Source organism: Talpa occidentalis, unplaced genomic scaffold (assembly GCF_014898055.3).
Source record: "Talpa occidentalis isolate TD23 unplaced genomic scaffold, MPIMG_talOcc4v2.1 talOcc4.10, whole genome shotgun sequence".
In the NCBI taxonomy this organism is placed as follows: domain Eukaryota; kingdom Metazoa; phylum Chordata; class Mammalia; order Eulipotyphla; family Talpidae; genus Talpa; species Talpa occidentalis.
This window is the reverse complement of record NW_023600993.1, coordinates 36,415,766-36,484,470: the sequence shown is the minus strand read 5'-3', so window position 1 is coordinate 36,484,470 and position 68,705 is coordinate 36,415,766. Positions and strand designations below refer to the sequence as shown.

At 49.1% G+C, this 68,705-nt stretch overlaps 4 protein-coding genes across 10 annotated transcripts in view; 2 read left to right on the top strand and 2 right to left on the bottom strand.

Moving 5' to 3' along the window:
• Positions 1-16,555, top strand: part of WDR82 (WD repeat domain 82) — a 19,904-nt gene extending 3,349 nt beyond the window's left edge. Inside the window, exons 2-9 of the mRNA XM_037530263.2 lie at positions 1,767-1,864; positions 4,986-5,052; positions 10,399-10,498; positions 10,970-11,086; positions 11,329-11,484; positions 12,006-12,075; positions 12,620-12,762; positions 13,746-16,555. Coding sequence (XP_037386160.1) covers positions 1,767-1,864; positions 4,986-5,052; positions 10,399-10,498; positions 10,970-11,086; positions 11,329-11,484; positions 12,006-12,075; positions 12,620-12,762; positions 13,746-13,775 — 781 coding nt within the window. The 3' untranslated portion in view covers positions 13,776-16,555. The remainder of the gene's footprint in view (positions 1-1,766; positions 1,865-4,985; positions 5,053-10,398; positions 10,499-10,969; positions 11,087-11,328; positions 11,485-12,005; positions 12,076-12,619; positions 12,763-13,745) is intronic.
• On the bottom strand, positions 14,850-22,882 carry PPM1M (protein phosphatase, Mg2+/Mn2+ dependent 1M). Its single transcript, XM_037530248.2, has 10 exons — positions 22,659-22,882; positions 21,895-22,018; positions 21,466-21,720; positions 20,908-21,020; positions 20,480-20,564; positions 20,265-20,383; positions 20,062-20,125; positions 19,754-19,861; positions 19,497-19,645; positions 14,850-19,166 (listed from the first exon to the last, which is right to left on the bottom strand). The coding sequence occupies exons 1-10, from the start codon at positions 22,880-22,882 to the stop codon at positions 19,022-19,024; spliced, it is 1,386 nt and encodes a 461-aa protein (XP_037386145.1). The 3' UTR covers positions 14,850-19,021.
• Positions 22,883-30,617: 7,735 nt separating this feature from the next.
• LOC119261003 (twinfilin-2) lies at positions 30,618-51,512 on the top strand. 6 transcript variants are annotated; one of them, XM_037530213.2, is made up of 11 exons: positions 30,618-30,767; positions 34,281-34,358; positions 36,685-36,863; positions 37,201-37,296; positions 37,489-37,593; positions 37,723-37,848; positions 38,538-38,688; positions 38,830-38,951; positions 39,356-39,500; positions 43,390-43,480; positions 44,330-44,527. In XM_037530213.2, exons 1-11 carry the CDS (start codon positions 30,743-30,745, stop codon positions 44,475-44,477), a joined length of 1,266 nt encoding a protein of 421 aa, XP_037386110.1. In that variant the 5' UTR covers positions 30,618-30,742; the 3' UTR covers positions 44,478-44,527. The 6 variants fall into 6 exon arrangements, with proteins under 6 accessions (XP_037386110.1, XP_037386127.1, XP_037386119.1 ...); XM_037530230.2 differs by lacking the exon at positions 44,330-44,527 and having other exon boundaries at positions 43,390-44,208; XM_037530222.2 differs by lacking the exons at positions 43,390-43,480; positions 44,330-44,527 and adding an exon at positions 40,564-42,520.
• A 2,620-nt stretch (positions 51,513-54,132) lies between these two features.
• Positions 54,133-67,609, bottom strand: ALAS1 (5'-aminolevulinate synthase 1). 2 transcript variants are annotated; one of them, XM_037530179.2, is made up of 11 exons: positions 67,465-67,609; positions 66,277-66,495; positions 63,070-63,297; positions 62,137-62,286; positions 60,966-61,188; positions 59,406-59,590; positions 58,644-58,823; positions 58,137-58,301; positions 55,727-55,995; positions 54,854-55,016; positions 54,133-54,438 (listed from the first exon to the last, which is right to left on the bottom strand). In XM_037530179.2, the coding sequence occupies exons 2-11, from the start codon at positions 66,473-66,475 to the stop codon at positions 54,278-54,280; spliced, it is 1,923 nt and encodes a 640-aa protein (XP_037386076.1). In that variant the 5' UTR covers positions 66,476-66,495; positions 67,465-67,609; the 3' UTR covers positions 54,133-54,277. The 2 variants fall into 2 exon arrangements, with proteins under 2 accessions (XP_037386076.1, XP_037386086.1); XM_037530189.2 differs by lacking the exon at positions 67,465-67,609 and adding an exon at positions 66,686-67,391.
• Positions 67,610-68,705: the final 1,096 nt, after the last annotated feature.

The following is a 68,705-nucleotide window of genomic DNA, read 5'->3' as shown; positions in this document are numbered from 1 at the left end:
AGCTACCCACATAGCGCAGCAGACCTCTCCTGATTTGCCCTCTGTTCCCCTCAGCAGTGTACTTCGGTCAATCCACGTGTTCTATTCCTCATTCTGTCTCTGGTGAATCCTCTAACTCCCTGCACCTCTTGCCTGGACCCCAGTTCTTGTATGCATAAATAAATAAACCTTAAAAAGAAAACCAAGCTAGGAAATGATATAAGGAATAGATTTAAGTGGAACTAAATTTTCCTTTTATCACACCCTTTAACATGGGCTCTTCGGGCTCTATCTTTAGTAATATAGTTAGCCTAAAATACTGGGATAAGTAAACCTTTTTCCACTGGTAGGTGCGTATCAGCTATCAATTTAGAGCAGTCACAATGTACATGCTCTCTCTCACTCATTGACTCATTGGTGTACCACACGATAAACCCATGACAGAACTGAGGTGGTGACTTGACAAGATAGCCTTTGAGCCCATCTTTTTAGCTTATCTTTTAGCAAAGGTAAGACTGGAAAATTCACTACATTTGGAATGAGACGTCTTGTTTGGAAATAGAATTTATATAGGGAGACCCTTGACCTCACTGACAATAACAAAAATTGAAATTGCAAGTGATTGACTTCTTAAAGCTGCCTGAGTTATCTGATTATTTAGCATCCAGCGTCCAAGAGGATTTTACATTGAGAGAGTGAACTTTTTTTTTTTTTTTTAAAGAAAGATTTATTTATTTATTTATACAAGCACTGGGTACAGTCAGAAGCGCGGGAGGGTGAGAGAATTCACCAGAGCCAGAGCGGGGAGCAGAGCAGGCAGAAGGACCGAAGTACACTGCTGAGGGGAGCAGCAGGCGGCAGGAGAGGTCTGCGTGCCATGTGGGACCCTCCTCCGGTGGCCGGGGAGCAGCTGGGGATTGAACCGGCGCTGCAGAGGCTGCGGGCAGCTTCGCAACCCAGCACTCAACCGCTGTGCTACCGGGGAGACCCGAACTTTTTTTTTTTAATCAGAACAACAGTTGAAGGAAATCTTCCTACACTAAATGTAGGACATTATAAAGTTTTTGGTTAAAGATTTTGCTGAGATCAGTTTCAGCCTGATTTTCAAGGTTCTGTAGAGGAAAACATCAAGAACAAATGGAATAGTAACCTCCACTTGGAAATAATTGATTTTACATAAAAATAGAAAGAAAGAGCTAGTGACTAGTTTTGCTAGGGAGGGTTAGATTTGCCTTCTGAAATGGTCAGCAATTACTTTGCACCTGTAGGATAAAGGGGATGTATTTCTTCAAGAGCAGGTTATATTTAAAAAGTAAAGCAGTTTTACATCTTGTTTTATTTTTGATAAATCATTTCTTGAAGAATGAGCTGCTTTTAAAGTGAATGGCTAAAGTTCTGGCCTTGCTGGTACAGGTTTTCCTATATCCTGTAATTCATGATTTGTGTTGCTTTGTGTGCCTTTCTTTCCAAATAAATATTTTTCTCAAAGCTTATTTTTGGACATTATTTAGTAAAGACTGAATTGAAACCCCAGATTTACTTCTACTTCCTAACCTTGGCATTTGGTGTTCAGAGGCAAAAAGTCTTCTTAGGCAGCAGTTTGCACTGTATTGATTCCATTTGTTAACTCCCTTTTGGAAGAAATTCTAATTCCTTCCAGTGTTAGAGCTTACCAAGAATCCTCAGCCTTGCCACATTATTCAGGTACTTCTCTTTTTTATGTAGATTGCAGATTTTGGTTATGGAGGATTTTGATGGTTCTCTTTCTCTGTTCATTTCCTCGTCAGACCAAAGAGAACCCTGTACAGTAAGAAATATGGCGTGGACCTCATCAGATACACTCATGCAGCAAACACAGTTGTTTACAGCTCTAACAAAATAGATGGTAAGCAAACCTTCTTTTTGGGAAGTTATGGTCATTATTTCTGTCACTACTTCTGTTTTGGTTATACTTACTTTAATTTAAATATTTTCTTATGATGTTAGCATGCTAATTATATTGTTATGACTTAAAGTAGTGCTGGACAAAAGCCATAGTATTTTTGAGGGACTTGAAACCGAAGTGAAAAGACTCTAGTTTAGGGTGGAGAGTGGGATAGGGAGCAATGAATTTACTCATGGTTTATACTTATTGAAACTTGAAAGAATATTTTTAGAACAAATGAAAGGAAACAATACCCGAACCGGTAGTAAACAACAGTACCTTTCTGTTCAAAATATATAGGTTTGAAAAAAGTTTTCACAAATGTTCAAGTTATGGTAGTAGTGCAGAGGAACTGAGAAGAATTTTTGGTGGATGTACAACGTTTCATGGTCTTTCATAAAGGATAGTGTACTGACCTTAGGTTAATCTTTGATTCCAGGGATTTTTTTAAAAATCTGAATTATATGCCTTTTAAATGAAACTAATATCTTTGAAAAAGTTATTTTTTGAAATTGAAGTTATGAATTTCCTTTTCTAATAAAAATCTGTTTTTACCTCCATTTCCCCTGGGATAAATTATTTTTAGTTGGCAGATAATTTTGGTAATTGAGCTATAACATTTCATGTTAAGGTTTTGTTTTTTTTTTAACGTCACAGTTATTGATTTGTTTTCCTTTTTGTGGTAGATTTTTCTAATGTCATTCAACTAGGATTGCTTAGACTACTATTTTGACTAAGCCTATGATAGAACGGATGGGCAGAATCCATCTTTTTTAGATGAATAAGACATTCTGCCTGTGCTTGATTTTTAGTAAGTTTATCATTGTTATTTTTCATGCCTTTATTTCAGAAGTGGTTTTCAGTAAGCAGTACAGTTGATGCTTTTGGACAAGGATATAAAATAATACTAGAATTCTGAGGAAACATATCTATGTACTTATCTGAATGACTGGTATATTTCTTCTGTTGGGCTGTTTTTCTGGTTGATTAAATGAGGATTCTCCTAGTATGGTACAAGATGAGGCAAATGTGTGGCACTTGCAGCTTTGCTGCCAGGCCTCTGCTGTGAGGATGTTGGCTTTCCTGTCTCGAGTGCATCCTGAAGAGTCCCTCCAACGCTCCGTTTCCTTTTGCCTGATTCCAGGCTGAGGTAGTAGTTTGTACAGTTTGAGGGTCTATGATACCACCCGGTACAGGAGATAACTGTACAGGCCACTGCCTTGCCAGGAACAGCGCACCAGCTACTGAGTGGGGCGGAGAGGATGGTGAAGCCCTGCTCATCTCTGAGAAAACAGGTAATGGGAAGGAAGTCTTTTTTTCTGCATAGGGCAGGTGAGTAGTTCCTAGCACTAGAACAACTGGAAAGACTTTGTAGTTTTCATTCAAAAAGTTTGACAATATTTTCATGGAAAACCATGTAGAGCTCATTTATGGAACATAACAAAGGGTGCCCTTTTTCTTCTCCTAAGTAAATGCCTTCTTACTAGTACCCCTGTGAACCACTAGAATCATTTTGTGTTTTTCAATCTCTTTATTCCTGTGTTCTGTGTTCTGTTTCTGTTCTTTTTCCCAGCATTTTTTTTTTTTTAAGATTTATTTATTTATGCATACAAGAGCTGGGGTACAGGCCAGAGATGCGGGGGTGAGAGGATTCACCAGAGACAGAGTGAGGAACAGAATAGGCAGATTGACTAAAATATACTGCTGAGGGAAGCAGTGGGCAAGACAGGAAGGTCTGCTGCGCCATGTGGGTTTATCTCTGGCCAGCCGGGGATCGAACTCGTGCTGCAGAGGCTGCGGATTGCTTCATGGTGTGGTGCTTAACCCCTTGCGCTACCAGGGAGGCCCTGGATTTTTTTTTTTTTTTTTTTAAGATTTATTTTATTCATACAAGAGCTGGGGTACAGGCCAGAGGTACGGGAGGGTGAGAGAATTCACCAGAGACAGAGTGGGGAGCAGAACAGGCAGATGGACTGAACGCCCTTGCTGAGGAGAGCAGCGGGCGAGACAGAAGAGGTTTGCTGCGCCATGTGGGAATCTCCCTGGCTGGCTGGGAATTGAACCCTCGCTGCAGAGGCCACGGGCAGTTCCACATACTGCGCTCAACCTGCTGCTCTACTGGGGAGACCGTCCCCTGAATTTTGGCACCATTTCCAACAATTATTCTTGTTCCTAGTTTCCTTAGGGCAAAGTATTTCTTAGTTCTGTTATTTTGTTTCCCACTCCCCAGTTACCTTTTTTAACAGCATTTCAGTCCCTTGGCACCACCATCTTTTTTGTTTGTTTATCTGAAAAAGTTCAGAATCAAATATTTGGTATTTAAATGTTTGTCTTATTTTCACCAAGCACAAACCTCTCTGATTATTCCTTTCTTTGATATTGTTAACATCTACTGCTATGAATTGTTATAGTTTTTAGTTTCACTTTTAAATGTCTTAAGATCTTTTAACTCAATTTCCTTAATTCTTCTTTTGGCCAGTTTTTTAACTCAATTCTCTGATGCACAGGACAGGGTTAATTAGAAGACAAGCAGTTAAGACATTGCTTCTTTTCCCATTTTGTTTAGTTTTAATGCAAATTGTATATCCAGTTAACTTTCAGATGTGGGCAGGTTGGGTTGACATACTGTTGAATCACAAACAAAAATTTATGCCAATCCTGATCCTTAGCTTAGCATGGCTGCTTGCTTCTTTGAGTCATTTTCCTCAGCAGTGAGATGTTTTTCTTTAAGGCTTGCCATTCTGTGAGCACTTAAACTATTGTGGGTTTTGTTTGCGTTTTGTTTTCTTTTTTTGGCCAGGGTATATTTGTAAAACAAGTTGCATTATCACTGTGCAGCAACCAAAGATTAGTAGTGAAACAATGACTTTAAACATTGTTCTGTACACCGTCAACATCTCTGCTTTTGAATTATATCCACTGTTTAGCTGTGGAGACAAATTATTCACCATTACTTAATCACACCTTTCGTGGGTTATGGAAAACAATGAATTCTTTGACCTTTTCTTTTGTAGATGAAAATGCAAAGTAAATTTCTTTTTAAATGATAGGGTATGGTCATGCCTTATTTCTCTTCTTGCAGATACTATTCGTTACCTGTCCTTGCATGACAACAAATACATCAGATACTTTCCTGGACATAGCAAAAGGTAAGACCCAAGTGTTGAAGAAATTAATAAGTCGTTTTGATAGGGTTTTTTGGGTTTTTTTAAATCCCTGGTTATTCAGAAAATTGAAAAGTGGAGAGATTTTATTAGTGGACTGAAGCTATTTCCTTACTGCTATTAACATTCTTAAGTCACTTGTGAACCTTCCCTTAGCTGAGGCTGAGGCTCTGGAAACAGAGGTAGGATTTCATAGATAAACCAGACCAAAATCTCAGTTAAAACGTAATAGAACAAGGGGCCTGGTGGTGCAAGGGGTTAAGTCTCAGCACTATGAAATTATCGCCAGCCACTGCTGCCAGGGAGCTGACCCACATGGCACAGCAGACCTCTCCTGTCCCGCTTGCTGTTCCCTTCAGCAGTGTACTTCAGTAGATCCACCTGTTCTGCTCCCCATTCTGTCTCTAGTGAATCCTCTCTCACCATCCCCCCACCCCGCACCTCTGGCCTGGATCCCAGCTCTTGTATGCATGAATAAGTAAATCTTTTAAAAAAATTAGAACAAAATGTAGATTAAAGGGCCTCCCCGGTGGCGCAGCGGTTGAGCGCTGGGTTGTGTAGCTGCCCGCAGCCTCTGCAGTGCCAGTTCGATCCCCAGGTGCTCCCCGGCCACCGGAGAAGGGTCCCGCATGGCGTGCAGACCTCTCCTGCTGCCCTCTGCTCCCCTCAGCAGTGTACTTCGGTCCTTCTGCCTGCTCTGCTCCCCGCTCTGGTGAATTCTCTCACCCTCCCGCGCTTCTGACTGTACCCAATGCTTATATAAATAAATAAATAAATCTTTAAAAAAAAAATGTAGATTAAAGATACTCAGTAAAACCTGTGTAGTAAAAATTACATTGGACATTTAGAAATCCCAAATATCAGCTGTCCCTTAATGAAAGGACCATTTATTTGTATGAGGCCTAGGCCTTTCGGTATAGGTTATCTCTATTTCATTAGCCCTTGCTCTGCATAACATGTTCCACGTGAACATCTTGAGGATATAAAAAATAAATAAATAAAATTGTCCTATGTTACATTTGAAAGTAAAGAAGCTTGTTTCCTTGTTCCATTTTGTAATGCCGGTTGCTTCTCTCCTACTCCAATTCTCCCAGTACTTTTTCCCCAGTATTTTTTTCAAATTTGGTTAAAGTCATCTCCTACTTTACCCTCCTCTCCCCCTTAAACCTTGGGTGATAATTTAGTCACTTGGAGCATTTCTTCCTTTCCTTTGCAAATGTACGGTAACCCATTGCAGCCTGGAATGGTACAGAGTCATGACAGATGGGTTGAGAGTACCCTGTTTTTGTCTGTTCTTCTGATTGGGCAGGGCATTTCTGTGTTGCTAAAGATAAAAGCTGGCAGCTGATGGTTACTCTGTAGTTCCAGACAAAGAATGGCTTATGACAGGTAGATGTTTTTGCTTATTTGTGGTCAAATTAATATTCACAAATGTGCTATCTGTAATTCAGAATTGATTGCAGTTTGAATTCTTTCCAATTTTTCCAATTATCCAACCTCTTGACTTCCTAATACTTAGTAGATGATTTTGTCCTCCTTTTTGGAGAAAAGTCACTCAAAATGAGTACTTCTCAACTTTTTCCTTCCACCTAAATACCTCTCTTTCTTAGGACTTTTTGTTGGCTGCCTGCAAATTTACTTGGTTTTCTCTATTTTAAGTCTATTTCTTAAGTCGATCACCCACCCATTTTTATTGTCAAACGTGTAGGAACAGTCTGCACAATTCCATCTCTTAATTCCTCATATTCATTCATTGTTTAAATCACTCTTGGTCTAGTCCCAAAATCATCTATAGAACGTTTTCCAAACCCTTTTACTTCCCTTTCCCTGTTGCCTCGAGTTCATATTACTGCCTTGGACTTTTTTGGGGTATTCAACTTCAGTAAAATTTATTTTTTCCTTTGGTAGCTGACTTCACATCTTGGTTGTTCTTGCTATTCTTGGCCTTTCTTTCTCCTCTTGGTTCTAAAATGAACAAAGTTCTACCCTAGCTATTTTCCCTATCTTGGCATTTTCTCAAATATCTCCATCACTGATTTCATTCAGTTCTACTTAGATGGCTTCCCAAATCAATATTTTTAGCCCATGTCTGTCATGTTTCCAGACTTACCTTCTACTTACACATTTACACAGATGTCTCTTCTGTGCCCCCATTGGACAAATTCAGCACCCCATCATTATTAGATCTCTTTTTTTTTTTTTTTTTTTTAAGATTTTATTTATTTATTTATGCAAGCACTGGGTACAGTCAGAAGCGCCAGAGGGTGAGAAAATTCATCAGAGCCAGAACAGGGAGCAGAACAGGCAGAAGGACTGAAGTACACTGCTGAGGGGAGCAGCAGGCGGCAGGAGAGGTCTGCCCGCCAGGTGGGACCCTCCTCCGGTGGCCGGGGAGCAGCTGGGAATCGAACCAGCGCTGCAGAGGCTGCGGGCAGCTTCGCAACCCAGCGCTCAACCGCTGGGAGGCCCCATTAGATTTCTTAAGCCAGTTACTTAGCCTGCCTCATGTTTCTCATCTGTGTTGCTTCCACTTTCCTGGACTCAAAGCCTCTTGTCAAATTCCCCTTACCTTTCACAATCCAGTGAATTGTTAAATCATATTAATTCTACCTAGGTTTAACTTCGTGTGTCACTGTCTTCCATATTCACTACTTTGATTCTCCCCTGGCTCATGCTCTGTTAGGTGAGTTATTGTCAAATCCTAATTCATCTCATTGTCCTAGTTCAGTACCCTGTAATGGAGTTCTGACCACTCAAACCCCTCCCTCAGAAAGCTGTAATGTTTTTCCTGAGCTGCCTGTTCCTTCCCCTTGGAATCAGGTTCTGCCCCCTCTGGCTCTGACCCATTATCCCAATGTTAATCTCCCACCACTCCAATTGAAGTGAACTCTATGATGCTTCCTGAACATAGGCCTCATACCTTCCTGTCTGGCACCTTCTAAGAGGCATCTTCCATTGACACCCTGCACCACAGGTGCAGCTCCCAGGAAAATTTTGATACTCTTTTGGAATTGTCTGGACTAGACCATTAACCTTACAAGCACAGAGGTGCTTTTCTTCTTATTCCCTGTACTTCTCAGTATAGAGTCTTGTGCCAAGGTAGACTTCTGAGCTCTTGGCCTGAATAACATCGCATAAAATTACCTATCCATGTGCATTCTGTATACTTTATGTTAGCTCATCATTACTAGGACAATTTGACTTATAGTATCTCAAAGTTTTTTTTGTTTTGTTTTGTTTTAAAGATTTATTTATTTATTTATACAAGCACTGGGTACAGTCAGAAGCGCGGGAGGGTGAGAGAATTCACCAGAGCCAGAGCGGGGAGCAGAGCAGGCAGACTGACGAAGTATACTGCTGAGGGGAGCAGCGGGCGGCAAGAGAGGTCTGCGCACCATGTGGGACCCTCACCCGGTAGCCAGGGACTGAACCAGCACTGCAGAGGCTGTGGGCAGCTTCGCAACCCAGCACTCAACTGCTGGCCACCGGGGAGGCCCGTATCTCAAAATTTTAAGTTGAGGAACTAGTGCAAATGTAAGTTACATATATTGGAGAAATATATTTTTAGGCAGAACCTTTATTTTTAAGAGAAAAGATAAATTTTTTCATTTTCTGTTCTCAGCATAAATTTCAATTCTTCAGAGTGGAACCAAGCTCTAAATCCCTTTTCCTGTCATTCCAAACTTGAACTTCCTCTATTTCTAGATTTAGAAATAGATTTAAAAGAAAAAAAATTCATTCACATTTGAACTGTGCAATTTGATCAGCTTTTTGACTTCAAAGTCTTTTCTATGTTGAAATGAAACAGTACAGCACCAACATTTCCTCTATAATCTTCATCTGTGATATCAGCTACTACATCTTTGAAGTGTTTTGCAGCCAAGCCAGAATGTGGAACTATTCTTCCATAACACTAAGAAGGAAGAGTTCTTGGATCATAATTCTGGGAATAGATCCCAGCAATCTGTGCTTTAACCCATTCTCTAGGTGCTACTGATTGTCTGTCAGGTTTGAGAACATTGGTTATAGCCCACAAACCTCAAGTTAAGGAATCATGCTATTTTGGGAGATTATTTCTCATTTTTGGCTGTTGTGAATAATGCTGCCATGAACTTAGGCAAGCATTTTTGTGTGGACATTTTTCTTGTATGCATATGCATGTATATAGCCCAGAACTTAGCCAGTACATTGGGAGTGAGGCCTGAGCATCTGTATTTCTAACACACTCCTAGGTGAGTGTTAGACTGCTGGGAACCACATCAAGAACCATGGGCTTGTGCTAATAGAACTGTATTTCTGATAGGGGTCTCCTTTTATGGTTGTATCATCAAGAGTAGCTCACTTAAAAGCATTTCTTCCAAGAGCTCTCTTGTCCCCTCTACTCCTGTTCTTGCTCTGCCATGGCCTGTACTGAAGACACTGCCATCTCCCCAGCAAATGGACCTGGCCTACTGAGAAGGTCAGATGGCTCCCCTTTGCCTGTATGGGAGCATGCAGTATGCATTTGCATACATACATATATGTGTATGTATACATATACATATACCTGGGAGTGGAATTTATGGGTTATATGGAAACTTTAACTTTGAGGAACTGTAAAACTCTTCCATAGCAACCATACCATTTTCCATTCCTACCCAACAGTGTGTGAAGGTTCCAGTTTTTCCATATCTTCATCAATACTTTTTACCTCTCATTTTGATTACAGTGTTGCTAGTTGGCATGAAGTGGTATCTCAAGATGGCTTGATTTTTATTAGAGTTGTACATTTTTATGCTTTAGTTTTTTTGTTTTTAAGATTTATTTATTTATTTATACAAGCACTGGGTATAGTCAGAAGTGCGGGAGGGCGAGAGAACTGACCAGAGCGGGGATCAGAACATGCAGACTGACGAGGTACACTGCTGAGGGGAGCAGTGGGTGCGGCAGGGGAGGTCTGCGCGCCATGTGGGACCCTCACCGGTGGCCGGGGATAGAACTGGCGCTGCAGAGGCTGCAGGCAGCTTCGCAGCTCAGCGCTTAACCGCTGTGCCACTGGGGAGGCCCTATGTTTTAATTTTAAGTTAAATTTTTTTCATTATAATAGTTGTCTTTGATTATTCCAGATTGTTTGTGTATGTGTATTTCTTAAAATGACAGTTTGGGGGAGAATAGGGTGTGTGTGTTTGTGTATGTGTGCGTGTGTGTGTGACAGTTTGGGGGAGAATAGAGTGTGTGTGTGGAGAATTGTGTGTGTGTGTGTATGCGCGCGCGCAGGAAGAAGGATTTAGTATTCCTTCTCAGTTTTTACAAATATTTTGCTTCAACTCCTATTTTCTGGCATCATTGCAGGGTGGTGGCCTTGTCCATGTCACCTGTGGATGACACTTTCATTTCTGGGTCTCTTGATAAGACCATTCGACTCTGGGATCTCCGGTCTCCTAATTGCCAGGTAAAGTACCTCACAATTACACTTCCAGTGTTTTCTATAGTAATCACTATCATCAACTCTCACTCTCAGGAAGGGGAAAACAGTGGTTCCATTCTGAGATCCCCGAGTCTTTTTAAACTTCAAGAGGAAATCTTTTTCCTGGTAGGTAGCTGGTAATTAAGCAAATAACTTTAACCAGTGCATACTGCCTTATGCTGCTCTGTGGCTTGTTTTAAAAACCATTCTCTTAAAATTCAGTGTCTATAAAATTGTAGAGTTAGAGATGATCTGAAATCAGTTTTATGGGGACCTATGTTTTTTCAACCTTAGTTTTATGGTCACTTTTTCCATTCTGTAGGTAGGTTTGTATCTGTGTCTTTTCTGGTTGTATCATCAAGAGTAGCATTGTATCATCAAGAGTATAACATTGGGAGAAGTGTGTTATATACTGGTAGGGATCATTAACTTTGTGTCTTTTTTCTTTTCTCTTAGGGCCTCATGCATCTACAAGGCAAGCCAGTTTGTTCTTTTGATCCAGAAGGGTTAATTTTTGCTGCAGGTGTTAATTCAGAAATGGTCAAACTTTATGATCTTCGCTCTTTTGATAAGGTAAATCTTTGAATATTTGTGCTATCTTGATGTTATGGAAGTTTTGAAGGGTGAGTTGGACATGTAAGAGTCTTTTCTATAGTGGAGGGGCAGTCTCTGTAGATACTAGAGCATGCCAGAGCAATTCATCCCCATTATCCTTACTCAAAAAAAGGACTCTAAAGGTATAATGAGAGTTGGCTCTGGCAGAAGGAATTGCTGGTTTACCTTGGGCCTGAGGCTGCTATTTTTATCTTTTGTAGGGGCCATTTGCGACCTTTAAGATGCAGTACGATAGGACTTGTGAGTGGACAGGACTTAAGTTCAGCAATGATGGCAAACTCATCCTCATTTCTACCAATGGCAGCTTCATCCGTCTCATCGATGCTTTCAAGGGAGTGGTGATGCACACATTTGGGGTGAGCCGATAACCTTTTTTTTTGTTTTTTGTGGGACCCTAGCTGACGGCCAGGGAATGAACTGGTGCTGCAGAGGCTGCTGGCAGCCTCACAGCCCAGCGCTCAACCGCTGCGCCACCAGGGGAGGCCCTGAGCTGATAACCTTTGAGGATAGTTATTTCCATGCTTATACCTCCTGGCCTGGGGATTGTGTTAGCATACTGATGGAAACTATAGTAGTTTATCCTCAACTCACTTGGATTTTGTTCCTGCACATGAACTTACCTCCTTTGGATTCTGGCTTTTACTCAGTGACCCAAATCTGGTGTTTCGACATAAAACATTTTCTTTGCCCTATGAATATGCAGTTGGATAAAGGAATGAATTGTAAAGGGTAGTTGCAGAAGTTGGAACTTTGGTGGCGCTATGCATGAGGGAAGGATTTCATGGAAAGGAAGGTGATACACATGCTGGGACAGTGTTTCTAGGCAGTTCTTTTTTGTTAATGGCCCTGTAACAAGAGAACTGTTGTCGTCTTTTAGGGTTATGCGAACAGCAAAGCTGTCACACTGGAAGCCTCTTTTACTCCAGACTCCCAGTTTATTATGATTGGTAAGCTTCTCTTTATTCCCCTTAAGGGTTATTTCCCTCGTACTGTGCATTTTTTGTATTGATTTTGTTAGCTTTAACTGTTACTACTCTTTTGATAGATACTCTCAGATCTCTGGGTAGCATATTATGCTGATTTTGCATTTCTTTACTGGGCCTGGACCTTTAATGTTGGTCTTCCCCTAGACCAGCAATAGAGTCAAACTCTGTAAGCACTCTTAGTAGTAATACTAACTCTCTGGTATAATCCTGCATTCAGTTGTCTTAGTGGTAGTGGCTAGTGGAAGGATAGTGGTACTCAGCTCCCATTTTAAATGAAAAGAAAAAAAAAAAAATGAAGTTAGAGAGGAAGTGATTTGCCCAGGAACAAATAGCAAATAAAATCAATTTGCTACGTCTCTTTTCTTCACTACCATCTCCTCCTATCAATTTCTACTGAGGGCTAGGTCCTGAAGCTTGGTCTTACTCCAGATGTCAATCCATGTCTCTTTTCTACTTGTATTTGTATTGTGCTTTGAGTTGTATTTTCTTTGAATATTTTCTTTAGGTTCAGAGGATGGCAAGATCCATGTCTGGAATGGAGAAAGTGGTATAAAAGTAGCTGTGTTAGATGGCAAACACACAGGCCCTATTACCTGTTTGCAGTTTAACCCCAAGTTCATGACATTTGCCAGCGCTTGTTCCAACATGGTATGTGAACAGTGGGAGATGTCCTCCACCTAGGGACCCTTTCCATTTGAGGTGGTGGTATCTTAAGGAGCACAGCAAGCTGTGTTTTAACCAGGTTCACCCAAGTTCATGCTTTTTAATGGGTGACTTCCCTGTTAATCTTCTAATATCTGACCTATAATTGGACTAGTCTTTCACTTTTATTCTTCTTTCCATGATCTGGGATACTTCTGATATCCCTGGGAATATCTGGAATACTTCTGATATTCCCTGGTGAATACAAACCAAGTTTTTGCTCTGGCCTTTGGTTTTATATCCAAACTACCTGGGGCCATGCTTGAAAATGCTTTGAATCAACTTTTTGAGTTGTATCCTTTTAATTTTCTATTCTTCTAACTTTATGCCAAATTCCTTAGAAATTCTTCGGATGGTTATTAAAAAGAACTTACTAAGAATTTCCACCAGGCCCTTTGTCTCTTCCTAGACAACCCAGCAGAACACAGCATCAGGGAGCCTCAGACTCCAGTTTCCTCATGGGTATTCAGGGATGAGAGATTTCACTACTAGCCTAACCAGAACATGTTGTGCTCTCCCACCCCACCTCATTTTTTAAACTAAGAAAATACTGTCAGAGCAAAAATGAAACAAAACCATCTAATCCAATCCCTCATTTTTTACAGCTGATGGATAAAAGGGATTGTCTGAGATTACCTAGTAGATGAGCACTGAGGTTACCCAGATACCTACCTACTGGACAGCACCACTTTTTTCTTTACTCCAGGGTCACTGTGGTAGAAAGAAAACAGAACCAGCTTCATGCAGAGATGGGGATGTTTCTGCTACCACAGATTGCCAGAGAGGGTTGGAGGAGGGAGAACCACCAGTCATCACTCTTCTGCCTTTGGCGTTAGATACCTTGATGCTATGGGGGGAGGGGAGGGGGCTAAGAAGAACCCTCAACAGTGAGTAAGAGGCTTTTTAACGTTGACTTATGTTCTTTCCAGGCCTTCTGGTTGCCTACCATTGATGACTGACCCTGATGTTGCTCGGCTGTTTCAGTACAGTGAGGGTGGCCAGCAGGAAAAAACTCAGAGGGAACTGAGATAATCGTGGGATTGGATCACTTGACTGAGCATCCTTCTACATGGCCTTCCCATGGATATGCTGTACATCTGCTAAAAGAAAAAAATAACTTTGCCGAGCTGCTACAAAAGGACTCTAGGTGCGACGGTTTCGTTTGGGACTCAGATTTTCCAGCTCTCATTGCACCAAGCTCCTCCAGAGGAGTGACCAGACTCATGATTAGGGTATAGTGGGGCCCTCAAGACGCCTTCAATTTTGAATGTATTTGCTGCTGAGGAGCTGGTGAAGTTGTTAATTCTGCACATCCCTCCCCCACCCCATAAATGCATGGGAAGCCACAGTTCTGGTTTTGAGATGCTAAGGCAGCTCAGAGCCCCTTGCCCTCACCCTGCATGTCTTGTTACTGGGTCTCCCTGTGTCATTGTGGCATTACTCCACAACCATCATGTTACTTAGGTGCCAAACATTTACAGAAGTAAGTCTTCATATATCTTGGGGTTATAAAGGAACAGGTACAGAAAGACCTTGCTCGCCAGAAAACCTTGCAAGTTAGTCTGTGAGGGTGGATAATCTGGGCATGCCTCAGGCTCTAGGTATGGAAGGGGAAAAAGCCTAAGAGCCTGAAGGGAGGGAGGGGTAGCAAATGAGTTCCTAGGACTGGGAGGCTTAGCAGCAACCTAGAGTGGTCCCTTACCATCAAGATAGACCCTTGGTCCTCCTAGGTGCCTATGGAGCTTGGTTTTGTACAAAAGTGCGGTGGGAGTCTATTTTGTACATGAGATACATCACGCTTTCCTGTGGGCCAGTATTGTAAAGTAAGTCTGAGTTGTTTACACTGATGCCTTCCCTGCCCACCACAAATTGTGTACATAAGCTCCAAATAATACCACCCCTTCCCTAGCTCTCAACTAAGAGCTGACTCTAGGCCTGTGTTATATGTTATATTTAGCCTTTTTATATATGACCTGGAATTCTGTTGTTTGTATTTTAGCACAGTGTGTACACCTTCGTTCAAATATATCTATGTGTGCATACATATGTGTATATGCATGTATGCATATATAAATATATATATTTAAAAAGATCTCACTTCTCAGAGTTCAGCTGAAGGAGATGGAGTCCTGCAGCCCAGGAGAAAGACTGCATCCTTGCCAGTAGTATTTGCCACAAGTGTTAGTTTGTCTTCCCTATAACCTTTTTCCCCTTTGGGAGACTAAACGAAGCAAAGCTTCAAGTGTTTTCTATTCTCATGGCAGCTAAGGGTCCTGGAATAACTCTGTTGTGTTCCACAAGCCACACTTTGGGGCCCTCTCTGCAGTATTAGCCCCTTTCTTGCCCAGTGATGCTCTGTCTGCGCCTATACGTACATGTGTCAGTCACTTTGCATGCCTTTTGTGTCTGGTTTACGGCATTTGGGGGACAGGATGCTGGGACCCAGAGCATTTTCAGTTTGTGTAAGGCTTCTGTGCCACCCTGTTTACCCAGGATGTCTGCTTTCTTTTCCTTGGCTTTTCCAGGGAGAAAAAGTGGTTTTGATCAGGGTTGAGATGAGCAACAGTCTTCTCTTCCCCTGTGAGGCCTTCTTAGAGCAGAATAAGTGGCATGCTATTTCTGTAAGTTTCCAAACGTTTAAGCAGATCCAGAAACAGGCTCAGCAAAGTTAGGGCCTTCCCGGGAGTATGTATGTGTTAGTGAAAAAGGAAACTTACTGCCTCTGTTGAGAAGGAATAGGCTATGAATTGCTAACAGTTTTTTGTCTCATTTTGGACTTTAGCAATTTTTTTATTTGTTCCTCAAACTTAAAGGGCAAGAGGCATATACCTTTCTCAAATGTAGATTGGCAGCTGCAGCTTCTGTGGTGCCACCCATGATACAGTGGGCTCTAAAAGTTGGAGGGACTTTCAGAAACCAAATGATCTGAGCTGTTACTGCTCACTCCTGGCTTCCTGATACAGAAAATTCATAGTAGGAGTAACTTCAGAGAGAGTGCTTATAAAACTGGGCTAACAAGGAAGGCTGCATAATTAAACATATCTGCAACCAGAGTGGCCACCAAGCATGACTTGCCTGTCAGCAGGAAAACTACTAGTATTGAGTCCCTATGTGTTGAAAGCTGAGGCACCACATCCTTTGGAAATATGCACTGTGTGACCTCTTTATGGGACCTGTGGCTGCAAAACTGACTCCTGAGTTGGGAAGGAAAGGGAAAAGATACAGCTAGAAGTGACCAGAGATGATGTGGTGGGAATAAAGTAGAATAAAGGGAGAAAAGAGGTTGTGGCTAGAGAAGCTGAGGGCCAGGGCTGCAGGGATACCCTCAGTGGGAGCCAGAGGTGCTCAAGCACTCTAAAGGGGTAGGGGAGGGCTGCTCTCCACACTCAAGCATCAGGGCCAAAGCTACAGATTTTTATGTGACACTGCACTGCTCAACCACCAGCCAGTGAGGAATTTCTTGTTTTTAAACCCATTGTAATCATAATTCTCAGTGAAAAAAGTTTAGGAGTTGTAAGAGGAATCAGTTTGCCACCCAAATGCTACCACTATAATCTTTTTTGGTGTTAAATGTTCTTCTAGGTCTGTGTATAGACTTTCAGTGTGTTTACATAGTTGTTATTCTATTGTATATACAATTTTATGTCTCTTTTGTACTTAACATATAAACATTTTTTCCATGTTATCGGTCTTAAACAGAATTGTCCAGCTATAACCTCTTCCATTGAACTTACAGAGCATCGTTTGGTTTCTAGAGTTGGTGGGAGGGATGGGTAAATCCTCCTGGCTCACAGTGGGATTCCCTGTAATGCCAAATGGGTGAATTTTTGGACTTCTGATGCTGCTCCCACCTGTCCTTGTGACTAAGGCTGGTGCACGATGAGGAGAAACCCTAGACCCAGTCCTCAACACGTAGCAGCCTGGACCTCCTCAACCCATGCTCTAATAAGCTGTCATAGGCCAGAAAAAATTGACTAGGACAGGCCAACCCAAGCCAACCTTGATCTTCAAAGACTGCATCTGGCATATATTTCAGGCTGCCTTTCATGTCCCACTGTTCTCAACCCTTGATCAGATTGGTAGCCTCTGGCTAAGATAAGGTTGGTTCTGCTAGGCCCTGGCTTCTTGGGAACAAGGGTAGTTGAGCCTCTGAGGCTTCTGCACAATTTTGGCAGAAGTCCTGGTCCGTTGGTTGATAACCCACTGTCCAGCCATGAGTTGTTACTTTCCTGCCTCTTGCTTGGCCCTCCCTGAACCAGAGATGAAGACAATCTTGGGCTGGCTACTTTGCACCATGGTCATTGGAGGTTGGCCAAAAGTTCTGAAGGGTGGTAGAGGGAATATCTCAGCTTGTGAATTGCAGGCCACGTGTAGACTCCTGTCACACTGCTCCAGGAAAGAGTCCTTACTACACCAGCCCCCTTACTGCCTGAGGGCTGGTGTAGGGTTTGGCTCTGCTGAAAGTAACACATAGGTCAGTATGGCTGCCCTGCAGTGGCCACTCCCTATCGGCCTGCTCACATTTGAGACCCACCGCACCCTTTCCCAGGCATCTGCCTTCTGTGAGGAGCAAAAGCAAGCAGGTGGGCTGTGGGCGCAAGCTGGCTCAGCAGTTGGTGTGGGGGAGAGCCAGGCACAGGATGCTGCCCACATTTTGCTGGGGTGTGGGGCGGAAGGGAGGAGATTGCTGAGGAAGAAGGAAGTAAAACATCTAGGCTGCCTAACTAGCCCAGTAAAACTCTTGCATTTCCTAGCTGCCTAAGTAGAGTTCTGGAGGGGCTGCCCAAGGTTTCTGAGGCCAGCCAGTTGTCAGGACCTAGTATGGACACATCTATAAAAGCCCAGAAATGCGGGGCTTTGGAAAATGAGAATTTTTGTAGTTTTTTCTCTCCTCCCTAGAGAACACATAAGAAAGGGGTCCAAAGTCTACCCAGTGGGTGAGAGATGTTTTACTCTGGATTCTGGGACCCATGGTGCTCTCCTTCCTGGCTGCAGTACAGGGCATTGAGTTGCCTGGAAAACCATTCATTTCAGTTGTAAACTAGAAGTGGGTCAGGGAAGTCAGGTAAGGCTGAAGTCAAAGAGATGGTTGCCTTCTAATTCAAATACTTGAGCATCTGAGCCTTGGCAAGTGCTAGATTCTAAGTCTTGTGGGGAAGATGAAGAACTAAGCTCTTCAAACAGCAAGCTTCAGAGGCTCAACTGATTGGTCTCCAGCTGAGACTAGCTTCATAGAAATTTGCACCCAAAAACAAGTTAAAAGACAGCCCTTCTGGTACTTCCAGACCAGAGCTCACAGGTGGTGGAGGAGACCCCTGTTCTGTTCTCAGGGCAGCAGTTCTCTCACTGGGGCTCACCATCAAGCTGGGAACTAGAGAGGTCGCAGAGAAAACAGTCCTGGCTATGCAATCTTGCAAGGCAGAGCTTAGCCCAAGTCTTTGGAAGGTAACAAGAAAGCAAAAGGTGTACTGTAATGCCAAACTACAAAAATTCACAGTTCACAAAGGCTCTTCTGCACTCAAGGATTTAATAGCAGAGGTGATGAGCAACAAAGCCATTGCTGGGACATCAGCCTAGGGCGGGACTGGGTACGATCTGAGCGCATTCCCCACTCAAGCCATCCCCTCTTGCCCCGAGTTTAGCCTTACAACCTGTGCTTCTCTGAGGCAAGTGGACCAGGGCAAGACCTGAGCTGTTCTCTCCTCAGGGGCTGCTTCAAGATGGCTGTTCAGATGTGAGGCTACCCACACCTTTCCATAAAGCACCCTGCGTGGGCTTTGGCGGGTGTTGAGTAGGTTCTCTGACACTCACGGACTGGGGGCCTGGATCCAAACACAGGCTCTCTGTCCCTCCTGACCTCCTTGGCTAATATTCTTAGCCTGCGTGAACCTGTCTGGGAATAATATATTGGGCTATTAAGGATTCTGTCTGAGGAGTCTCGGTGGGTTTCCAAAGTTGTAAAAATGCCCATGCCAGAGGGATGTTACCAATAACATCCTTCTTTTCCCACCTGCCAAAGGAGACCTAGCGAGCTAAGCTCTCCACCCTTCCAGTTCTGACTTCCTGGTATAAATGCTCCCCTTAAAATGGGGTTGGGGTGGAGGAGGAGAACCTTGTGTGTCTGGGGGCAGAGTGCTGTTGCCCAGGATGGAGAGGTGCCCAGGCAGGACCAGGAGTGGTTCTTGGATGCAGTGTCGGAATCCTCTCAGTGGCCAAGGCTCTGTTGGCCTTGGCTGTGCAAGGGAATCACGAACACAGAGATGTCGTCGTAGGATACCTGCCCTTCCCTTGTGGGACTGTCGTCCTTCCCCTGTGTGCTGTGTATCAGCATTTGGGCCAGCTCCGAGAACCTGTGGGAACCATCCTGCAGATGCCTTCAGGGGCAGTGCAAAAGGCAAGGCCATCCATCCCTCGGGGAGAAGCTGCTGGTCGGGGCTGGACTTTTGAAGACCCCGGCAAAGTAGTCTGATAGGGGCCAGGCAAGCTCGAAGACTGAGAGGGCTACAGGAGTCAACCCAAAGATTTTAGGACCCAGTCACCCCCAGAAGCTTGAGACAGCCCAGATTCTGGCCAGCTGCCCTGAGCCAGACTCCTCATCAGTACTATCTTCTCAGCCATAACAACTTGGTGTTACGGTGGCACCAACCCAGACATTGGCATATTCCTAGCAGCTATAGTACCTGTGAGGGTCCTCACGGTTGCCAGGGAGGAAGCTCTGTACCAGCCGTGCCACTTGCTCATTGGATAGGACGTCCCAGAGCCCGTCAGTTGCCATAACAACCACATCCTCCTCCTGTAGCTCCAGCTGGCCCACATCCAACACTGTTACCTGCAAAGTCAAGCCTGAGGACCCTCAGGACTCCCTTCCCAGACCCCACCAGCCTCCTCATCTGCCTTTCTGGGTAGATGAAAGCTGGGTGGGCTGTTACACCCTCACCTGTGGGACAGAGAGCAAGAAGGGCTTGAGCTGGATGTTTGTGTCCAGGACTGTGAGCTGATGGTCTCCTAGGCCCCGGGAAACGGCCAGTGTTCCCAGTAACCGAGCCTGGGGACAAGGGAGGTGTGAGGTGACAGCAAACAGCCCCAGCAAATGCGTAAGCAGAGGACAAAGAGGGAGGCCGCTACGCCCTTGGGAACCCCAGGCTAAGGAAGAAACACCCTGTGGGCTTGGAGCAGATACTAGGACACCAGCCATGGTCCAGCCCAAGGCACAAAGGGGAAAAGAAGAGGGGATTGTTCACTGACCTGCCTACCCTGTCCCTGGATCAGGGGGTACTTGAGATCCGACTTGTCCACGCACTTGTAGCTCCTATCAGGGGCAGACCCAGCATCGACCGGGGCCCTTCTCACCTCATCCCTCCCAACACAGTGCCCACCCCGCCGAGGTGAGAGGAGACTGCCCCAAGGCTGGCCCTCCCCACTGTGTCCCCACATTCCACTTTGCTCACCAGCCACTCATGTGGTGATCCCGGAACAAAACTTTCTGCCCCAAGTCATCCACCTTCAGCCTTCGAGGAAACTCCAACCGGGTGAACTCACCAGCCAGAAGCTCAGGGTAGACAAAAGCCTGGGGTAGGGAGGACATGCTCAGGTCATGCTCCCTCTGGTGGCCCTGGACCTGTGAATTGGAGCTCCACAGCTTCCAGCTACCTAAGGTACCTACCAGCTGCTGAATTCGCTGTCGCTCAGTCTCTGGGGTGAACTCAGAGCTCAGGGGCCGTACCTCATCTCTCCGCACCAAGATGGCCCTGGATGGGGTTGGAGAGACGAAGAGGTCTGTGGGACAGTCTCCACCCTCAGCAATGACCTTCCTCCTGCAAGCCCCTCATTCAACCAGGAGCCATCTCTGCCCATGCCAATCTCTTGTTTAAAGCCCTTCATGGCTGCTTTAGGCTGCAGTCATGGGCCTTTCAGGCTCAACCCTTCAACCTGGTATTTGTGGTCCCTGGCATCCACTGTCCACCCTTACACTCGACACGCTCCAGGCACACAACTCAGCCAGTCAATCCTACCCATTTTCTTCACTTTGGCCCTTTTCGCTGTTCCCACTGCTTCTGGTGCCTGCCTGCCCACCCTACAGGGCTCACTCACCTGCTGTCTCCGGCATTGGCCACGTAGAGCTTTCCCTGCAGGGACACAGCCACCAGAGCCGTGCAGCCGCCCACCTGGCCTGAGGCCTCCAGCTCCCGCCCGATCACCTCATCCTGGGGCAAATCAAGGCCATATTAGCTGCTGCTTGTACTGCTACCACACCACCCAATTCCCACCTCCCCATCAGCAAACCTGGCAGTCCCAACCCACAAACTAGCCATAATGCCAGGGTCCTTATGGTCAGGAGATCTAGACGTACGCCATGGGAAGGGAGGAAGTCAGCACAACTACTCAAAACCAAGGAAGAGAAACCAGTCCCTGTACCAAGGACCGACAGGGTGTGCAATGAGATGATGCAGGTAAAGGTATCTAGCACGCAGTAGATGCTGGATCAACGGGGGTTTACAATGATAACCATTAATAATAAACAAACCCAATCTTATCTTCCCAATCCAAACATCCAGGTGACCACCATCATGCACTGGGATGCCCCACACCCTGAGCTCCCTCCCTGGGAGCAAAACCTCCCCTCCTTCCCCAGCCAAAGGACACACTCACACATTCCTGGAAGGCGCTCTCCAGAGCCCCAATTACCAAGTCTTCTGCCCTAATGCCTTTTTCCTCCACAAACTCGGGGTCACTGGGGCAGACACAATGGCCACTGAGGTGCATGGGGGGCTGAGTGGCCGCCATGCCCTCTACCACAGCTTCCAGCTGCCGACGCAGGCAGGAGTGCAGGGTGTTGGCAGCCAGGATGGCTGCAGCTGGACCGCCATGCCCATCAAACAGGGCCCAGTAATGACCCATCAGGAACTGTACGGAAAGGATTAGGTATCAGGCTCTGTTTGATAGGACTAGGTATCAGGCTCTGTTCCCTGGTTGTCCCCTATCGAGCATGGGGCAGCAGGGCAAGAACCTCAACCTGCAATCCTGGCCCCAGTCCTGACCCCAGCCTTCAAAGAGGGGCTCAAGCCTGGCTGTGCTCACCTCCTCTGGGCACAAGGTCAACCACTCCTGATCCTCTTCAGCCTCCAATGCACATCTCCGGATGCACAGCTTCCCACAGGCAGCCTGATCTTCATTGAACTCAGATTTCTCTGCATTGATGATCCTGAGGCCAAGAAGTGATCAATGACCCTTCAGGGTCACACCCATGTCCCGATGAGCACAGACCTGAGCTAAATTCCCCATGCTGTCCCTGACACACCAAGACAAACATGGTGTAAACTTTCTGTTTGGGCAAAATTCAGGGCCCAGTCCCTCTGGAGCCTACTTGCTGAATGGGACTGGGAGGTAAAGGTAGGAGAGCCTGGGGAGATCTGGGCTCCTGTGCCTGTTCCCCACCCCATTTTAACCAGAATCCCTGTCCCATACAGCACAGACCACAACCTTGGGTGAGATGTGTGTGTGGTTGTGGGAGCAGCTCCAAAGCCCAGAGTTCTGGAATTGCACCGTGTTCCTGCCTCATCTTTGGAAACCCACGGGGTGCAGCTCCTTCCTGACCCACAACCTCTCTGAAGTAGGCTGGAGTCCAAAGGAAAAGGCCGAGGTGGGAAAGAGGAGGTTAAGAGTCCTAAGGTGCAGACAAGAGAGTGTTACCCACAATTGGGGGCTGGGGGAGTCTCACTCATTCAACTCAGCCACCTTTCTGGGTCAGCGCGGGCCCCGGGCCGGCTCGGCTGGGGTCGGGGATCGCGGTGCGGGAGGGAGGGGTGCCTGGGACAGGCAGCTCGCGGGGTGGGTTGACTCACTCGGCGTAGCCGGCGTTCCAGGGCAGCGCGCGGCCTCGCGCGGGGCTGCGCACCGGGCGGGCGTCCGGGCGGCGCGAGGCGTCGGCGGTGCCGGGGCCCGAGCCCAAGCCGCGCAGGAAGCGGGGCCGCCCGTAGGGCACCGGGCTGGCGCGCGGCCTGGGCGCGCGCTGGGCTGGAAGCGGAACCGCCGGCAGGAAGCGGCGCCGGAACCAACCGGCCGACATGGCGCGGCGGCAGCGGGCTGCCCGCGAAGGCCCCGCGCATCGCCCGCGCGCCGGCCCCGCTGGGAGGAAGCGGCCGGGGGCGGGGGCGGGGGCGGGGGCGGGGGCGGGCCCGGGCGGGCGGGGGCGGTGTGGGCGAGGCCACCCAAGCCCAACCTCCCGCCCCCAGAGCGTGCGGCCCGCCTCCCTCGGGCCCGTGGGCGTCCACGACTCTGACAAACAGGGCTGTGATCAGCCCCACTTTCCAGGCAAGAAAATTGAGGCCCAGAGAGGCGAAGTCACTTCCCCGTGTGACACAGAAACCTGGGCGGATGGAGGCGCACCACACGGCGGGGCACTAGCCTTTGGGAGGGAAAAGTTCTCCCTCCGCACCCAAAGAGGTTGAGGGGTCGGTTCAGAGCAGACTCGGAGCCTCCCGTGCCGGCCGCCATGACACAGCCTCAGACTCCTCCCGCTGGGGCCGGACATTAGAAAAGAGGAAGAAGGGAACAGGATGTCCCTGCGGGTGTCAGGTTGATGGAGTGAGTAAGCGTGTCAGACCAGTGTTCCTTCAGGTGGCTTCTGTTCCTGCACCCGCCACCCCCAGGGGGAACTTGGTGGCCACCTGACCTTCCCCATTCTGCTCCCATTCGTGGGCCAGTTATACAAACTGCTGCCCCTTCCATCAAGATGGCCTCTCTGAGAATTAAGTGTAGTAAAGCAAGTCAGAAGGGAAAAACAAATACTGGACGTTCAGATAGCAAACAATTCGATAAAGTAAAATGCTCGCAAAAACTAGTGGACATCAGTAAACACCGTGGGGGCTGAGGTTGAGGTGGGTCAGGGATTGAGACAAGGATAAAAGGGATGGGGGGAGGGGGATAAAATACGAAAAAATAAGATATGAAGTGTAATAAAATGAAATTGATTGCTGTAACATTAAAAACAAACAGGGTCCCCTTGGTGGCACAAGGGGTTAAGCATCGCAGCACTGTGAAGCTAGGTGCAGCTTCTGCAGCATGAGATCGACCCCTAGCCAGCCAGGGAGCCAACCCACTGGCGCAGCAGACCTCTCCTGTCTCTCTCGCTGCCCCCTTCAGCAGTGTATTTCAGTAGATCTGCCTGTTCTGCTCCCCACTCTGTCTCTGGTGAATCCTCTCACCTCCCCTCCCCCCCACCTCTGGCCTACACCCCAGTTCTTGTATGCATAAATATTTCAAACAAACAAGCAAACAAAGATATCCTCTCTGGGCAGACAGCAGGATCCTCACTAGGCTGATGGACAAGAAGAATCCATGGTCTCCAAAAGACTCCAATTCTGGCTTGCACCTGGGACTAGGAGAAATGAAAGCTCATCTGGCCTGGAAACAAAATGTTATAGTCTCTCAACTCCTGGGTGTCACCTGGGGTTCTGTGACAGTGTCCTCTACCCATCTGAGTGTAAATCTCTGTCACTGAAGCCAACTCCTTGTGCAGGACTGTTACTTTCAACTCATAATGGAGGACTGGGGCCCTCGGAAGGGAAGTATCTGGAAGCCCAGGGCTGTGTTGTTTCCATTATGACGGTTCAGATGACTAAAACCACCCCCACAGGGGATTTCTCTTCCCCTTTCCTGCCCCAAGAAGGCAGCCTACCTAACTCAAAGCTCCTGAGGTACCACAACCCAGAGTCCCCAGAGAGAGCTAAAGTAGGAGTTCCTACTTCCCTGCACTCGCAAGCCCAGCATGCAGTTGGCTACACTTCCTCCAGGTGGCCAGGCCTGCCCCTCTGGGAATTCCTCCTGCTCAGGAAAGAAGGTTCTCAGGACTGTGAGTGCAGGATTTGCACCCACAGCTCCCTCCTTCAGATGACTCATTCCTGGAGCAGTTGGGGGTCAACTTACTGACCCCGTGTTGAGTACCAGTCCCAGGCACCATGCAGTGCAAAGGAATATGGCACTCAGGCACACACATGCTCCTGCAGTGATGGTGGAAATCTTGGTAAATAGAGCTTGGTCTGGCTGGCAAAGGGGTAGGAGAAAGTCTCCCAAAAGACACCTGAGCTATGCCCTGTCACTGGAACAGAAATGAACAAGGGACCCAGGGTGGGGCAGCCCAGGTCAGTAGATGGGATCACCTCATCTCCACCAGTCAGTGGCTCAAAGGCTTTTAAATTTAGAAGAAACAATGCAAACACAGTCTATTTCCCTAACCCAGCCTTGTACTCACCTGGGCAGGACGAAGGTCCTGTCTTCTAAAGTGTGGTCAGAGAATCACTTGGCAAGCTGTAGCCTTGCTTAATTGTTTAAAGTTTTCAGAGCCTGTGGCTGCCAGCAGCTTCAAAGCATGAGATTTAACAACTAAGCCACCAGGGTGGCTCTTTTAATATTTATTTTTCATCTAATTTTTAAAATTCCATACTTTCACAACTCAAAATTCAAAAGTTGTGAAAGTGTACTTAACAACAACTCTACTCCACAGATGTCGTCCAGAGATGTCAAATCTGTGAAAAACAAGCAAAAATATATATTTATACCACTAAGACAACAAGGGTTGGTACAGATGTAGAAAAAAGGGAACACTTGTGCACTGTTGGTAAGAATGTAAATTGCAACCATTATGGAAGATGGTTTGGAGTTTCCTCAAAAAATTAAAACTAGAACTCCATATCTAACAGTCCCACTTCTGGGTATTTAGCTGAAGAAAAAAAAATACTATCTAAAAAGATAACTGGGGGGCCTCCCCGGTGGCGCAGCAGGTTGAGTGCTGGGTTGCGAAGCTGCCCGCGGCCTCTGCGGTGCTGGTTTGATCCCCGGCTGCTCCCCGGCCACCAGAGGAGGGTCCCACATGGCGCGCAGACCTCTCCTGCCGCCCGCTGCTCCCCTCAGCAGTGTACTTCGGTCCTTCTGCCTGCTCTGCTCCCCGCTCTGGCTCTGGTGGATTCTCTCACCCTCCCGCGCTTCTGACTGTACCCAGTGCTTGTATAAACGAAACAAACAAACAAACAAATAAATAAATAAATAAATAACATGCCTCTATAAAAAAAATAAATAAAAATAAAAAGATAACTGGGGCCTCCCCGTTGGCGCAGTGGGTTGAGCAATGCGCTGTGGAGCTGTCCGCGGCTTCTGCAGTGCTGGTTCTATCCTCGTGGGCTAGCGCGGATTCCACATGGTGTGGCAGACCTCTCCTGTTGCACCTGCCGCTCCTCTCGGCAGTGTATTTCTGTCGTCTGCCTATTCTGCTCCCTGCTCTGTCTCTGGTGAATCCTCTCACCCTCCCGCGCCTCTGGCCTCTACCCCAGCTCTTGTATAAAAATAAAAAAAAATCTTAAAAAAAATAAAAAGATAAAAAGATAACTGTACCACCATGTTCATTGCAAAATAATTTTTTTAAGATTTATTTTTATACAAGAACTGGGGTACAGGCTAGAGGCACTGGAGGGTGAGAGGATTCACCAGAGACAGAGCGGGGAGCAGAACAGGCAGACGAACCAAAATACACTGCTGAGGGGAGCAGCGGGCGTGACAGGGGAGGTCTGCCATGCTATGTGGGAATCTTCCCTGGCCGGCCGGGAATTGAACCTGTGCTACAGAGACTGTGGACAGCTTCACAGCACTGTGCTCAACCGGGGAGGCCCAAAATAATTTTTTTAAAGAATTGTTTATTTATACAAGAACTGGGGTACAGGCCAGAGGCACAAGAGGGTGAGAGAATTCACCAGAAACAGAGTGGGGAGCAGAACAGGCAGACAGACCAAAGACACTACTGAGAGGAGCAGCAGGCGAGGCAGGAGAGGTCCACTGCAGAATAATTTTTAATAGCTAAGACATGGAAACAACCTAAGTGACTACTGATGGATGAATGGATAAAGAAGTTGTAAGATATATGTATGTATATGTATACACACACCCACAAGCACATACAAAATGGAAGTATTATTCAGCCATATAAAAGGAAATTCTGCCATTTGTGACAATATGGATGGACCTTGAGGGCATCATGATAAAGGAAATAAGTTAGGCAGGGAAAGATAACCACTGTATGATGCGTAATCTTAAAAAAACAACACTCAACTCAAAGAGGGAGAATAGATACAGCACGAGGAGGTGGGTAAAATGGGTGAAGGTGGCCAAAAGATATAAACTTCCAGGTGTAAGATAAATAAGTCATGGGATATAATATACAGCATGAGGACTATAGTTAGCAATACTCTCATATATGCGATATTTGAAAGTTACTGGGAGTAAATCTTAATAGTTCTTTGCAACCGAGTATAGTGATGATTGTTAACTTATGATGAACATTTCATAATATATACATTAAATCATTATGTTGTACACCTAAACTAATGTTATATCAATTATATCTCAATATAAATATGTGAATTGGTAAAAATTCTATATATGTAAAATCTTTCCTCCTCTACTCCTTCTCTTTACAAATGATAGCATACACTACGCCATATCCTATATCTGAAATTTTCATGTAAGGTGGCTCCATCTTTTTGTAGTCCTTGAAGAACTGCCTTGTTCTTTAAGACTGCAGAACAATTGCCACAAATGTGCAAACTTTATGGACCTGGCCCCCCAGTGATGGGCATTTAGATTGTTCTTAATTTTTTGCTTTATTTTTTGGGGGGTGGGCATATTGGTTGGATCAGTTCCTAGTAATAGTATTTCTGGGTCAAAGGCATTCATTATTCACAGCAGCACTATTCAAAATAGCCAAAAAGTGGAAACCACCCATGTCCATCAAACGGATGATCCATCAGTGGACAAACAAGAGGTGGTGAATATGCACAAAGGAATATTATTCAGCCATAAAAAGGAATGAAGTACTGACACATGCTATAATATGTAGGGGCTCCAAAACATTATGCTAAGTCAGAGAAGCCAGGCACATATTTTATGTTTTCATTCACATGAAATATCCAGAATAGGTAAATCCACAGAAACAGAAAATAGGTTGACAGTTGCCAGAGGCTGGGGGTAGGGAAGAATGGAAAGTAATTGCTTAACAAGTATAGAGTTTTATTTTGGCCCGATGAAAATGTTTTCCTGGGTTTGGTGACATACTCACAGGGCCTCCTCTACTCCAAGAGTCTACAAACGTCTCCCTTTGTTTCTTCAATATTTTTTATAACTCACATGAACATTTAAATCTCTGACCCCTGGGGGGAAAACGTTTTCTAATAATTTTAATGGCTCACTCTGATGAGAAAGGAGCAACCAGGATGTCCTGGCCACCCTGCACATCCCTGGACCTGTCTGAGGGCTGAGTGCAGCTTTCTCATCTTTCTGCCTGAAACCAGATCTCAGGCAGAGCAAGAGTCTAGGTACTTTGCTGGCCCTGGGGGTGCTTGTCCACATCCCAGGATCTGAAGTAGGGCCAGTGTGAGTTCAAAACCATCTCCCACGAAATTCCCTTCTCTGGTCAACCCTTCATCACTGAGGTGTGAGATACTGATGCAAGGGATGAGGGTCAGTACCCAACTGTGAATTCTATGAATTCCAACCTCTTGAGCAAAGGAAACTGAGGTTCTTAGGGACACTCACATGTGTGACCTTGATCAAATCATTTCATCTTTATGAACCTCAGATTCTATACCTGTAAAATGGAGACAATAACACCTACCTCAATGGTTTGTCATACAGTGTGTGACACAAAACCTCTAGTGGTTCATTCATACAATTGTTTATCTTGTAAATATTACTGAACAATGCTGGGCGCCTCTCTAAGCACTGGGGCTATAGCAGGGGCTAAAACTTCACTAATGGTGAAGAGAATATAATAAACACCTAAGCAGGCAAATATATGTATCAGAGAGAGATAAAGAGAGTGAGTAGGGGAGTAGCCAGCCAGGCAGACCCTGAAGTTAAAATAATCACAGTTCAGGGCCTCCCTGGTGGCCCAAGGGGTTAAGCACTGCACTATAAAGCAATCCGCAGCCGCTGCAGCACCGACTAGGGAGCATCCCACCAGGTGCAGCAGACGTCTCCTGACTCGCCTGCTGCTCCCCTCAGCAGTGTGTTTTGGTCGATCTGCCTATTCTGTTTCCCACTCTGTCTCTGGTGAATCCTCTCTCCCCCTGAATCTTTAGCCTGTACCCCAGCTCTTGTATAAATAAATCCTTAAAAAAAAAAAGATAGTCACAGTTCATCCAGTGATGGACATTTTTACAGGAAATGTAACATTTTTTTTTTTTTTTATAGAGGCATGTTTTCTTTCTTTCTTTCTTTGTTTTGTTTATACAAGCACTGGGTACAGTCAGAAGTGTGGGAGGGTGAGAGAACTCACCAGAGCCAGAGCGGGGAGCAGAGCAGGCAGAAGGACCGAAGTACACTGCTGAGGGGAGCAGCAGGCGGCAGGAGAGGTCTGCGCGCCATGTGGGACCCTCCTCCAGTGGCTGGGGAGCAGCCGGGGATCGAACCGGGGCCGCAGAGGCCGCAGGCAGCTTCGCAACCCAGCGCTCAACCGCTGCGCCACCGGGTAGGCCCAGGAAATGTAACATTTTTTATCAATCTGTTTTCTTGGTTAATTCTTAGTTCCAAGAGGTTGAGGTTCTTTTTTTTTGGTTTTATGGAATTGCCAAGTTCTTCAGTGGAGGTGGCCAGGTCTGACAGCAGATATAACCAATATTGTATGTTGCTGTCCCTATCTGACTTGTGGCAGTGGGGGGCCTCTGACCTGGCCTTCCCAGGCTGGGCTTCAGGGTGTGTTGCACCCTGAGTACTGGGTGGAGGGATTAGTACTCTGCATGGGCCCAGCCCTCAGAATGTACACAGGAAGTTAACCAAAAAATCCCTTCAATTCTGTGCCTGACTCTCAGGAGAGAAACCCAGGCTCTGGGGCCCACAGACAGGGACTCAGTGCTACCCAGTCAAGGTGAGGTAGCAGGATAGTGAGGAGTGAACTCAAGCTGGGACCAAATACCAGTAGGCTGTAGACCCCATGATCACCTCTCAGCACCGTATCCCAAAAAGGCTCCCCAAACAAAGTGGGTAATGTGCTCAACCTTGATTCAATCAGTGATTTGGAAGACACATCATGTTGACTGGCTGGCATAAAGTAAGGCTGCAGAATATGAATCCAGACGTTCTAAGATTCACCAAGCCCTGGCTCTCACCTCCGCCCCTCCTTCAACCGCGGGACCTCGGCGTATGCAGTTCCCTCGTCTTGCAACGTTTTCCCTTTACTATCCCGGCAGACTTCCAGGTCGCCACTCAAATTTCGCTTCTTCTTAGGGGTCTTCACCCCCACAGACACGTCCATTTGTCAGCCATCCGGTGGACCAGTCGGAACTCCCACCCTTAGGGCAAGGCCAGGGGGCAGGGCCGCCTCGAGGTGCCCAGTTACCGGAGGTGCTCAGGATGCTGCGCGCACACACACGCGAGCGGCCGCCCACACGCAGACCCCATTCCCAGACGCCAAGGGGACAGACGTAGGTTCCACTCCGCGTGCAAACCCACCTGACCCGGGGGGCACGGACTGGAGCCTGCGGTGCGCGCGCTCGGATCCGCCCCGCCCCCGCAGGCCCCTTGGAGGAGGGCGCCCTGACACACCCGGGCTTGCGCCCACGCTGCCGGCCACACGCGGGCTCGGCGCTCTACTCCAAGCAGAGGCGCGCGCAGGCGCCCAGACGCCCAGACCAATTTCCAGCCACGGACCCCCGGGGCCGAAGCACCCCCGCGCGCAAGCGCGGCCCCGAGTCCCCGCCCCTCCCGGCCTTGCCCGTCGGGGGCGGGGCGCGCTGGGGGCGGGTCCTGCGGCACCGCCCGGGAAGCTGCGCGAGGCTGGGAGGTCGCGGCCACATCCTCCCCTTCCTCCGGGTCCCAGAGAGGCGAGCTGGGCCAGGATCGAGCTGAGGGCTCCGAGGGCGTGGGCGGAGCGGGGTACAGAGCCATGGCGCACCAGACCGGCATCCACGGTGAGGGCGGATGGAGGGAGGGCTGGGAGTCGAGGGTCTTGGATTGCGACTGCGCCCCCTCCCCGGCTGTGGGTTCCTGTCTCCTCCCAGTTACTAGCCGGGGGAAGCTTCCTGTTCTCTTTTGCAGCCACTGGTCTCCTGGGGTGGGCACCTAAGAGGTGGCACATATGACTGTGCATAGCTGGGAGTGGGTGGACATGTACATGCCCAGCTGGAGTGGAAGTATCTGTGTGCCCGTCTGGGGGTGGATGTGCAGTGTGTGCCCATCTCTATATTTTTGTTCCTTTCTGGGGGTGGGTGTACCGGATGTACATATCTGAGCGTGTACACGCATGTGCACTTGTCTTTTGTGTACAGTGCCTGTGTGTGCACATCTGGATGTGACTGCCTGTGCATCTCTAGGGTCATTTATGCACTTGTACTAGTGGCTGATTGAATGAATATTGTCACACGGAATCATCTTTAGACATCAGTGTTTTGGAACTTTGTGCTCACATCTGTGGGTGTCTGTGTGTGCACAATTTGGATGCATCGCAGTGTGCATTTGTTACCATGGATGCCTGTGTCTGTGTACAGGTTTGTGTCTATGTGAGGATGGGTCCCTAACCTTTGGCTCCTCCCAGGACCGTCAAACACTTGCCCAAACTAGGCTGGCGAAAACCTCGGAGGGGCTTCTCAAAGTGGGATGGAGAGTCGCCAGTCTGACCTTGACCTCTGATCTCCTTCCCATTTTTCTCTCAACTCCCATTTTTCGCCCCCTCCCCCCCAGCTCTCCTGCTCCTGAGCAGCCCGCTCCTTCCCAACTCCTGTCTGCCCCAGCCAAAGTTGAAAGTTCTAGCTCTAGGCAGGGGAGAGTCGAGAGGCCAGATAGGGATTGTGGGGAAGGGTCCTGGCTTAAGAGGTTCCAGGCCAGCTCTACCCTCCCCCAGCGCCAGGCTGCAGACTAGAGCATCAGCTTTCTCCCCAAGGGTCCTGGTTCCCTCCTCAGGCTGGGAGAGAAGCAGTGGCCAGGAGCCAGGTGTTTTGACTCTGTCTAGGTCTTGGTGTCCCCTTCTGTTGCTGGCCTGGGAGGGCTGGCTGGCCTGTGGGGGAAGGTATAGACTGCTTGCTCAGCCAGCCAGGTGGTTTGGCTATCAGCCACCCCTCACACCACACCAGGATCCCCGCCTGGGGCCACCACCATCGACCCTGTCTGACCACTTTTGTCTGACCACTTGTATCTTGACTTGCGGTTGTGGCTACTTGGTGCTTGACAGCCCTAAGAGGGTTTCCTGGCCCCACCCCCGCCCCACAGGACCAGAGATGGCAGGGGCCTGAGTCAGGGCCAGCCCTTCTCCAGGAGGAGCTGAGGGGCCACTTCATGACTCAGCCCACTAGAGGGAACTGCCACTGGCCTGTCCTGTCCCTTCCTTCCCCTTTGATCATTTCTGCTGCCTCTAACTGGGGAGGGCTAGAGGGGGTGTCGGAAATTAGGGTTCTTCCTCCTGCTCCAGAGTGACAGGTCCTGTGGCCAGGGCCTTGTCTCACTCCCTATTTCCCATATGGTGAGACAGACCTGCCTAGGGGATCACTGGAGACTGGCGCCCCCTCCCCCCCACCCCAGCTCTCCTGCTGGTGAGCAGCCCACTCCTTCCCAATTCCGGCCTGGGGAGGCAGTGGGAGAGATTGTTTTGGATGGCCAGCTCTGTCCTGCCCACAGGTGTGGATCTGCTGACCTCCGAGCAGGGCAGAGGAGGGACCTGTAACCTGAGGCTCAGGAGTTGGAGGGGTGGGCAAGGCAGTAGGGGTGGGGGTGGGGGAAGAAGGGCATGAATCTTTGATGATAAAGGCTCAGGTGTCCCAGGCATGGCCTCTGGATAATTGATGGTGGCTGAGGAGGCCTGGGAGGAGGAGCTGTCTCTTCCTCTACTGGGGTGTCACTTTGCCCTGGTAATACTAGAAGGAGCACGTCAGTCTCTCCCTTGGGGGAGCTTCTTGGTCTTCCCTCACAGAAGGTCTGGGCAGATGGAGGGGCAGCTTAGCACAGCCTGCCCCCATCGTTACTGTGATAAAATTTAATAATTGTTATTAAGTTACTGAGCACTTTTTCCCATTTACTCCTCACTAAAAGCCACTGTAGTTTGAGAGTATTCATTCTACCTTATAGATAGGAGATTGAGGGGGCATGCATAGCTCCTAGAAACATGGTGCTCCTAGGGCCAGGCTCTTCCTCAGGCAACAGCTTGCAATGGGCAATGCTTTCCTGACCCCTGCTGTGTCTCCATCCCATGCTGCTCTGAGCTCCAGGGTCTGCTTGGGGACCCTGCCTGCCCAGTGGCAGGTTCTGGGTCAGCCTACATGAGGGGCACTTGAGGACATGATCAGTTTGTTTTTCTGAAGCACCCCCTCCCCCACCCATGAGATGCCCAGTCCGGGCCCTATAAATATTCTCTGACCTCAGCCCTCCAGCTGTGGTCTAACAGAATTCTGACCCTTGGGTAGCCTCAAGGTCATGCTAGCCTGGCCTATGCACCCAGAGACCCAAGTAGGGCCTTTCCACACTTGGACCGTGCTTTCCTCATCTGAACCAAGAGTAGATCTCTGATTTCCCATGGTTCCTTTACACTGACCATGACCTGCGCTGGGAACCTTGGTCTTGGGCTGTCACCTTCCTGCTCTGTAGCCCTGGGACTCAGGCAGTTCTGTTTTGGGTAGTTCTTGAGGGCCACTCCTCCTCCAGGAAGCCTTCCTTGACTACCTGGAGCTTGGGGATTGGTTGATGGACTAGGCCTGGGTGTACTTGCATGCATGTCTGTGTGCCTGTGTGTTTCTATATATACTCTTTATATCCTCTTGCCTGCACATCTTAGGTGAGCTCTGCATTTGCCTGTGTTTGTCAGCACCCTGGGGACTCTCTAGGGACTCTTTCTCGCACACATATATATTTGCGTGCCTCAACATGTATGATCACCTATGTTTGACTAGCTGAGGGTGTGTTCATGTACAAGGAAGTTTGCATTTACATACTCTGTCACATACAGATGCTGGACGGAGTGTGTATCTGTTGACACCTATAACATGAGATGCATGCATGTGTGTGTATGCATGAACATAGTGGACAATGCACATTTGGGACATTTTTCCATGTGTTTCTGTGTCTGTGGCTATGATAGCATTGAGAGTGTCCCACACCAACTCAGTGTTGGGCCTTCCTGGGTGGGGTGCAGAGGACAGGTGGGGGCCTTTCCCACTGGCTGGTCTGGCCTGTCCCAGAGCCTGCCTTATCCTCAGTGGTCTGTCCCATCCCCACCCACCCCGTCACCAGAGCTATAACAGCCAGCAGGCCACCCGCCCGTCACCTCTGCTGACTAAATTTGGGAGCTGGTATTTATCAGCTGTCTCAGGTTCCCAGTCACATGGGGCCCTGTATTTAACCCCGGCTCCCAGCTCCGCCACCAGACCACGCAGGACAGAATACATCTTGAGCGGGTCCCTGCCCACGCTGCTTGCTCACCATGTTTCTCGTTCTTGTAGCCACCGAGGAACTGAAGGAGTTTTTTGCCAAGGCCCGGGCTGGCTCTGTCCGACTGATCAAAGTTGTCATCGAGGACGGTGAGTGCCTGCTGTGGCCTAGGACATTGGTTGAGGGCTGGAGCCAGCTGCTGTTCTGGGAGGTGGGGTGACTGGCTTCCAGTTCCATTAGGACCTGTTTCTCCCTCTGGGAATGGAGGGCAGCAGTTCCTTACAGGAGAGCAGTGGAGATGGGCATGAACATTATATACAGAGCAGGAAACTGAAGCTGGGGGGCTAGCAAGGGAAACCTGCCCAAAGGACCTGCTCAGCCTCCCCACAGTCAGTTAGGTATGGTGGGCCTAGTCAAGACACTGGGCTGGGCCAGGCAGGGGACAGGTGATAAGTGAAGCTGAGCACTGCCCCCTGTGGCCAGTGCCACTCGTCTCCATCTGTGCGCAGCAGGCCTGTTTTGAGTTGGCCTCTGGCCAGAAGGAATCCCAAGGAGAAGCCAGCCCTGCCCTTGGGAGGTGTCCCTTCAATGTGGAGAAGGGACTTCTGTCCAGCTTGCTTTGAGAACACAATGGAGAGGTTTCAGGCTTGCCTGGGCCTTGACATGGACCCCAGGGACCTGGAGGGGAGGTACTGGGGTACAAGGGTAGGGGGTGGGTGAGCTTGAGCTGAGACCTAAAGTGGGAGAGTTTGAAAAGGCAGAGAATGAGACTGAGGCTTGAGGGGACAGTCCTGGTAATGGGCTGCCCTCAGGGGTCCTTCTAGCCCACTGTGCAGTGGTGGGCCCTTTGGGAGACTCCCAAATGGGCTTGATGCCCATAGAATTGGCTCAAATCGTCCAGACCCAGGCTGTGCCATGGTTTGACTGGGGTTCCCAAGTTCAGATGTCCTCAGAGGTTGGGTCAGGTCACTGGGGTAGGTCACGAGTGAAGGCTTCCTGGGGAGCAAGCTACAGCTCCCCCAAAACCAGACTCATTGACCCTAGTCCTCAGCCCTCCCAAGAAGACCCCAATCCTCTTGCCCCACAGGCAAGATGTCCCTGCAGATAGTAAGCTGGAGTTGTCTTTAACTGGGCTCTTCTCTCAGGTCATGTTACGGTGGTTGGGCCACCTGGGAGTAGCCAGGAGGATCCAGGCCCCTGACAGGGGGCCACTGTCCATCTGCAACTGAATGTGGCTTGATATTCCTGAGAATGTTTCTAGAGAAGTTGTCAATTCTACTTCTTATGTAGAATTTCCCAGTTTGGAAATATTGGCTGCAAATTGAATGTTGACAGTGCCAATGGCACCTTCTCAGCCTAAGACTTCTGGTTTTCAACCCCGATCCCCTTTGGGTCAGAGGGTAGGTGAGGAGGCCATTGTGCAAACAGGTGGCTGGTCCGGTGGGCCTGGCATGTTGGGACTCCCAGTAAGCTGGGCCTGTTGTCTCCACAGGAGAGCCTGGTTGGGGCTAGGACCCCTCTGGTTAGGAGGTGACTGTCCCATTGCTCCAGCTCTTCCTCTGGCCTAGGCCTGTGTACACCTGGACTGTTGTTTGGGGCCCAGCCAAGGCCCAGCCCACAGGCTTATTAGGCTGATAGGCCAAGGGTATGTCCACCTTCAATGATCCATTCAGTCACTCTGCATCACCTGGGAGGTCAAGCCTGTGGGCCCCAGGCATTAGGGAGTTGGTTGCTTTTGATTTGTTCATTTTAGGGGATGGCACCCCCTCCTAGGTGGCAGCAGGATATCTGTCTATACACTTAGGGGCCCCTGTCACCCTCTGCCCTACATGCTTTTGCTCCTGGAGGTCCCTGTGACCCCGCCTCCTTCATCACATTTGTTCTGAGAAGGGAATACTGGAGTCCAGGCTGAGAGAGGAGGGAGAAGCAGGAGGTATGTGGGATCGTGAGTGAGCACCCATGTGTGTAATGTCCGTGAGGTGACTGTGGGCACGTGGCTGTTATCTCTTTTATACATATATATATGTATCACATCAGTCTTCATTTTTGTACAATGTACGTGGCTGTATCTCTTTGTGTGCTTGTCTGTGTTGGGTCATCTGGGCAACCAACTCCCTAATGCCTGGGGCCCGCAGACTTGCACCTCTCAGGTGGTGCAGAGTGCAGAGTGACTGAAGGTGAACATACGCTTGGCCTACCAGCCTAGGCCTGTGGGCTGGCCACAGGTGTGCACAGGTCTCACCTGTGTGCACACGCCCACATGTGTGTCGTGTAGAGGGAGAAGCCCCTAGCTGGTAGCTTTGTCCTCATTCATTCACTCACCCACTGATTCAGCCATACTGCTTTGTACTTCAGGGGAAGGTGGAGTGAGTGGGTGGCCAGGGGGTGTGAGCCATGGCCAGAAGTTGGAGGGCCAGAGCCAAAGGTGGTTGTGGGAGATGGCTACTCCTAGGCTCACCCGGCCTCTGCCCCCAGAGCAGCTCGTGCTGGGTGCCTCACGGGAGCCAGTGGGCTGCTGGGACAAGGACTATGATGGGGCCGTACTGCCGCTGCTGGATGCCCAGCAGCCCTGCTACCTGCTCTACCGCCTGGACTCGAAGAACGCCCAGGGCTTCGAGTGGCTTTTTCTTGCCTGGTCGCCTGATAATTCCCCCGTGAGTCCTAGGGACCCCTGCCAGCTCCAAGATGGTGGTGGTGGGGTGGGGGATGCTGAGCAAGATCACAAGGCCCTGCCCTGGGAAGTCTGAAGGGAGGGATATCAGGTCCTGCCCCAGAGTCTGAGAGGGGCAAGGCCCTGGGAGGCAGAGGCAGGGGCTGGGCCAGGGCTCCCCCTGCTGTTCCAGTTGCCCGCTGTGTTCTCCACTCAGTGCCTGGCCCTCTGCTGGTTGTGGAGGCATAATGCTAAGACTGGGTCCCCACCCAGTGACTCCTGTCTGCTCCTGGAGAGGAAGCCCTGCCCAAAGGGGTCTCACAGCTGCCTCTGCCCTTCAGGTTCGGCTGAAGATGCTGTACGCAGCCACAAGGGCCACAGTGAAGAAGGAGTTTGGAGGTGGCTACATTAAAGATGAACTCTTCGGGACTGTAAAGGTAGGGCTCCCTGCCTACTTCCCCAGGCCAGGAGGCCCAAAAAGGGTGGGTTGTTGTGCAGAGTCACAAAGCAAATGGGTGTCAGACTTGGGGATGATGAGGCCTGGGGATGGGGGCCGGGAGGGGCTGCAAGCCAGGTGTTCAGTGAGCTTCTGCCAAGGTATCCCTCTATGTCTGCGTCTACCCGGCCAGGATGACCTCTCCTTTGCCGGCTACCAGAAACACTTGTCATCCTGTGCGGCACCTGCCCCTCTGACGTCGGCTGAGAGAGAGCTTCAGCAGATCCGTATTAACGAGGTGGGTGTGCCAGATAGGGTGGGCAGAAGTCCCTGCTAGAGGCCTCAAGGTCACGTCAGCCCAGTTGGCTGAGCCTGTGCACTCTCCGTGGGCAGGTGAGGGCTTTGCTCACTGTTTACCTACTCCCAGGTAAAGACTGAGATCAGTGTGGAGAGCAAGCACCAGACTCTGCAGGGCCTGGCCTTCCCCCTGCAACCCGAGGCCCAGCGGGCACTTCAGCAGCTCAAGCAGAAGATGATCAACTACATCCAGCTGGTGGGTGCCTCTTCCCAGCCCCAGAAGCACACACAGGGTACCCCCCCATCCCTACTCCTGCTCAGATACACATGCAAATGTGCACCCTCCCCCACAAGCCTGTCCACTTTAGTTTACCCACCTGCTTGTGAATAGTGCATGCGCTTGTCCCCTGCCCAGCCCCTGCACACCTCATGGACACTGTGTGACACTCCTCCACACTGTACACATACTCACCCCAGTGTTGGCACTGACCCCTCAGCCCCGAGTCTGAGTTGTCTTCCATTGCCCCTGACCATCGCCTTTCCCAGGCAGGGTCCCACTGTCCCAGTGGTCCAGGCTGCCCCCTTTCAGGCAGAATGGCTTCTCCCTTCTAAGGCATGTTCCCAGAGGCCTTTTTTCTGAGGATGAGCTGGCCTCCCGGAAGTGGAGTCCCTCCCCACAGTCCTGTCCACCATCCTTGGTGGGAGTTCTTTCTCTAGCAGAGTTTTCAAAGGGGTAAAAGTGAGAATGGGCCTAAGAGTGGCTCCCTTAGAGGAACCTCCACAGAAGTGTGCTGCTAGGAGGAGCTCCCTGGGAGAGGGATCTCTCTAGTAGGCTTCTCCTCGGTCCTGCTTGCCATCTAATCCAACTGCAGCCTCAGAATTCTTACCTGGAGGGTGGTCTGAGTGGTACCCCCATGCCCTCACATCCTCCCTCCCCCTTGGCAGAAGCTGGACCTGGAGCGGGAGACAATTGAACTGGTACACACAGAGCCCACAGATGTGTCCCAGCTGCCCTCACGGGTGCCCCGAGATGCTGCCCGCTACCACTTTTTCCTCTACAAGCACACCCATGAAGGCGACCGTCTTGAGTCCGTGGGTGAGTGGCCACAGCAGGGCCCCTGCGCCTGTGGCTGGGGAGGAGCAGCACTAGCCTATAGCTGGTGTGCTGTGGCAGGGTGGCGGTGTGGGCCTGCTGGCTTTCCAAGCCTGCCTTGGCTCACCTCCCCATCCCCCACAGTGTTCATCTACTCCATGCCGGGGTACAAGTGCAGCATCAAGGAGCGCATGCTGTACTCCAGCTGCAAGAGCCGCCTCCTGGACTCAGTGGAGCAGGACTTCCAGCTGGAGATCATTAAGAAGGTGGATGCCCATTCCCAGGGCCCTGTCACCCCACTCTCCACATGGGGCGTTGGAGTCCTGAAACAAGGGCAGAATAGGGGTCATTGTTGTTCTGTTGGATGGATGGGGAAACTGAGGCCTGAGGGGTAACATGCATCATCAAGGCTACTGGCTAACTGACATGGAAAGCCCTTGCCCTGACTACCTCCTTTTCCTGGGTCTGAAAGGTAGATGGGGGTGCCCAAGGCTTGAAGGGCAGCAGGCTTCTGTTCTTGTAGGTGACATCCCCAGGTGGGGATCTGGAAGGAGACCCTAGGACTGGTGTATGAGAGATCAAGGGGTGCCCTAGAATTGGGATGTCCAAGGGTGATCTTTGTCAGACCCACACCCCACCATCGGGGTGACCACCGTCTTATCCCTTACAGATTGAGATTGAGAACGGGGCAGAGCTGACAGCTGAATTCCTCTACGATGAGGTGCACCCCAAGCAGCATGCCTTCAAGCAGGCCTTTGCCAAGCCCAAGGGCCCTGGAGGCAAGCGGGGCCACAAGCGCCTCATCCGTGGCCCCGGTGAGAATGGGGACGACAGCTAGGGTGGCCAGACCGGAGCTGTGCCGGCATGTGGACCGTGGGGCTGCCTGCCCACCCCCTCTCCCCCTGCCCTGCCCTGCTTCTGGCCACCTCCCGCCTTCCTAGCCTGGGCGCCAGCGGAGGGCTGCTTCCTGTGGGGTAGGAGGGCTGGTCACTGGATAGCTTTGCAGCTTCTGAGGGCCACTGGGCTGGCATTTGTGACTCTTCCATTGCTGTCTCTGCCTCTCGTGTGTCTGCGGCCATCTGGGGACCCTGCCCGACTGTCTCATGGGGCCTGGGTGGTGAGCCTGGCCTGAGCCTGACCCCCAGGGGAACTGAAACTAGGGTCTTGGCGCAGCCCTTGAAGCCTTTGGCAACAAGGGTGGAGTTAGTTGTGGCTGGGCAGGGGTCGCTGCAGAACGATATGGTTGAATGCTGTATTTTTTAAAGAATAAAATATTTTTAAATCAACACTGAGTCTGACCCTGAAGGTCCACCTCTGACACTGGGACCTGGGAGGTCCTGTGCCTGTAACTGTCCCAGAAGCGGGGGAAGGAATCTATTGGCCTGCTAGGTGGGGCCTGAGCACTCCTGGCTGCAGGCGAATGTGTCTGTGTGCGAGGGCACAGCCTCACACAGGCCCCTTTATTCCTGTCGGCTCTGCCAGCAGAGACAGGTGTACCTCTGCTGTCATAGGGGAATCTGAGTGTATTGGTTTTCTGTGGCTGCCAAAACAAAGTACCACAAACTTAATGACTTAAAATAACACAAATTTATTCTCTTGGAGTCCTTGTAAATCCGACAGAGCTAAAAATCAAAGTGTGGGCCAGGCTGGCTCCTTCGGAGGCCTCTGGAGAATCCATTTCCTTTTTCAGCTTCTAGAGGCAGTCTGCACTCTTTGGCTTCTGTCCCTTTCCTTCCATCCGCAGAGCCAGAGGCATAGCACCTCCTGATTCTGCTCCCCTCAGCTTCTGTGGATGCATGGCTTTCTTGTGTAGTGCATCTCCCCCTGCCTCTGTATTGTAAGGACACGTCTTGTGTTCACCTCCTCCCCCCACCCCAGATACCCCAGAGTCTCTTGCCGTCTCAAGACCCTCAATTCCACCTGCCAAATGCTTTGATCATGTGAAGGAACCAATTCAGTTTCCAGGACTAGGATGTGGATCTCCCTGGGGGCCATTCTTCAGCCTGCCGTGATGATTAAGTTCTTTTTTTTTTTTTTTCCACGCGAAAAGCGATGATTAAGTTCTACTCACTAGGTTTCGCGCCTCTACAGGTCTGAGGAGTGGTGTTTGTGGACATCTGAATCTTGGTGTGTCCAGTTCATGTGTGCACAAGGGCAGACTTCTCTGTGAGCTCTTTGGCCATCTGCTAGCTGCATTCTCCCCAAGGGCCTGGATCCCTGGGACCAGCGACCCTGAGACAATCCCTTTCAGACTTGCTACTCAGCTGGCCACAGGGCTTCATTCTCTGCCTCTGAGAAGTGAGTGGAAGTTCCCTCCCATCCCAGGTGGGGACTGTGGGGTTGATGATGGATAGTTGTTGAATGAGCATTCCTTTTTTTTAGGGGCACATCTTAAACTAGGGTTCAGGGCAGTGTCCCATCACTAGGGTCTTTTTATAAAGGTTTATTTTTATTTATGCATACAAGAACTGGGGTATAGGCCACAGGTGTGGGGGGTGAGAAGATTCACCAGAGACAGAGTGGGGAGCAGAACAGGCAGATCTGCTGAAATGCACTGCTGAGGGGAGCAGTGGTCGAGTCAGGAGAGGTCTGCTATGCCATGTGGGTTGCTCCCTGGCCAGGGATTGAACTCATGCTGCAGTGGCTGGCAATTGCTTGATGGAAACCCCATCACTAGGGTCTTGCTCAGCCTCTACAAAAACCCCTAGAACAGAGCTGGGACCTTAGCATCCAGAGAAGTTTTGTCCTTGCTTACGCCAAACACTGTGTTCCCAGGTGGGCAGGAAGACCAAGTCATTCTCCCTGCATGCACAAATACACATTGCTCTATCACCTGGGCCTGTGAGCCAGCTGGATGCCTGGCAGCTTACAGCCACCATGAGACCCACCAGAAGTGGCCATGAAAAAGCAGGAGTAGGGCCTCCTCGGTGGCACAGCGGTTGAGCGCTGGGTTGCAAAGCTGCCCGCAGTCTCTGCAGCTCCGGTTTGATTCCCGGCTGCTCCCCGGCCACCGGAGGAGGGTCCCACATGGCGCGCAGACCTCTCCTGCCACCCGCTGCTCCCCTCAGCAGTGTACTTCGGTCCTTCTGCCTGCTCTGCTCCCGGCTCTGGCTCTGGTGAATTCTCTCACCCTCCCGCGCTTCTGACTGTACCCAGTGCTTGTATGAATAAATAAATAAATCTTTAAAAAAATATATAATATACAAAATAAATAAATAAATAAACAAATAAATAAAAAAAGAAAAGAAAAAGCAGGAGTAAAGGGGTGGCCAATGCACAGCCATGCCTCCTCCCAGCAGAACCTCCATTCAATCATTCATTGAACCATCACTCAGAGACACTGTGCCTGCCCAGAGCTGGTTACTGGAACCCATGGGGTCAGCAATTCTGAGCACCACATGTAGGACGCTGTGCTGGACCCTGAGGACACAGACAAAAGATCCCTGCCCTCAAGGAGCTGCCATTCCGCAGTGGAATAAGACAGTCTACCATAGTCCATGAAAAATCACCGATATGGTGTGATAGCAGGTAAAAGCTGTTAGGACCGAGACAGCAGATAAAGGGGCTCAGGAGGGTCAGATCTGGGGCAGGGGGTTTATAAGACTGCAAGGGCAGGTCTCATGGAGAGGGTGCCATGGAAGTAGACACTTAGAGGAGACAGTGGAGGGGCCACTTGTGCATCTGGGAAAGGAGCTTCCAGGCAGAAAGAGCAGTGCCTTCACGGGCCCTGAGGCAGGAGGGTTCATTCAAACAGCAAGGAGGCGGGAAAGGCTGCAGCAGGGCAGGGAGATTGTGGGACCTTGTTGGCTGTGGTTTTGACTCCAGACAGAGCTATGGCGGGGGTCTGAGCGGGGGAGGGGGAGGCTAATATAACTTAGGGGCCAAATGTGAGTAAGCTGTGGGGTCCACGAGCAGAAGCCGGGCAACGTGGGAGGAGGGGGCCACCGTGTCGCTGTAGGTGAGAGATGGTGGCTCAGTCCAGGTTGGTGGATGTGAGGGTGCTGGGCAATGGCAGATTTTGGGCACTCTGAAGGTGGGGCCAACAGGACTTACTGAGAGTCCCAGGAAACCGTGAGGCTTCGGTCTGAGTAATTTGTGTTACTGCCACAGGGTCAGGAGCCGACTGGAGTCTCCTCCAGGAGGTCCAGCTGGATCAGCCATGGGGGTTGTGCTCTCTTGGGGCACTGGGTGCACTGGAAATTCAGAAGGGGAAGTGGCAAGACTGCAGTAGAGGGATGCAACCTGGGCAAGGCCCTGGGAGCTCTGGGGATGTGCTTGTGTGGTCAGAAAGGGGCAGATGCAGGAACCGCTGGTCTGAGTATGTTGTTTGTGGGGTGGTGGCTGAGCATGAGGGTGAGAGATTCCTCTTGGGATGGGGAGGGCCCTGGCATGGATGTCAGCATGCCCACCCACTTCTGGCACTGCCCCTAATTCCAATCTCTCACTGACCTTGGACTGCACTCTGGGCTTGATTTCTCCTTGCATTTCCCTGAGGACAGGTGTGAGGGCTCAGAGAGATGTGGCTGTGGGCGCGGAGACAGGAGAGTGGAAAGAGGAAGGAGGGAAAATTTGTCTGCTGCATGTCTATGCAAATAGCCTCTGACTCATTGAGCCCCCACCCCATGGGCAGGATGGGGTGAGGGAGTCGGGTACTAATATATTGTGAAATTCTCACTTCCTTTGTTCTCAAAACTGGTGCCACAGAAAGAGACCAGGCACTTGAAGCATCCTTCCCTGCAGCTCCTGCCCCGCTGGCCGGCCAGGCCCGCTGGAGAAGCACCTGCTTCCTGTCATGGTAGGATAGCAGCCCTCAGGTCCCCCTCCCCACCAACCCCTGGAAGGGGACAGCCTGGGAAGTGGTAGGGAGCGAGTGGGCTTGGTGGCTGCACACCAGAGTGGAGGGGCTGTCACGCAGCCCTAAAGACATTCAATGAACCCTGAAGACAGCCCTTCTCTGAGCAGAGACTCAGCCCATTGCGTGCCGAAGAGACTGGGGCCCAGGGCTGTGCTCAGAGTTGGCGCTGGGGAGATGCACAAAGCTGGACACCCCAGCGGTGCTGTCTGACGCTTTGCTGCCCTCTCCTCCCTCCCATCCTCTACCCACAGCAGGTTTCCTGCTCTCGGGATGGGTGAGGTGGGCAGTGCCCGTCCTAGGCTGGGTGAGGAGGCAGCCAGTCTGGACTTCAGCAGGAGACCCTCATTCCTACCTGGGTTTTGGCCAAGGGATGAGGGCGGCTCGGCTGGAGGGAAGGAAGCAGATGCCCCCTTGCTCGGGAGGAAAGGGAATGGTCGCTGAGGAAGTGAAGTGGAAAGTGGGGGGAGAGCGCTGGGGGCAAAGTGACCACTTGTCTGGGTTTCCTGTCCAGCTGGGGCTTGGTTAGGAGTGAAAACGCTGGCCCACGAGTCTGGACTCCTGGTCCAGAACCAGTTTTGAGTCCTAAATTCTGAGACAAAGGTTACATCTTATATGTAGATCCAGATTCCTCAGGAGCCTTGGAGAATGGGGTGGGGGCTGGGCAGAACGGCAGCACCTGGTGGACGGCTTGGAGGGTGGGGGGTGGGAACCCTCTTAGGGGGTTCCCCTGAAGTGGGGAGGGGGAGGTGGCACCGAGGTTGCGCACTCACACAGACCCCACCCCCACAGGGCCCCTGCTGCAGGGCCCTGCACCCCTTGGCTCTCCTGGTACAGGTGGTGGTGCCGGCTGTGGTCCTGGCTCTGGGCACCCTCCCTGCCTTCCTGCCCTGTGAGCTGCAGTCACACGGCAAGGTCAACTGCGACTGGCTGTTCCTGAAGTCTGTGCCCCACTTCTCAGCGGCAGCACCCCGTGGCAATGTCACCAGCCTTTCCTTGCGTTCCAACCGCATCCACCACCTGCATGACTCTGACTTTATCCACCTGCCTAACCTGCGGCATCTCGACCTCAAGTGGAACTGCCCACCGGTGGGCCTCAGCCCCATGCACTTCCCCTGCCACATGACCATTGAACCCAAGACCTTCCTGGCCATGTCCACCCTGGAGGACCTGAACCTGAGCTACAACGGCATCACCACTGTGCCCCCGCTGCCCAGCTCCCTGGTGTCACTGTCCCTGAGTCGCACCAGCATCCTGACTCTAGACCCCACCCACCTCAAGGGACTGCATGCCCTGCGCTTCCTATACATGGATGGCAACTGCTATTACAAGAATCCCTGCCAGGGGTCAGTGGAGGTGACCCCAGGCGCCCTCCTTGAACTGGGCAACCTCACCCACCTGTCACTCAAGTACAACAACCTCACGGCGGTGCCCCGCAGCCTGCCTCCCAGCCTGGAGTCCCTACTGTTGTCCTACAACCACATCGTCACTCTGGGCCCTCAGGACCTGGCCAATCTGACAGCCCTTCGTGTGCTTGATGTGGGTGGGAACTGCCGGCGCTGTGACCATGCCCGCAACCCCTGCATTGAATGCCCAAAGGGCTTCCCCCGGCTGCATCCCGACACTTTCAGCCACCTGAGCCACCTCCAAGGTTTGGTGTTGAAGGACAGTTCTCTCTTCAGCCTGAACAATGCCTGGTTCCACGGCCTGGACAACCTCACAGTGCTAGATCTGAGTGAGAACTTCCTGTACGACTGCATCACCAAAACGACGGCCTTCAGTGGTCTGGCCCAGTTGCGCAAGCTCAACCTGTCCTTCAATTACCACAAGAAGGTATCCTTCGCCCACCTGCAGCTGGCACCCTCCTTTGGGAGACTGGTTTCCCTGCAGACACTGGATATGCATGGCATCTTCTTCCGCTCTCTGAACAGTAAAACGCTCGAGCCACTGACCAAACTGCCCATCCTCCAGGAACTGCATCTGCAGATGAACTTCATCAACCAGGCCCAGCTCAGCATCTTTGGGACCTTCCCGAGCCTGAGCTTTGTGGGCCTGTCAGACAACCGCATCAGCGGAGCTGGGAAGCCAGAGGCCACCATGGACCAGGCAAACGATGGGAAGAAGGTTTGGCTGCTGTCCAGAGACCTCTCTTCACTAGGATGGGACAACCCCAACCCTGGGGAGTTCATGCCTAGCTGCAAAACCCTCAACTTCACTTTGGATCTGTCACGGAACAACCTGGTGACCATCCAGCCAGAGATGTTCTCCCGTCTCTCCCGCCTGCAGTGCCTGTGCCTGAGCCACAACAGCATCTCACAGGCGGTCAATGGGTCCCAGTTTGTGCCACTGACCAACCTGCGTGTGCTCGACCTGTCCTACAACAAGCTGGATCTGTACCACGGGCGCTCCTTCACAGAGCTGCCGAGACTGGAAGCCCTGGACCTCAGCTACAACAGCCAGCCTTTCAGCATGCAGGGCGTGGGCCATAACCTCAGCTTTGTGGCCCGGCTGACTGCCTTGCGCTACCTCAGCCTGGCACACAATGGCATCCACAGCCGTGTGTCCCAGGAACTCCGCAGCACCTCTCTGTGGGCCCTGGATTTCAGCGGCAATGACCTGAACCGCATGTGGGCTGAGGGAGACCTCTATCTCCACTTCTTCCGAGGCCTGAGAGTCCTGGTCCGGTTGGATCTGTCCCAGAATCGCTTGCATACCCTCCTGTCATGCAACCTGGACAACCTTCCCAAGAACCTACGACAGCTGTGGCTCCGTAACAATTTTCTGGCTTTCTTCAATTGGAGCAGCCTGGCCCTCCTGCCGAACCTGGAAGCCCTGGACCTATCAGGAAACCAGCTGAAGGCCCTGGCCAATGGGACCTTACCTGCCGGCACCCGGCTCCAGAGGCTGGACCTCAGCAGCAACAGCATTAGCTTCGTGGTCCCTGGCTTCTTTGCTCCAGCCCAGGGTCTGCGAGAGCTCAACCTCAGTGACAATGCCCTCAGGACGGTGGAGCCCTCCTGGTTTGGTTCCCTAGCGGTCGCCCTGAAAATCCTAGATGTGAGCGCCAACCCGCTGCACTGTGCCTGTGGGGCGGCCTTTGTGGACTTCCTGCTGGACGTGCAGGCAGCTGTGCCTGGGCTGCCCAACCGCATCAAGTGCGGCAGTCCAGGCCAGCTCCAGGACCTCAGCATCTTTGCACAGGACCTGCGCCTCTGCCTGGACGAGTCGCTCTCCTGGCACTGTTTCGGCTTCTCGCTGCTGGCAGTGGCCCTGGGCCTGACCGGGCCCATGCTGCACCACCTCTGTGGCTGGGACCTCTGGTACTGCTTCCACCTGTGCTTGGCCTGGCTGCCCCGGCGTGGGCGGCGGCGGGGCGCAGATGCCCTGGCCTACGATGCCTTTGTGGTCTTCGACAAGGCGCAGAGCGCAGTAGCTGACTGGGTGTACAACGAGCTAAGGGGGAGGCTAGAGGAGGGCCGTGGGCGCCGGGCCCTGCGCCTGTGTCTGGAGGAGCGTGACTGGCTACCTGGCAAAACCCTCTTTGAGAATCTGTGGGACTCAATCTATCGCAGTCACAAGACGCTATTTGTGCTAGCCCACACTGACCGGGTCAGCAGCCTCTTGCGGGCCAGCTTCCTGCTGGCCCAACAGCGCCTGCTGGAGGACCGCAAGGACGTGGTGGTGCTGGTGATCCTGCGTCCTGAGGATGCTTACCGCTCCCGCTACGTGCGACTGCGCCAGCGCCTCTGCCGGCAGAGCGTGCTCCTTTGGCCTCACCGTCCTAGTGGTCAGGGCACCTTCTGGGCCCAGCTGGGCATGGCCTTGACCAGGGACAACCGCCACTTCTACAACCAGAACTTCTGCCGGGGCCCTACTACAGCCTAATAGCTAAGCGACTGCCCAGCACTGCCCAACTCCCAGCCCCCAACTTGCCTCCCCTGCTCCCTGCATACCACAGCCACTCAATAAATGCTACTAGCATGCCACACTGCTAACCCTGAGCAAATAGGAGGTGTTATTGGAGGAAGGAAGGAGAAAGGAGAAAAGGTGATGGGGAGAAATTGCCATGGAGAAAAGCAGAGGAGCCACAGGATGCAGGGCTTCCCAAGGGAGAAGTTACTGTGGTCACACCCATCCTCGCAGGGCAGTCTGCTGAAGGTCTTGGTCCTTCCCACAGAGCAGACTGGGTCTCCTGGCCCTTGTCCTCCCTGCCCCAGGCCATGCCAGGCAGCCCTGCTAAGGCTGACTCTGCACATTTCTGTTGGCTTCAGGATCTGTCTCCTTCACTTGCTGGACTGAAAATGTCTCGAGACCAGAGAACTTGGCTTCCTTCATTTTTGCCTCTTGGCTCAGCCCCCTGCAAAGCTCCTGAGAGACAGCAGCAGCCCTGGGGAATGTTCATCTCAAGTGGGTGGGAGAAAGCTCTGCGGCAACGTCAGAGGGGAAATTGCGCCCTCTGGTGGCCATTCATGTGCTGCTGCACCCAAGAGGCTGCTCAGATGAGGGAGATGAAGGCTTGCGGGTATATGTTGGGGTCAGGGAGTTGGGAACACAGAAGATTCTAGAGGGAGCCCAGGACCTATCCCTTCCACCTAGAATGCTGGTCTCTGTTCTGACATCAATGGGACACCTAGGTTGAGGTGCTGCCTGTAGCCACCTACGGTGGCTACAACGGTAGGGCCCCCCCTTTCATGACCCTGCCTCACTACTGATTACACTTAGGTGGGAAATGTAGTCACATCTACTAGAATGGAGTATGTGTGAGTGTTTCTGGTTTTAATATCCACTGTAGATGATGAGACGCTGCTGGGAGCCCCCATGACCAGTTTTGGAGGTAGCCTGCTTAGGTCCACATTCAACGAGTATGTGGGGAGTTGTGGCTTGTGTCAGGCCTGGAGCCTGGAGGTGCTTTGCTTGGATCAATTGCCTACACCACCCCACCACCAAACTTACCCTTTGAGGAGCAGGGGAGCCAAGGGCAGCCTGACAGTTGGAGCTATGGCCTGGGGCAGCAGGAAAGTGGATGCCACTTAGCTGGCCAGGCCAGTTTGGGACCAGCTCCTTTGCTCAGGGTTGGAGCTGGCAACAGACTAGTCTAATCTTGCAGCCTGATTGTGGGCAGATCTGGAGGTGGGGGGGTAAGGGGGGAGACTGCCCTCCCTTGAGGATTCAGCTGGGAGAGAAGTATAGAGAAGTATAGGCCGCCTTCCTCTTTCTGATTTGGACACAGTGCCTTCTGCGGTGGGCCCCTGTTAATTGTTTGCCTGAAAGAAAGACAGACCAGATGGCAGTTATCTGTCCCACAGTCAAAAGGCCTGGGCAGGCCCTGGACTGATCTGAGAGGGCTGGCTTAGTTCTGAAGGAGCAGGCTGAGGCAATGCTTGGCCCCATGAAGTTCCTTGGCCTGTACTTAGGGAGAAAAGAAAACAAAAACTGTACTTCCCCAGGCTGGAATCTCGGGGAGGCCCCTTATGAGTGGTTCTCAGACTGTTCCAACACACCCAGAAACAGCTGCCAGAGGCAGGGCCCTGATGGGGATGGCATTTTGCAGGAAGGAAGCACAGTTTGTCTGTCTTTCAGAACAGCATGGTCTGCCTCAAGCAGTTCCCAGCCTCTCCACTTCCCACCCACCCACTTGTGCTCACAGTGCTGGTTCTGTGGGGGCTGCATTGTGGAGATGAAGCCTGGGACTATGGTATTATCGTCCTAATCGGGTCCTTTCGCTTGCCCTCAGACTCTGAACCACGAGATTGTTTCCACACAGGAAGCTTTTTATTAGCTAGTGGCACCACATTGGGAGAATAGCAGAGTTTGTACTCAGGAAAAGACTGTCTGCCCGCTTGTGTCGAATGAGGGAAGATTGTATGGAAAGAAAGGAATGTGGGGACACACAGGGCAGGGAGGCAGTTTATTTTCAGGTGGGGGAGGGCACCAGGCAGTCTAGGGGCAGTCAATCGCTAGGTGGTTGATGAAATTTCTGAAATCTATGTTCTCTTCCTTGTCATCAGTTTAAAATGATCTGTGGGTGTTCGTCAAGCATCAATGCTATCAGGATGCTCGGAAGGCACAGAAATATTTTGCTAAGTATTGAGCAACCCATTACCGTGGCCCCGAGGAATACAGTACAGTGGCTTCTCCGGCAGGGGTCATGCCATTATCCTTGGCTCAGGCCTGACCACAAGCCTCAGAAGACTCTCGGGCTCCATTTAAATGAACTGGGGTCTAGGTACTTGGTTCAGGCTGCAGGGACAAGCTCTACCGCTGTCTGTGGGCTTCAGAAGGGGCTGAGCCCCACTAACCCAGGTTCTGCTGGGGGTGGTAGGAAATGGTTTCGGCGGGGCTGGGTGGGGACACCTCCTACTAACTGTGGTCCAGAAGGATGCTCGTGATGGACTCCAGCCCTCTTGCTTGTGCTGGAATTCTGAGACCATGAACTCTGCTGGAAACATAGTTCTGCAAGGCCAGGGACGAGAAGGCTCAGGTGACATTACATGGGGTAGTAGTCAACTTGGTCATGTGGGCAGGTGACCGCCCCTTTGGAGGCTAAGTTTGTTCATCCGTAAATAGGAATGGTCAGAGATCCTGCCACTGTTACCAGGATTTGTGGTATTATGTGCAAAGGGCTGAGAAACCTGGAAGGTACTCGGTTGTCATTATTAGGTAAGGGGATTTATGCTCAGGACAAACAGCTGATGTGGCTTCGATATTTTATCTCTCCGCGCAGAAACTAATCTGTGAGCCAGGGAACCGTGAAGAGCACATTGAACAGGGTGCAGAGGCAGCCATGGCTGAATCAGAAGTGCATGAAGTGGGGAACAGGACTAGGGCCCCTGGGAAAGCTCCCGGTGTTATTTCTCGTGCTTTGTTGCTACCGGATGGCAGAGGGATGGGCACAAGACTCAGGAGAACCTGACTGAGGGAAGCACAAATGGTAGAAAATCCTACTGACTAAGGTTTCAACTTCAACTCACTGTTTCCCTCTGGGACACTTTAATGCCCTAGGTTTCTAAATATTCTTGTAAAACTGCCATGACATGGTGCAGTTTTTTCTTAATAGACGTCAAGTAATCTCATTTTGAAGCAGTTCACAAATCCCATCCACTTCTGGCAGATCATTCTATTCTTTGCCTCCTAACCCGAGGAGACAGAAGTGAAAAGTGTAGCTAATGCCCTGTTGGCCCCGCTGGCTCTGAGTCTCCTGAGAAGGAAAAGCCGAGGGAGTTCCAGGCGTGGGGATGGGAGGGGCCGTGGAGAGCCCTGCGAGCTGGCAGGAGCAGAGCTGGGCAAGCAGAGTGAGTCTGTTTCCTGGGCAGTGGGAACCCTGTGGGGTTCCCGGGCGACTCCCACACACCCCGGGGCCTGCCTGGATGTGTGACTTTATCTGAGGGGGTCACGCCGGTCCTGGTAAGGACGCATGTGCCCCTGCCGGTCTCCTGGAGGATGTGCTGGCACAACCCAGACAGAACAGAGCACAAAGGGAGTGGGGAGGCGAGGGGACTCTGTCCTCCACCTGCATGTTTCTTCTTCAGCTCGTATGGTCTTTCTAGTAAAGCAAACTGGGAGGTTATCGTTGGTCCCTGCATAGAGTGAAGATTTGTGTCCCCTCAAATTTCACGTTTAAGCCCTAACCCCAACATGACAGTATTTGGAAGTTACAGACATACCTTGTTTAATTGTGCTTTTTACACATCGAAGGTCCGCGGCAAAAACGAAGGGTTTCTATAGAGTTGGCAGGTGGCCAGCATTTTAGAAGAAAGGTATATACATGTTGTGGTTGGTTAGACATGACCCCATTGCACAGTTAAGGAACTACAGTGTAAACATAGCTTTCATATGCATTGGGAAACCAAAACATTTGTGTGATTATTTTACTGCGATATTTGCTTTATTGTGGTGGTCTGGAATCAACCTGAAATGTCTCTGAGGTGTGCCTGTAATCAGATTAAGATGAAGCCATGAGGGCCTCCCCAGTGGCGCAGTGGTTGAGCGCTGGGTTGCGATGCTGCCCGCAGCCTCTGCAGTGCCGGTTCGATCCCCGGCTGCTCCCCGGCCACCAGAGGAGGGTTCCACATGGCGCGCAGACCTCTCCTGCCGCCCGCTGCTCCCCTCAGCAGTGTACTTCGGTCCTTCTGCCTGCTCTGCTCCCCGCTCTCGCTCTGGTGAATTCTCTCACCCTCCCGCGCTTCTGACTGTACCCAGTGCATGTATAAACAAAACAAACAAATAAATAAAAACATGCCTCTATTAAAAAAAAAAAAGATGAAGCCATGAGATGGGCCTCTCATGAGTGGCTTTGTAAAAAAAGGAAGGACAATCTCTTTCTATGAGCATACACTGAGGAAAGGCCACACAGTTTGTAGCAGACAGCTGTCTACAAGCCAGAAGCAGCTCTTCACTAGGAAGTGAATCTGCCCACACCTTGGTCTTAGAGTCCAAGCCTCCAGAACTGCGGGAAATATAAATGTCTGTTGTTTAAGCCCTGTCGTCTATGGTGTTTATTATGGCAGCCTGAGCTAAGACAGCCCTTTTCACTCACTCAGCACACATGCATTTGGCTCTCACTGTTATCTCAGGTGCTGGGCAGGGGCGATGTGTGGAAGATATGGAAATGATAAGAAAGGACAAATGATCAACATTGTGATGGCGACCAGAGCTTTAAAAGGCAGCATGGTAAGAGGTCAAGGGCCGACCAGAATGTGTAGGGGCTGCCTTATCCTTAGGTAGGGGAAGGAAGAGGAGAAGAGAGGGAAGGTCTCCTGAGAGACTCTTGTCCTGAGTGGAGGGAGGCAGCCACACTGTGATCCAGAGTAGAAAAATCCAGGCAAAGGAATCATGGCTAAAACCAAGGTCTAGAAGCTAGTGATGCCAGCAGTAATTGAGGCTCAGAAGTGTGTGCCATCATATGAAGCAGTGAACAAACAAGGATGGATGGGACATGAGACTGGGAAGCTGGATGAGATCCTGATCCCAGAGAATGTGATCAACCTGTGAAGAATTCTATATTTGGCAAATTCTAGATTTACTCAGTGCAACTGAAAGACCAGGAAAAGTTTTCTGCAGGGGAGGGACATGATCTGATTTTTATTTTATAAAGATTTTATTCCACGTAGAACTGGGGTATAGGCCAGAGGTGGGGAGGGTGAGAGGCCAGAGACAGAGTGGGGAATAGAACAGGCAGATCCACTGAGATACACTGCTAAGGGGAGCAGCGGGTGTGACAGGTGAGGTCTGCTGGGCCATACGTGGGTCAGCTCCCTGGCGGGATTATCAAACTCAGGCCATTGTGGTGATAGTGCTGAGACTTAATCCCTAGGCCACCAGAGAGGACCTGTTCTGATTTTTAAAAGCATTCTCAGACTGTTGTCTGGAATGGAGGTTGGGCAGATGCTACATATGATGGTGTCAAAACTAGAATGGTTGCAGTGGAGGTGACAAGAAGTAGCCTGGCCTGAGATGTATTTTAGAAGTAGAGCTTAAGGACCTGTTAACATTATCATTTGCAGGAGAGATGGCTGATTTCCACAGAGGCCAGAGTAACTGGGTAGAAGATGGTTAAGACAAATGGAGAAGCAGGTAAGGGCAGAGTGGGAAGACCCATTTGCTGCCTGTAACTGTGGTCCCAGCTGTGATGGCAGTCTGCAATGTACAAAGGGAACTGAAAACCCAGCGCTGGTAGAGATCATGTTGCAGAGGGGAAGGGCTAAGCGCAGTTAGAGATGAAGCCCAAGGGTACTTGATATTCAAAGGGCCAGCATGAAATAGGAGAAAATAATAAGCAAAGGTTAGAGGAGAAACCTGTACAAAGGCCAAGGACAACCACCTCAAATACCACAAGTTGATCAAATGAAAGGAAAACAGAATCCACCACTGGATTTTGCAAGAAAGCAGCAGGAAGACTGGCACCCATAGGGCACAGGGATGACAGAACAGGCAGGAGGGCTAAGGTGAAAAGAGGAAGACCAGAGGATGTGGCAGTAGCTAGCAGCACATCTAGACAGAGACAGAGCTTGTTACTTTCAAGACGGGTGACAGAGCCGGGCAATGGGGAGAAATTCATGACAGGGAAGACAGATAGTTGCAGGCCTGTGCAAGAATGGGGACCCAGAGTACAAACGGAAAGAGTCAGGGTGAGGAGCACACACACCTCCACTTTAACTGGAGGGAACGGAGCAGATGGGCTGGAGGACTTGTAGTCACAGACAAGCTGGTTCCCTCCTGACTGCCCTACTTTCATGGAAAATCTGAGGTCTACGCAGTAACTAAAAAGGGAAACAGCTGCAGCAGGATTGCTAGGTAGTGTGACTGCCCATTTATGACTTGAGGTTAGAAATTTAAAGTGTAACCGCCTGCCACCGTATATGACTTCTTTGGGAACTGTTCGGTTGCTAGGGCGCAGCTGGGTCAGCCAGGAGCAGCAGCACTGAAGAGGTAGTTGGATTCAAGCAGAACAGGTGGTCCTGTCACTCTAGCAGGGCCTGTAGCCATTGCTGGAGGACGAGGATGTTTTTATACATTTTATACATCTCAACACTACAGACCAAATTTAAAGAGATGAAAATTAATGATTTTTTGATTTAGTAGCCAACAGGAGGAGCCATCACATAAACAAGAATTTATTTCAGGATTATACTTTTACTATAGATTAAAATTTAATATAATTTAATTCACATATAAGGATAACTTTGGAGACTATGTGGATACGATATGGGGTTAAGTAGAGTAGCTGAGGTCATCACACACTTAAGCCTGAGCGGATACCAACTTGCTCAGGCCTGAGAAATAGGATTTCTCTCTTTCACTCATTACTTCAAAATGGAGTGGTCTTCTGCAAAAGTTGCACTCGGCTGAAGAATGTGGCTTGAGTTTCAGTCCCACTCGCTTCCATGTGGACAGAAGATTCTCTGTGAGAAGAAACAGTTTAATTTAGGAGTAGTATATACCCAAGAGAAATGAAAATATGTCCATGCAAAATCTTGTGAACACAGATGGTCACAAATGCCAGAGACTCAAGCCTTAGGAGGTGTCTTCTCCCTGTAACAGCCATTACTGTGCAGCTTGAAGTCATCCTGACAATGGGCACTGGAAAGAACGGGTGTACTACTAGGCTCCCTAAGAGCTTCCAAATAACGCTGCACCCTCTTAAAATGAATCAACTAAATGTCTCTTTTAGAGTTTTATATCATCTCATAGCATTCTTAACTTCTTGGGAAAAGAAGAAACAAATCTGAATGCCTCTGAAGGGCTTCAACCACAAACACTACAAACGCAGCTCGCCAGTGAGGTCCTAGCAGCGCTCCGGTTGCTCCCGGTACTCACCAAGGAAATAGTTCATCATCTGCGGTGTGTGATGAGGGGTGGGGGCAATCCGCAGGAGCTCTTCCCCACGGGGCACTGTAGGGTAATTGATTGCTTGGACGTAGATGTTATGTCTACTCATGAGTTCATCACAGACTTCCGTGTTTTTAGCAGCATCTGCAACCTAATTTGTGGATAACAGAAGGTAAGATCAGAACAAGATGTACTCCTTTGTAGCAGAGACTCAGACTCTAATGAATACAGTGCCCACAAGGTTTAGGGTTGAGCACCACATGCAATGCTGGGAGAGAGGTGAAGTGTTCCTATACTCATGCAATGGAAAGGGGTCAGTGCTGCTCAGCGCTGTTCAGTTCAGGCCAGAGAACTGAAACCATGTTAGATGTCAGTCTGATCTCCCCCAAGGCTTCGCGTAGGGTAAGCAGGTGCTTCTGTGACCCCACCTGGCTTTCATATCCAGGGGTGTGCACACTGTGGGGCGGGGGGAAGGCAGCTTTGGTTACACTAGCTGTTCAAAGCAAAGGGCTAGCATTTTAGCAGAAAGGGCAAGACCTACTTTGAAATTAACTGAATAGAAAGCCAAACTTCAAAGCTTGCCAAGTTCAGACTTCTAGAGCTTTCCAGATAGAAAGCTCTGTTTTTACCCTATTGAGGCCGGTGCTCTGGAGAAAGAACCTCTGCTCCAGCCTGCTGGGTTCAAAGGTTTATTCTCATTGTGAAGTCAGCCAAAGGCGGAAACTAAGTGGAAGGCCACTGGCTACAGCCCCCTGCCCCAGCAGTTACCCTGCCCCAGCCCAATTTCAGGAAGGCATGACCCAAAACACTTCATATCACGTGCTGAGGCAGTCCCCAGTAGGTCTAATCACAGGCCATTACCCGGACAGGGATGATATGACTGGGGCAGTGGACAACTGGGAGGCCGGCATCCATTAGCATCTGCCTCATGAGCTTAACATTGCGCTGGTGCTGGCGGCGAAGTGTCCTCCCCTCGGCGCTCTTCAGGATCCGCACAGACTCCAGGGCTCCAGCCAGCAGCATGGGTGGCAGGGAGGTGGTAAAGATGAAGCCAGCCGCGTACGACCGCACAGTGTCAACTAGGGAGCTTGTGCTGGCGATGTACCCTCCGACACAGCCAAAGGCTTTGCCTGGGAGAAGACAGTCTTATTTACTACAGCAACAGTCCTAAATGTACACAGCAAAGTATTACACAGTCTCAAAGCATTTCCTTTCCTTTTTATTTGCTTAATGTGCCCTAATTCTGAGGTAAAGGCATGATCATCCAATTCTGAAAGGGAAAAAGCTGAGGAAATTTATGACAGGGTTTTTTTTTTTTTTTTTAATTTGTAACTTTTTATTTATTTATTTATCTAAAAGTTTTATTTATTTATTTATTTATTTATTTATTTATTTATGTGTTTGTTTGTTTGTTTATTTATTTATGCATACAAGCACTGGGTACAGTCAGAAGCGTGGGAGGGTGAAAGAACTAACCAGAGCCAGAGCGGGGAACAGAACAGGCAGAAGGACCGAGGTACACTGCTGAGGGGAGCAGCGGGCAGCAGGAGAGGTCTGCGCGCCATGTGGGACCCTCCTCTGGTGGCTGGGGAGCAGCCAGGGATCGGACCGGCGCTGCAGAGGCTGCGGGCAGCTTCGCAACTCAGCGCTCAACCGCTGCGCCACCGGGGAGGCCCTATGACAGGGTCTTGCCCAAAGTCATATGGTCAAGCTGGTATGTGGCCAGGATCAAAATGCAGGTCTCCAGGAGAGGCCTGGCCGCTGAGCGTTTGCCCCAGTGTGCCTGAATACCAAGCTGCTGTTCGCCTCTTCTCCCACTATCCTTTCCCACCCAGGCCTGCAGCTCGTGGCGGGGCAAGGTGCTCTCTCTGTGTGCTGCCCTATGTTTGCACTGTGTGCACTCTCTGGGGCGGGGCCCGCACTGCTGTGCCTCAAACTGGGAGCGTTACCTGTGAGACTGGAATGTAACCCAGCTAAGACATTAACTGTTTTGGTGTGACTGGTATTATTTCCTATTTAAGTAAACACAAAACTTGGACAACTAGCATTTGCCATGTAAATATGAAAACTGAGAACCTGTTAGGTTTGATTTAGGACTAGCCTCATTTTTCAGTTCTTATTAAGTCTCTTTATATAATCTGTATCTCAAGTTTCAGGATTAATGACTCTAGAAGAGTCCTCACAGATCTTAACATTATGTTCTGTAATTAACATTCCTGTGTGACCCCCCTGCAGGGCTGGGTTGATATAAGCTATTACAGTGGAAAATCTCTCCAGTTTGTTCCATCTCACAATGACCGTAACTTCAAAGAGTCTACAAATAAGAGCTCTTTAAAAGAAAAGAGCTTCTGGAATTTGGACACATGAACAAGTGTTTTTCCCCTGGCAGACCAGGTTCTTCTGATCTGCAGGGGGTAACAGTGTTGAAGTGCATTTTTTTTTTTTTTTTTCATAGAAGAACTGGGGTGGAGGCCAGAGGTACGGGAGGTGAGAGGATTCACCAGAGACAGAGTGGTTAACAGAACAGGCAGATTTACCAAAACACACTGCTAAGGGGAGTAGCAGGTAAAACAGGAGAGGTCTGCTGCACCAAGTGGGTCAGTTCCCTGGCCGGGGGTCGAACTCAGACCCTAGCAGTGATAGGGCTGAGACTTAACCCCTAGGCTATCGTGAGGCCCTGAGTTGCACTGTTTTTAGCCTCCCCCGCTTTTTTTATCAAGTGCAGGCCATAAATTGGCATTTTAGCTAATTGCTAGATAGGCCTCCAATTGCCTTATAACTTGAAATCCTCAATTTTTTTGTACAATTTACATGGTCACCTCTTTATATTCCTCACAGGCAAAGAAAATGTCTATAGTAATTATTTGCATATCTGTTCCACAGATTCACTTATCTGTTCCACAAAAACTAAGGTAGGTCCTATAGACATTCCTCACCATTGTATTGATGAGGAAACTGAGGCAGAGAGGTGGACTACCGGCCCAAGGTCACAAGCTAGTGAGTTATGCAGGCAGGGTTTAAGCTCAGTAGGGAGCACAGCTCTGGTGTCCCAGCATCATGAGACACTGCCTCTTACCTAGGGGGAGCAGAGGAAATACAAAGCCCCTGTGTGAATGGGAGTGGCTCCCATGTGACAGGGACAGAGGTTAGCACCTCACAATGGCTGAACCTGCAGGTCCCAACTGCTCTGGGAGAAAACTATCTTTTTAAATATAAGGAAACAACCTGAGGCATAGAAAGTAAGGCTTTTGTCATGGCACAGCATACATACCAAGTGTTCCAGAAATGATGTCCATTTTTGGCATAACTCCATCCCGATCACCAATACCTCCACCTCGAGCCCCGTAGAGCCCCACTGCATGGACCTCATCCACAAAGGTGATTGCTCCAAATTCATGGGCCACATCACAAAGCTCTTCCAGTGGGCACACTGCTCCTGAGTAAAGACCACAGGCTGCTCTGAAGAACTTTCTATTTTATAAATTTCTTTTTGCAAAGAGTCAGTCAAGAACAAAGTAATGTATGTTCTAAACTATCATTATTAATATTGGGGAAAAAGTGACTTCCCCAATTTCTAGGTTATCTTGTGGTCTTAGAGCATAGCAGAAGCCAGAGTAGAAAATCTACATTCACCCAAATCTATACAATGTCCACCAATTACAAGATCCTGGCAATAAGTGAAGAGAAAGGAAACTGCAATAACAATAACACCATACTTTTCAAGAGTTCAGGTCTAATTTTCATTTGAGGGTTCAGACTGGTCTCTACTCAGACTTACCATCCATTGAATGGACAGTTTCAAATGCAACAATCTTAGGGACTGAGGGGTCAGATCTTTGCAGCAGTTCTCTGAGATGGCTGACATCATTGTGACGGAAAATGTACTTTGGCACCCCGCTGTTCCGAATCCCTTGGATCATGGAGGCATGGTTCCCAGAATCAGAGTAAATCTCACAGCCTAACAGGACAAAAATGTTATTTATTGTCATCTGAAACAAAGACAAATTATTTCCTAGACAGTCAAGAGACAACAGACGTAGCCTGAAAATGCTACTTTTGCCTAGAAGGAAAAAAAATACTGCATGCCAGCTCGTTTCTAGTGGAATAACTAGTGCTTCTCCTTTGAAAAGGTCCATAGGTACAGAATAACTGTGTGGCAGGCAATCAATCTGCTTGTTAATCTGGCTGCCTCACTCAAATGCTAACAATTCCCACTTCATTTTTTTTAATAATTCCCACTTCAAACTCAATTAAAAAATAACTATAAATAATTAAGAGATTTCTCAAAATTTTTTTCTTAAACTACAAATCACATTTGAAGCAATTAGCTTAAGTCCTTTAAATTTGATTCTTCTCTGATATCATGTTCTGCTAGACTTTATAAAGTGCAGTGAGTACTTCATGCTCAATTCAAGGACAAATGCTTCCAGATATTATCATTACTCTGAAATGAGTGTTCTTGGTAGGCCTTCTTTGTTGCAAATATTCCTGTTACTAAGAAACACAAAAACTCTAAGGCACCCATAACAGGCTTCCTTACTTGGCATCATCTTAGCCAGAGTGTAGAGAGTTGAGTCGTTAGCCACAAAGCATGAGGAAAACAAGAGTGCTGCATCCTTCCCATGGAGGTCAGCCAGTTCCTGCTCCAAGTCCACATGGAATTTACTAGTACCAGAAATATTTCTCGTACCACCTGCTCCAGCACCATGTTGTTTCAAAGTGTCCCTTAAAAGAGAAAATAATTCTTATTGTCCTCATTCGGACTTCCCTTTTTCATGGCTGACAAATGATGTTCACATAGGTGTTTATTTTTTTTTAAAGATATATTTTTTATTTATACACTAGCTGGGGTACAGGCTAGAGGCGCGGGAGGGTGAGAGGATTCACCAGAGGCAGAGTGGGGAGCAGAACAGGCAGATGGACTGAAAGCACTGCATGACTGGAGAGGTCTGCTGCGCCATGTAGGAATCTCCCTGGCTGGCCGGGAATCGAACCTGCACTGTAGAGGCTGCGGATAGCGTCAAGGCGCTGTGCTCAACCTGCTGCGCCACCAGGGAGGCCCCACATAGGTGTTTGACTAAGTTAATTAAAAACAAGATTCCAGGGCCTCCCCTGGTGGCGCAGGCGGTTGAGCGCTGCAGGCGGTTGAGCGCCGCACTGTGAGACTGTCCGCAGTCTCCACAGCGCTGGTTCAATCCTAGCCCTCCGGCAAGGGTCGAGTTCCACGTGGCGCGGCAGACCTCTCCTGTCTCGCCCGCTGCTGCCCTCAGCAGTGTATTTCAGTCAGTCTGCCTGTTCTGTTCCCTGCTTTGTCTCTGGTGAATCCTCTCACCCTCCCGCGAATCTGGCCTGTACCCTGGTTCTTACATAAATAAATAAATAAATCTTAAAAAAATATAAAATAAAATAAAAACAGATTCCAGAATCATACACATATAGGAGGAGAGATGAGGAAAAAAATGACCAAGAGCAACTGGGATAATTTTTCTAACTTCCTTTTCAAATAAAAGCAGAAGCACTAGAAATGCAGAATGGCTTCTTTATTCCTTGCCTTGGCAAGGGCCTGATGGGGCCCTTCCCTCCCTCAACCCAAACACCAAGCAAGCTGATGAGGACAAGGGACTTTCTCAGGACCCAGGCTGTCCCCCTCCTTCTCAGTTTCCTAATAGGAAGCCACTTCTGCACATGGCGTATGTCCTCCTCTGCCATCCTTTTTCATAAGCCTTTTAAAAGTAGTTTTTCCTCCAAAGCTGCTAGTTTTTTACTTCTCCAACAAGAGCTGTAAACAAGGATGTCCCTGTGCAAGACTGCCGGGTGTGAAAGGCACACTCACTTGTGGAGTGATAGGAAGTGAACTGAGACATGTACTCAGACTCAATAAACTGAACCCTCAAACACTAAGGGGCTCCACCAATTATTTGTACCTTAGAATTTCTTTACAAGGAATCTGTAGATATTTTTAAAGGCTTAGTATTCTGCTATGACACACTGTTGAATATCTCAACTGTTGAATATTGCTCCCATAAAAGATCCACCCTTACATATCTTCAATGTCTTGCCAAATAATGTCAGTGATATCTGAAAGTTGAGGGCTACTTACATGACTGCCCCACACACCCGTGGGTGGCGACTCATCCCTAAGTAGTCGTTGCTGCACCAGACTGACACCTGCTTTTTGGTGATGAGAGAATCTGAATAGTCATCCGCCATGGGGAAGATGTGCGCTCTTCGGTTCACAGTTTTAAAAACCCTATAGGTATGGTCATTTTTTTTCTCATCAATTTTCTTCTCAAAGAAACGATCATATTGAAAAGTGGAAATAGCTAAAAAACAAACAAAAGACAGTACAGTCAGATGGTTAAAGAGCATGTGTGGGACCTGGCAAAAGACCTGGGTTCTGTGTTAGCTGGGTCACTTGTAGCAGGGAGACCTGGGCAAATTAATGAAATACTCATCTGGGCATGTTACTTGATGTCTTCATCTTGAGACTGTGTAAGTCTCAAATAAAACTGTAGGTCAAGTTTAGCACAGCACCAGTGTATAGATGGGAGGCATTAAGAAATAGAAGGCAGGGCCTCCCTGGTGGCACGGGCAGTTGAGTGCAGCGCTGTGAAGCTGTCTGCAGTTTCTGCAGTGCGGGTTTGATCCCAGTTGGCAGGGAGATACCCATATGGCAGGGCAGACCTCTCCTGTCTCGCCTACTGCTCCCCTCAGCAGTGTATTTCAGTCAGTCTGCCTGTTCTGTTCCCCACTTGGTCTCTGGTGAGTCCTCTCACCCTCTGCACATCTGGCCTATACCCCGGTTCTTGTATAAATAAAATCAATCTTTAAAAAAAAAAAAAAAAAGAAATAGAAGGCAGGGCCTCCCTGGTGGCACAAGGGGTTAAGACACAACCTATGAAGCTATCTGCAGCCACTGCAGCACATGCTCAATACCCAGCCAGGGGGCTACCCACATGATGCAGCAGACCTCTCCTGACTCACCCGCTACTCCCCTCAGCAGTGTATTCCAGTCAATCTGCCTGTTCTGTTCCCCACTGTCTTTGGTGAATCTTCTCGCCCCCTGCACCTCTGGCCTGCACCCCAGTTCTTGTATGCATAGATAAATAAATCTTTAAAAGAAAGAAATAGAAGGCAGGCTACAAACTCAATTTGTAGTTGCTCTCGGTGAGAGTAAGGGAAATGCGTTTCAGTTCACAACTCATTTATGTTTAATCTGATGTATATTTAAGTTAGAAACTCTCCTGCATCAGGCCAGCAATGAGACTTACATTTTGGCAAGTTATCTTGAAGAAGATGGGACACGCCTTCTGGTCTTTGCTTCCGCATGATATCCTGAAAGTTCTTCAGCAATCCACTTGGCTCTCCGCCATCAGTCTTCATGCTAATCACACTGGGGTTCACTGAGGTTTGGGCAACCTCTGCAGCAAATGTAACATAAGGCAAAGAGACCAATATTGTAGTCAGGGTTGACAATACCTTCCAGACATACTGCCAAAAATGACTAACTGCCCACTTGACCAAAAAAAGCCAACTACAACTAGTTATGAGTGATACATGAAACTTCTCTTCTATTTTAATTATTGAAATGGCCAACATCTGCTGCAGTTTGTTTTTGGAGCTACTAGTCAGTTTTTAATGAACATTAAAGTCCAAAGTTTTCTAGCTGGTTCACATGCTTTCTCTACCCACAAACCTTATCTCGATTTTCTTCACAAAAGACAATTCTAGTCATATATACATCATTTCTGCTATTGGGGTACTCTTTGGGACCTTGGGTGCTCCATGGATACAGCCACAACTGGAATTAAGTTGTCACTCAATGACCATTAATTACAGACACACAGATGGGAGTCCTAAGACTATTACTTACTGTAGTAACATCATCATTTGTACCTCTTATACCAACAGATGGTGGAAAGAAATAAAGGAGTAATAGTTTATTACTAGAGGGTATTTTTGGAAATTAAGCAGTTACTGTAAAAGCTGGCCACATTCTATACACACACCAGAAAGTCCCACATCCTGCCATCCAGTCTTTTGACTATCTTGATGACCTTCTCCTTGGTCCTAAAAGAGGAAGATATTTACACAAATATACTATACTATCCTAATAATAGCTCATTCATAAACCTGAGGGTCCAGAAATAAATACCAAAAGGACCTCTTCAGCTCTCCTAATGGTTCTTGTCTTTTCTGTTTACCTTTTCTCACAGCATGCATTTCCTGCACATCCTCTTGAAGCTCTAGACTGGCTTTGCGAAAGACACTGCTGCCTTTCTGGCTCATCTGGGCTGCCAGAAAAGGGCATTTGCTCGCAGTGCCCTGGCTCGTGGCAAGGGAGGGGTGTCCAGATGGAAGCTGTGTGCTATCTGAAGTCTGCTGGGATCCATCAGGAGCCTGCTGAACCTCAGTTTTGGCAGTTTTGTCTTCTGAGGGAGAGAGAGAAAAACTGAAGCATCAGAACTGGTTGTTAGAACATGAGAAAACCACTGGTTTCTTTCTCTTATTGTATTATTTCAAAAACAAACTTTATACTTACCCTACCCCACAATCCAGACACAATTTATTTTTATTAGGTCCTGTTAATGTGATAATTTTCTCATCTGTCTCACTGGAAATTATATTTCTGTAAGAGTTAACTAGTAGTCCAGTTACCTCTTGAAACTACAGTATTTCTTACTTACAAATATAGTATTTTCTAGTTTCAGACAACCCAGAGTTCTTAAATTGGATTATTTCAAGTAAATCTACCTCAAGTACACTTAGCATATTTCATGAGAGGATACTCCTGGAAGTGTTCAGAATTTTTTCTGTTAATATTTTCTAAACAGATTCTTTACAATGAAGTTTGCTGTTGTTTAACATATAAACTACTGGTTTTCTTCTTAACAAAAGAAATTGGGCTAATAGTGAAGTCTTTAGACTGCTATCTAATAGAGATCAAATAATTAGTATGCTAAGGAAAAATCATATTCACACACCTCATCTACTTTCTCATTTAAATGCATCAAAGTTGTTCATGGACTTAATACGGTTAGTAATTACGTGTCCAGTTATAATTAATTCCCTCTCCCCTTGAGCAAATTTGTTCACCTTCCTTCTAGAAAAGTCTTTCCTCATCATTCTGGAATACTCCTGTGAGTCATACACTAGCCTTTCCCACAACTTGGGTAAGGTGTCTCAACATAGTTTTCATCAAAATCTTCTATAAAGGAAAGCCAAAAAAAAAAAAAAAAAAAATGAAGTTCATTTTATTGATTATAAAAAGTAATACCTATTCATTGTAGGAAGTCTAGAAAAATTAAGAAAGAAAGTACTATCATTCAAAACATCACCATTGATATGGTATATTATCTTTCTCCCTGTGTACAGGTTTTTAAAATTTTTTACTTATTCTGTGTATGTTCGCTATTCTGCTCTTTTAATTATAAAGTTACTTTCTTTTAGCCAGAACCACCATCTTCCAGTCGCCAAAATGACCAACACAGGGAAAGAGGGGAGGCACCTGCTATATGTTCTCTAGGTCTTTTAGAAAACATGGTGGTGTTCCTTCTGCCACACACAAGCAGATCTACAAGAAAGGTGATACCGTAGACATCAAGGGGAGAGACACTGTTCAAAAAGGGCTGTCCCATAAATGTTACCTTGACAAAACTGTTAGAGTCTATAACGTGACCCAGTATGCAGTTGGCATTGTTGTAAACAAACAATGGCAAGGTTCTTGCCAAGAGAATTACTATTAAGCATTTTTAGCTGAGGTGGTTTCCTAAAACAAATGAAAAAAAAATGATCAGGAAAAAAAAGGAAGCCAAAGAGAAAGGTACTTGAGTTCAGCAGAAGTGCCAGCCTGCTCCACCCAGACAAGTACATTCTTTGAGAACCAATGGCAAGGAACCTGAGCCGCTGTGACCCAATCCTGTGAATTCATGGCATGATGGGTGTGAAAAAAAAAATACAAGACCTTTGGACTATTAAAAAAAAAAAGTTCTGCTTAAGCTAGTAAATATTTTGTGAATATTACTTGTGATGACGGCATAGGAGTCTGTCAAGTGGACAAGCTACATTCTACTCAATGATTCCTCTAATGCTTGGAAAAGAATGGTAAAAGAGGATTTGATTGTTCAGTTAAAAAAAAATAACTCCTGGACAATGGTAAAGAGGAAAATAAGTCCTACAAAGGATTAAACCCTTTTTACTTAAAGAAAAGAAAAACATTCCTTTCTTCTAAGTCCACATCTAAAGAACACACCTAAGACAGACTGTAAGGTAAATTATTCTTTAGGATTAAGTGGAATCTGAAAAGCCTTACTCTCTCCTGGCAGAGTCAGATCAAAACTAAATCGAACTGATCTTTTTACTCTTTATTAAAACAAGGAAATTCATATAGAAAATAAAGATACATGTGTTTTAAAAAATAACTACTCTACTGGCTATTGTATGATTCCACTGAGAGCCCTAGAGAAATCCAATTCCTAGAGTCAGAAAACAGAATAGTGGTTGCCAGGAGTTGGGGATGGGAATTTAGTGTTTAATGGGCACAGAGATTCAATTTGAATGATGAAGAATTCTAGAGATCAATGGTTGTACCACAACATGAATGTACTTAATACCACTGAACTGTAAACTTAAAACTGGCTGAGAGGGTTAAGTTTTACGTTATGAGAATTTCATCACAAAATAATTTTAAAAAGAAATGAAGGAAAAAATTCTAACTTTCAAAGCCAAAGCTTCTATACAATCTTGCTGTGAACATAAAACTACTCTAAAAATAGTCTATTAAAAAAATCCAAAGGGCCAAATATTTAATGAAAGGTTGGAATAAAACATTCCAACAATATAGTTATATAAATGAGGCACTGACCAACAGTAAAACTACTATAGACCTTGACATACAATAAAGAAACCTGTAATGTGGAACACTGGCCACCATTTCACCTTTATTTATTTTTTTTTTTAAGATTTATTTATCTATTTATACAAGCACTGGGTACAGTCAGATGCATGGGAGGGTGAGAGGATTCACCAGAGACAGAGCAGGGAACAGAATAGGCAGACTACACTGCTGAGGGGAGCAGCGGGCGCGGCAGGATTGTGCACCATGTGGGACCCTCGCAGGTGGCCGGGGATCAAACCGGTGCTGCAGAGGCTGCGGGCAGCTTCTCAGCCCAGCGCTCAACCTCTGTGCCACCGGGGAGGCCCCCACCATTTCACCTTTAAAGGTGACAAAACTAAAAATTCCTATGTTGTGGGGTTAGGACAATTACATGAACTAATTCACAGAAAGCACATAGTAACCCCCTTGGTTACCACCCTGGGGCTAGAACTGCCTCTAGACTAGGAATGACTGCAAACATTGCACACACACACACACACACATACACACACACTTTATTTTCAATAACACTTACTCTCATTGGCTGGAGGGGTTTCCTTGACCTGCTGGCAGTGTATTGCTGAAGTGGACAGGGGCCGAGGGGCTGGCTTGGTCCCAACTTCCATCATCTTAGGGCAGTTTTGGGCATAAAACAAAAGAGATTTGCCTGCCTTCTGCAGAAAGGCCTGAGGCACTCGGGATAAGAATGGGCAGCGGCGAACAACAGTCTCCATGTCCCGGAGGTGCACTGATCCTGTAGAAAGATGAAAGACAGCAACACTTCATAATAATCAGGCAAATGCCACGAAAAGGTCACCCAGTTCAGGTGTCACCTGAAGTTTATAGCAACGGTACCCTGTAACACTAACACTTCTCACTATAAAATGTCCAAGGACAACAGCACTGAAGTGGGACTCAACTAAGGAGTAGTGCCCATACTTTACCTAGGTCACCAACTTCTTCACTCCACAGCTTTGTACAAAAGCACTTGCAAAGCAACTTTTCCAGATGAAGTAAATACTGATGATTAATAACCAAGGGGGTAGGACAAAGAGGGACAAGTTAGGAACAGGTTTGGGAGGTCAGAGGCTCCTTGAAGGAGATGCACAGAGCAGATATGACATCTTGGCGCACACTCAGGTGAAGGGAGGCTAGGGAAGAAATCACTGTCATCCATCCAGGCAGAGAGGAGTCTTAGGAAACCTGACCTTCTCCAGGTGGCCACACTCCCAAACTAGAGAAGGCGTCCAGCGGGCCCCTGGGTCCCTGAGGCAAGGTTTTCACCCAAGTCATGCCCCCACGCTGGGTGAACCGGTTACAAGCAAGAAAGAAGGGGGCATGGAGAAGGTCAAGGATACTAGGAGAAGCGCCCTTGGGGTTAACTGGGGATAGGCAGGGAGCATAAAACCGAGGGAGCTGGATCTGGCGGAGGCGGTGACGGCCCTGGGCGCGGGGGAGTCAGGTTTCCCCCCGGGTGGACGGCTCAAGAATAACGGGAGGGGTCCAGGAGAAGGAACTTCTAAAACGGCCAGCGAAACGGGGAGAGTCAGGAGGGGGCCAAGTCGGGGACACTGAGGCGGCCGAACAGGCTAAAGGCCTGGGAGATGAAGGCGGACCCAAAGGTGGTGGGGGATGGGGTCCCAACTGCCGGGACCGGACCGGGGCCAGCCCGGCACGCGGGGGCGCACCCGGCCGGCGCCGCTCCCAGAGCGCCGGCCCTCACCTGCGCGGGGAAATTCGTGGAGGCGGCGGCGGCAGCAGCGACGGCAGCGAGCACCCAAGCCCACAGGACAAGCTGACCGACGTCCTTGTCGGCGAGAATTCCGAGGCCGCGGCCGTAGTCGCTCTAATATACGCCCGGACTGAGGGATGCGCATGCGCCATGGGCGCCGGTCGTCTTCGCGCATGCGCGTGGCTTGGTGCTCGGCGGGGGGGGGGTGGCTGGAGAGGCTGGCGGGGCGGGGAGGCGCAGTCTGGGGAGGCTCGAAGGAAGTACAGCCCAGCGCGTGTGGGCTTGGTGGGTTGGAATGCGGTGAGGGCTGCCCGGGATCGTCAGCCGGGAATAGGGGCAAAGCGGTGGATAAACCTCGGCCTTCACTCCCTCCCCGCTTCTTCACTGGCTGCCCAGTATTTCAGAACTCCATTGTGGGGCATTAAGGAGCAGAGTTGGAGGGGAAGTGAGGGCCAACGCGGGCCATAAGGCTTTAAAAACGGGTCTTAAACTTGGAAGAGGGAGGGAATACAAGAGTTTCAGAACTAGGGTTTTAAGCAGGATCTGCCACCCTACCCTCCTCGGGCTTGCTTTCAGGGGTGTGACCCAGGGCCTCCCGGGAGTAGGTGGGGTTGGGTTGCCCAAAGATGGAGTTCCTGGGGGGTAACGCAAGGCACTAGAGAGAGTGACTTCAGAGTGAGGAGGAGCAGAAGCTGGAAGAGATCCAGCTGTGGCGCTTTCCAGTCTCAAATGAAGGAACTTAATCAGACTCAGAGAAGGGAAAGGGCTGGATGGAATCTATAGCTCTGAGCAACTGCGGGGGTGAAGGGTGGGGTAGAATGGGTGGGTGGTGGAATAGGGTGTGTATGTGGAGGGTGGGGTGGGCAGGTGGAGGCACAGGGCCTGACATATAGTTAGGATTTGACACATAAGGTTATTATTTGCTAGTTTTCCATGGTGAAAACACCACATTCACCAAGTGTGAATAAAGCCCCTCCTGACCACCCTGAGTACCAGTTGTGTGGCTCAAGACTCCATCCCAAAGTTCAGAGTTGGGCTGTACTTCCTTTGAGTCTCCCCCAGACTACACCTACAGGGTAGGGCTTGGCAAATCCCTCTCAGGAACGCCAGCCTGCTCTTGCTCCATATCCTTTGCAGCTTAACTTGGGCTTGGTTGGACTGGGCTTGTGCCAGCTCAGAACTGCCCTCCTCCAATCTTTTTTTTTTTTTTTCTTAAAGATTTATTTATTTAG

Bases quoted from the DNA above. Each gene is read 5' to 3' on its own strand.
- ALAS1 (XM_037530179.2), bottom strand. From the start codon at position 66,475: ATGGAGACTGTTGTTCGCCGCTGCCCATTCTTATCCCGAGTGCCTCAG. The intron at 63,298-66,276 runs GTAAGTGTTATT...TCTCTCCCTCAG, and splicing joins AACCCCTCCAGCCAATGAGA to AAGACAAAACTGCCAAAACT. The intron at 61,189-62,136 runs GTAAGTCTCATT...TTTGTTTTTTAG, and splicing joins TCAAGATAACTTGCCAAAAT to CTATTTCCACTTTTCAATAT.
- LOC119261003 (XM_037530238.2), top strand. From the start codon at position 30,743: ATGGCGCACCAGACCGGCATCCACG. The intron at 30,768-34,280 runs GTGAGGGCGGAT...TCGTTCTTGTAG, and splicing joins GCACCAGACCGGCATCCACG to CCACCGAGGAACTGAAGGAG. The intron at 37,297-37,488 runs GTAGGGCTCCCT...CTACCCGGCCAG, and splicing joins AACTCTTCGGGACTGTAAAG to GATGACCTCTCCTTTGCCGG.
- PPM1M (XM_037530248.2), bottom strand. From the start codon at position 22,882: ATGTCGGCCGGTTGGTTCCGGCGCCGCTTCCTGCCGGCGGTTCCGCTT. The intron at 19,646-19,753 runs GTGAGGGTGTAA...TTGACTTTGCAG, and splicing joins TCTTGCTCTCTGTCCCACAG to GTAACAGTGTTGGATGTGGG. The intron at 19,167-19,496 runs GTACTATAGCTG...TGGTTCCCACAG, and splicing joins AACCGTGAGGACCCTCACAG to GTTCTCGGAGCTGGCCCAAA.